This window comes from Lissotriton vulgaris, chromosome 5, assembly GCF_964263255.1.
Source record: "Lissotriton vulgaris chromosome 5, aLisVul1.2, whole genome shotgun sequence".
Taxonomy (NCBI): Eukaryota; Metazoa; Chordata; class Amphibia; order Caudata; family Salamandridae; genus Lissotriton; species Lissotriton vulgaris.
The window spans coordinates 1,734,545,258-1,734,617,346 of NC_141693.1; the positions used below are offsets into that span (position 1 = coordinate 1,734,545,258).

General features: G+C 46.0%; 1 protein-coding gene across 1 annotated transcript; it reads right to left on the bottom strand.

Annotated features, from left to right (window-relative positions):
- Nucleotides 1–941: 941 nt before the first annotated feature.
- Nucleotides 942–60,181, bottom strand: DLX4 (distal-less homeobox 4). Its single transcript, XM_086923969.1, has 3 exons — nt 59,806–60,181; nt 13,775–13,968; nt 942–2,284 (listed from the first exon to the last, which is right to left on the bottom strand). Exons 1-3 carry the CDS (start codon nt 60,092–60,094, stop codon nt 2,033–2,035), a joined length of 735 nt encoding a protein of 244 aa, XP_086780095.1. The 5' UTR covers nt 60,095–60,181; the 3' UTR covers nt 942–2,032.
- Between the last annotated feature and the right edge of the window lie 11,908 nt (nt 60,182–72,089).

The following is a 72,089-nucleotide window of genomic DNA, read 5'->3' on the forward strand; positions in this document are numbered from 1 at the left end:
GTGATGATGCAAACTATGTTTGAAGAGGTTGCTGCGTAAATTGTCCATTCACAGGGAATCAAAAAATGACCTGACTAATTATCGTAACTAGGCAGGTAGTAATTTGTGACCCCCTATTATGGATTGTGAATGCAAGGCTGGAATCCTGCTATGCACAGCAAACCTCGAACCCTTCATATGCATTCTCAAAGGGCGAACTTTATAAAAGGCCGCCGGGTCTATTAAAAGGGACAAATGTGCTGCATTAAAAAAAAAAAAAGAGCAAGCAGTGGTCCTTTTTTTCACTGTTAGCTCTTTCCGAGACCGCTGACATGATTCATGAACGGCAGTCTAACACATGAGAAAGCTTACCACTCCAACGTGGGGGTCGGTAACTGGTCAGTGGTTTTTGACTCACAGTTGTTGCAGTCTCAAACCCCTTACACATTCCATGGCAACTTTCAAACAGAGGATGGGGCCTAACGGCTACAGCAGTCAACCTCAAAGCTGGGGAACCAGGTTCAAGTCCCAGCATGGACGCTCAGCATCCTGTGATTCTGGGCAAATCACTTAATCTCCTCGTGCCCAAAAAAATGAATGTGTCTTGTCTGTAACGCAACTGGTGCTCATGTAAAGTGCTCTAATACCTTCGGGTCGAGTTCGCGCTACATAAAACTCCAGAAATAAATAATACGAGTGGGTCGCCCCTTTAATGTCCCCACCTATTTACAATTCAGAATGGAACACAAAAGCATTTTTCCGACGTGTAAACGGGCATTCATACTTTCTACAAATATTGTGTATGGTCGCGAACCTGTGCCTTCATGATTATAACGATTTTGAGGCGAGACTGTTGAAAAGAGCGTGGTAGTCTGCCAAATCCATACTAATCTTAGTTTTATTTTTAAAAAATCCTAGATAGCAGGTTTTTCATGATACTTAAGTTAGAACAAAACACAAAGGACTGTTGACGTGCACTTTTAATAGGTCATGAAGTTGTTGGAAGCGTCTTCTTCACATCAAAACTTCAAAAATAAGGTCGCTAAATAAATGGGTTTATGGCCAATTCTGTATTAACAGGGTATAAACAGCATTGTGAATATGTCTGCACTGCTCTAAATAATCAATGTAGCTTAAATTTGTTTTTAGACATGACTTCTAATTCTCAGTCAACTTTCTTTACAAACTTTTATGAACCCAAGTCTGCGCGAGACTTTAAAAAATACAATGAATTGCCTAAGAAATACATTTTTACAAATATAAAACATGGAAACAAAGTTGTGCGCTTCTTTACAGCACACAGCAATTTTTTTATAAAGACATACAATACAATATCAAAACGGTTTTATAAATAACTTCTCTTTTAAAATGTGGGAGGAAACCTGGTTAAGTAAATCACAAAGTGATGGAAATCGAGCTAAAACAGCTACTACCCGGTCCTGAAAAATCTTTTTCTTTTCATGGTGTAAGTCTGAAGGCAAACAAGTCAATTTGTTCCCCTTTGAAAGTCTGAGTTGGGGGCAGAGGTGAGTATCTCTGCCCTGCAGCTTTTGAACTTTCTGTAAACAGGAGGGCGGATGAGGGCTGCTCTGAGGGCCTGCAACAGGCTCTCTGATGGTACAACCTCCCAGAAGGACTTTCTGCAGGTACATGACAACAAGCTCCCCTTATCCAACAGGAATCAACGTTTCTATGACTCCGGTACCTGGAAGAGGGGGCAAAATATTGACAAAAAATACCTTGCTTCCCTCCACCCTCAGTGTTAGGCTCTTGTGAAATCTCTTGCAGCAAAGGATAGAAACTCAGCCTTAAAAGTTTCACGGAGAGTCCTTCCTGGTTCTTTATTGAAGCATGTTTCTTCCAAGTGGAGGCAGTCCCAGCCCTTGGTCTTTTCATCTTATATGCTGTGCAAATATACTTTCCTGTCCCAGCGCTCTCTGGTCCAGGAACTCATGGCAGCTCTTGGGCAAGAAACGTGTGTGCTTGAATGTACTGGCGAGTCCCTCACCAAGCTCTCTGGTGTACCTGGCAGAATCTTTAACTCTCATTACAATCACATCATTTGGGGCCTTGGCATGCTGTCTTGGTGGTGAGGTTGGTACCAGGGCCCGTAATTGTTCATGTAGCTGCCATGTCCGATGGGACCCCCCTTTGTGCCCATGGGGCTGTCCCAGTGAGGGGGGATGTTGGGCGAGCAGGGTGACATGGAGGCCGACGAGTGGAGGTGGTCCCCTTCCTGGATACTCGGCCCCTGCTTCATGATCTTCTTGTACTTCGACCTTTTGTTCTGGAACCAAATCTTGACCTGTCCGGAAAAATCAAGATAGTGTCATGAGCACATAAAGTAACTAGGTAATATCAGAGCACATCCTCTGGTTAAAGTGACTCTAAGGTCTAGCTCCAAAGTGCCTTTGGGCCTTAGAGGTCATAAGCACATCGCAGTCCAGAAACATTTTATACATAAATATCTTCTGACATTGATTTCATGTCCTAAAAAAACAGTGACAAAAGGAGATAGTAGGGGAAAAAACATATAACAGTGAGACAAAAAGATAGGGCATGTAGGATGGTGGAAGAAAGAGATACGAGGTAATCAAGAGTAATCAGCCTTGGTATTCAACAAACTAGGGGGCATATTTACAAAGAGTTCTCGCAACACAGCGCAAGAAGTAACGTTTTTGCAAATCATTGCATGAACATTAGAGAGAACTGTGCCATATTTACTCAGAAGTGGCGCAGGTCATGCGCGGCGAACTTGTGGCTACCATGCACCAATGCCATTCAACCTTGCGCCATAGTGCAACGGTGTCTGTGTTGTACTCAGCATAAATTTTGTGCAGGAACCCGTCCCTTCCTGCACAAAACCTATACTTTAAGGCACTTTCCACTTTGATTGTGTGCAGCAGAATGCAGCACACACCCACAGAGAAAAAAGTGAGGAAAATTGGAAAACTTTAACTCGTTATGCTTGCCTCAAGGAGGTGCAGGATTTTGGGTTAAATCCTCGTCTATAGTTCTTTGTAGATAGGGATCTACCTGCCCATGCACCACCTATAGAACGCTCCCTTGGCACAAAGTAACACAAGGCCACACATTGCGCTGCGGTCCTTTGGGTTACAAACCAATACAAATTGTGATTTGGTTAGTTTGTGAAACCCAGCAGAAGACTTTGCGTCAAGTTGCATTAAAAAAGTAACGCCAACGCAGTGCAAGCTTTTCAAAATCTGGGGCTAGGTACGCAGCAGCACCGAAGTTAGCAGGGTTGGGCAGGTCTATGGGGTAATCAGGCAGTGCCTGATTGGCTGATCTGACAGGTTAGTGTGTGGGCTGGATTTTTGGCTGTTTGTGGGCCTGTTTTGTGGTTTGCTAGGCCAGTTTCACTGTTGTTATAAAAACAAGAATTGCCTGCAGCTTATACCCATGTATTCTTCAATACCGTCTAAAACGCTTATACAGCTTGTCTTTACAGGTTCAAAACTGCTTCAATTTGCAATCATGGACAATGTTTTTTGCTATCTAATTCACGAATGGGGTCACTTTTATTTGTGTGCCTGGGCATATTTTCTGTCCTAGTCTGACTAGACGTTGGGACTCAGCACGTTAACACACTGAGGATTAATTTTGGGACATTCTAATATATGCAGTGCTACCATGCCACGCCATCAGAATTCAAAGAAAGGGCACCATTTGCACCATCTAGATCTATAATTGAAAGAATTGTTAAATTATAGAAGGTTTTAGGACAGAAATGCTCTTATCCCCTCATGGTGGCACCTAACAGGCTATAATCAGGAATATGCCACTCATGACTCTGTCATCACCGTTATGATGAGGATGCTTCAAGTGGCATGGTTGAAGGCACATTGCCGTACCGGCAGCACAGAGCCTGCCCCAGCACACAATGGTACTCAAGGGAAAGCAGGATGAGTGGCTAAACTGAGACTCAGGAAGAGGAAGTCACGTTTATAGAGAAGTGGGAGATAGAAGTGTACAATTTGGGAGGTTTAGGCCAGGACAACTAGCCAATAGCATCGCTAGGCAGCAAAAGAGCAGTTTTAAATAGCCCAGAAATGGTTACTAGTTACAACAGTGAGCTTGCCTCACTTTCCACCCAGCCCCCTAGGCAGCTGAGAGAAGAAGTTGGTAAAGGGGCATTCTAATGCTCTAGTATATTTTGTTTGAACATACAATAGTATGTGGCGGGGACAGAAAAGTGCTGCTTGGAAATCCACTAATGTAGGTAGCTGCTAGTCTACCAGTTCAGCCATCCACAAGGTGAACCCCTACCAGGGGCGTAACAAACTCTACCCATATCAAAGACATAAAGGCTGCTGATCTTGCAGCTGACTGAAGACAGCAGAATAGCTACTCACCCTATACTAACTTTCCCATATACAAACAGTGTGTAGCTTCTTCGGAGCCACCGGAATTATATGATTCTGCTGCGATTCCAGCATAATTATTGATTTGCTGCATTTGCCACACAATCTGCTACGTTAGCTGCAGATTTTAAACAAAACAAAGTTTCTTAAAATTCAGCGACACGTGTTGCTGCTCAGAGGAAGGCCCTTCGCAAAGGTGGACCTCACACCTTTCTGCAGCTTGTTACTGTATTTGGGTGTTAAACTGGTACTATCTTGGCCTAGAAATGGTTCATGTGTAAAAATGACAAAGAATGTCAAGTCAAGTCAAGTCAGAGAATTTATATAGCGCACTACATACCCAGAGGGTCTCAAGGCGCTTAGATAGGGGAGGAGGATTACTTGTCAAATATCCACGTTTTAAGTTGCTTTCTGAATGCTAGGTGGTTCTGGGTAAGGCGAAGGTAAGCGGGGAGTGAGTTCCATGTTTTAGCAGCCAGGTATGAGAAGGATCTGCCTCCCATGGTGGTCTTGTTGATGCGAGGTACAGTGGCGAGGGCTTGGCTGGAAGAACGTAGTTGGCGGGAGGGGGTGTAGAAGGACAGTCGTGAGTTGAGGCAATCTGGTCCGATGTCGTAGAGTGATTTGTGTGCGTGGGTTAGCAGTCGGAAAGTGATCCTCTTATTGACGGGTAGCCAGTGGAGGTCTTTAAGGTGACCGGAGATGTGTTCATTGCGTGGGATGTCTAATATGATCCTGGCTGAGGCGTTTTGGAATCGTTGGAGTTTCTTCTGGAGTTTAGCGGTGGTGCCTGCGTAGAGGGTGTTTCCGTAGTCCAGTCGGCTCGTGACCAGAGCATGGGTGACTGTTTTCCTTGTTTCGGTGGGGATCCAGCGAAATGTTTTTCTGAGCATGCGAAGAATGTTAAAGCAGGAAGAGGATACGGCGCTGACTTGTCTGTTCATTGAGAGTGAAGAATCCAGGATGACGCCTAGGTTCCGTGCGTGGTCTGTCGGGATGGGTGCTTTTCCGAGGGCTTCCGGCCACCAGGAGTCGTCCCATGCAGAGGGGGATGTCCCTAAGATGAGGACTTCTGTTTTGTCTGAGTTCAGTTTCAGACGGCTTTGTTTCATCCATTCGGCAACTTCTTTCATTCCTTCGTGTAGGTTAGTTTTGGCGGTGCTGGGGTCATTGGTGAGAGAAAGGATTAGTTGAGTGTCATCCGCGTAAGAGATGATGTTGAGGTTGTGTTGGCGGACGATGGCCGCGAGGGGGCTCATGTATACGTTGAAGAGGGTGGGGCTGAGTGAGGATCCTTGTGGTACGCCACAGATGACTTCAGTGGCCTCGGACTTGAATGGTGGGAGGCGGAATCTCTGGGTTCTTCCGGTGAGGAACGAGGTGATCCATTCAAGTGCTTTTCCTTGGATTCCGATGTTATTGAGGCGTTGTAGAAGGGTGCTGTGGTAGACTGTGTCGAATGCTGCAGAGAGGTCGAGGGCGACTGTGTCTCCATTGTCCAGTAGAGTTCGAATGTCGTCTGTTGCTGCGATGAGGGCGGTCTCAGTGTTGTGTTTTGCTCGGAAGCCAGATTGTGAGGAGTCGAGGGATTTGTTGGCTTCGAGGAAGGCGGCGAGCTGGTTGTTGACAGCTTTCTCGATGACTTTGGCCGGGAATGGAAGGAGCGAGATGGGGCGGTAATTTTTGAGTTCGGTGGGGTCCGCTGTGGGTTTTTTCAGAAGGGCGGTGAGTTCAGCGTGTTTCCAGTCTTCCGGGAAGGTGGCGGAGTTGAAGGAGCAGTTGATGACGTCTCGGAGGTGCGGTGCTATGACGGAGTCTGCTTTGTTGAAGATGTGGTGAGGACATGGGTCTGTGGGGGATCCTGAGTGGATGGAATTCATCAGGCGGATTGTGTCCTCGGTGGAGATTGGGTTCCAGTTGTTAAGGGTGTTCACGGGGGGAGAATGTTCAGCAAATGGTAGGGTGGGTTGGTTTCCGGGTTGGTTGTCGAAGCTGTTGTGGATGTCTGCAATCTTGTTGTGGAAGAATGAGGCTAGGGAGTCGCAGAGGGCTTGAGAGGGGGTGATGTCGTTGGAGTTGGCCGAGGGATTGGAAAATTCCTTGACGATGTTGAAAAGTTCCTTGCTGTTGTGGGCGTTGTTGTCAAGTCGATCCTTGAATGCTGTTTTCTTGGCCTTTCGGATAAGTTGGTGGTGAGTGCGGGTGGCGTTTTTGAAGGCGTCCTTGGTGCTAGTGGTTGGGTCTTTTTTCCAGGCCTTTTCAAGGGAGCGGCAGAGAGTCTTGGACTTCTTAAGATCTTCGTTGAACCATGAGGCCTTTTTGCTGCCAGGTTTGCTTTGACGTTTTTTCAGTGGTGCTAAGGTGTCGGCGGTGTTGGATAACCATAGGGTGAGGTTGGCGGCGGCTTCGTTTGCGTTAGAAGAGTGGGCTGGGGTGTTTAGAAGGAGCGATGCGGAGATCTGGTCCGTGGTGATTTTGTTCCAGTTTCTTTGCAGAGTTGGTTGGAGGTGGTTGGTGGGTTTTGGTTTGTTGTAGGTGAAGTGAACGCAGCTGTGGTCAGTCCAGAGGAGATCCGTAGTGTGGCTGAAGGAGACATGATTGCTGGAGGTGAAGATGGGGTCGAGTGTGTGACCTGCGATGTGGATGGGGGAAGTGACTAGTTGTTTAAGTCCGAGGTTGGCGAGGTTGTCTAAGAGGGTGGCGGTGTTGCGGTCGTTGATCTTTGAGGTGAAAGTTGAGGTCTCCCAGAAGGATGTAGTCTTTGGAGGGGAGCGCGTGTGGGGTGATGAAGTCTGTGATGTCTTCACTGAATTTTGCGCGGGGTCCTGGTGGTCTGTAGAGTGTGTCCCATGGCACTACAGAATTTGCCTTTTGTTGCAGCATAATTTAGTCAACTCTGATGCCTAATTTAGTCCCCCTTTGTCGTATAATTCCAGTGACTCCGTTTATATCCACCTGCTCTCGACAAAACTACTCTCCGTTTTGCTTTGTGCCAGTCAAACAGAATATGGTACAGCATGAAACATTGAAATATAGCAATTAATTTAAGTTGGGAGGCACGGACATCAATGAAAGGGGGTAAGGGTGGAGGATGTCACACCCTAAGTATGCATTTGTAATATTCGTAGCAGAACATTAACTGTGATGACATATTTAAAGTCTGCGAGTACGCACATCTGGCCTGCATTTGGGTATTAATTTACTAAAATCCACTGTTTCTGTCGCTGTTACTATCACAGTCTCTCTAAGAGTGGCTCTTTGGTGGCAAGGTCACCTTGAGTATTCTGCAAGATTGAGAAAGAAACTACTAGCCGGACAAGAATGAAGATCTATGGACCAAGCTGAGTGACACATCGGGATCAATCCACACCAGGACCTGGCCAGTGACCTAAACTGTCTACAGTGGATCTGGCAGAGAGTTTAATGTGCGATTTGTGCAATGTATTTGGCATTTATGACAGATTGTGCAACATATTTCGCCACCAGTTTCGGTTGTACAATGTATCTGTCAGTTTAAGAAACACTATATAATGTTTAGGGCAGCCAGTTTAACAAGGTAGACAGCAGTCAGTTTAATGTATCTGGGAGCCAGTTACATGAAGGACTTTGTACACATATGTCCTCATTACTAGTTTTTCAGAGGTGTTTGGGATAAAATTCGGTACGCCAAGGATTGGAATTTATCCTGTACAATAATTGTCAGCTAATGCAAGTAGATTTAGCCCTTCCAACAGGATGCAAAATGCAGAATTTGGTGCTTCTTTTGCACCAAATCTTCATGTCCTGATATTTACTGGCCATTTTTCCTATGATAAGCATAAGCATTAGCAGGTCACACATGTCGATAAATCGTTGTCATGCCTGCTAAATACCAGGTGTGAAATTATTCCCAAATCATAATTCTGACCCCTGCACAAACAGGGTTCTTTTAGAATTCAGAAGTAACTGTCACTCTTGAAATCTGAACCATAATGTTTCTAGTCACCTCAGGGTTGGTTGTTGGAAAATAAAGACCATTTTTCAGTGCAAGAAGCTATTTTAAAAGAAATGAGGTTACTCAATCATCCAATAAATGTAGACCTGTAGTTTTTCCTTTTGCTCTGTAAAAATGTAATGTACACTAGAAATCCCTTGGCGGTAAACTGAGCACCATTATATAATAATTATATTATAAACGGCCCTAAGAAGCTATTAAAATCATCGAGTGCTTTGTGAGTGACGGCTGCCTTCTGTTTATGTGTTAGATGTTATGTCATTTAACCTTCATTGGTACTCAAGCAATGCAGATTCATTTAAACAAGTTATCTTAATTAGCGTGAATTGATAACATAAATCTTTTGCGTGCCTGTACCTGCTTTTGGGATGCTCAGTGTCATTTCACCAATGCTGCAAGGGTACTGTTTTTTTCTTCAATGAGGGTCATAGCTTAGAATACCAGCGAGGCTAACTGTGTCTTCCATGCTTCCAGGGTGAGTAAACTAAGTACCACTGAACAGAGTAATACGAACACTTGTGGCTTGTTTTTGGGGGGGCTGTTTTTGGACCTGTTTTATGGTCTGCTGGACAGTGTTTTTTTACTGTTGACTTCCCTGATATTGAAACTAAAATTGTATTCAGCAATAACAAATCCATGCACTCTTCCATACCTTGCAAAACACTTATTTGGCGCATCTTTACAAGTTCAAAACTGCCTCCTCAATTTGCAAACATTATCCACTTTCTTAAGCTAATTAACTATTTGGGGCCACTTTTATTTTTGGTTCCTGGGCCTATTTTCTGTCATGGTCCGACCATGCATATTTATATAGTTCGACCAGGCACAGAATGTTGCTACAAGTCATGTCATGTAGTAAGTACTGCGTGGTGCTAGACTTTTAGACTAACCTTTCAAGCCAGTCAGAAACAGTTTTCTTTTTTGGACCATTTCACTAGCTGGTTTGGGGGATTTTGCAGTCCTAAATGTTTAAAAGACACCCCTTTCTAGCACACCTGAACCCTCTCCATGAGATCTGGAACAGCTGCCGGGGTGGTTCCTACAAACAGCACCCCTTTACCGTGAACATTTTAAGGTTAAGAAATTTGAGCTGAACGGTTCAGGCGAAAATGTTATATAAATGAAATATCGAGCTCTTCCAACTCAAAGGGCTTTCACGAATCTTATTATGACAAGCTATATAACATTTTTTTTAAAAACATTATATTAAAAGGCAGCTTTTCGCAGAAAATGTAATGTTCTTTTAACTTTTCTGGCAGCAAATACGGCTTCCAAGGGGGTAACGTTAGGAATACTCACGTTTTCAATGCGTTACTTCTGTTTTTTTATGTCCTCTTCCAAACAGACTTTCCCAACCTACATTTCATGTAAATAATTCCTACAATCTTCAGAGATCAGCTTTGACTATCTGTCGTGCGGTTTTCCGGAAGAGAACAGGGTTGCATTCCAGCTCTTCCTGAGCCGGAGAGTCCCCCATACCCGGGCGGGCTGGGGCAGGCCTCTGCCTGCCCGGAGACACCTCTGCCTTTTGGCGCTGTTCTCCTCCCAGCCCTGTCTCGCTGCAGCTTTACCTGTCATTCCGGAGCATTACTCGACCCGCGATGAGGTCTGTGCCGGAAAATATCAAACACTTCCGGAACTCTAGATCCCACCCGCAACATTTCGTGTCCTACGTCGCTGTCTGAATCCCTGGGTCCTGTCTTCGCAAGGCAACATTCTCCGATTAACAAATGTATGCAGAGCTTGCCACAAACTGAAATGCCTCTCCGCACTAAATGCTAATTTCCCCATAGCTAGTGGCGTTGCTATGCAAGATTGCCTTTACAGGAGAATAGTTCACGCATTTTCAGTCATTGGTTACCGACCAATAACTCGTGGAGTTAGTTTCCTGTGCCAATGCAACCACGTCAATTTAATCTGCGAATGTTAGTACGTGTCACTACATTGGCAGTATATAGGTCAGTACTCTGTAACTTTCTCACACTAGTAACCTGCAAGCACTTTTTTGGTAAGGCCGTAGCTGATCTTCATGAGTAAATAACACTCACAGCAAAATATGTTTTCAAAAGTTCTGATTTTTGCGCTACAGTATTCTTCAAAGCAAACTATGAGTACTTCACCTGGTTTTCGTGTTTTTTGTGAAAATTATGCATACATTCCAAGGGGGAACAAGAGGACTTCGCACAGCACTAACCCTGCTCATTTCTTTTCATCCATAGCACACGGAAAGAGCAGTAGTGTTTCGGCCTGCAGGTTACATTCAAGGGTCTTCAGCAGGCTCTCAACACGTACAGCCCTGGTCATGGCTTATTCTTGAATCTTCCTGTTATGTTGTATCAATTTGGCACTGTAGTGCCAAAAATAGGTAACTGTGTGATTTCAGGGAATTCTACATAGTTGTTGCTCACTAGAACTTGTGGGTTTCTCATTGAGGAATGTTTGTTTCCAACCATGTATTAGCATGCAAAGATCTTTGATTTGTGGCTCAAATCTCAGGCATAATCCCACGGTAGTAATAAGAAGATTTTTTTTCCATAGAAGCGAAAGAGAACAATGTAGAAAGAGAAGGAAACTTAGAGAACAAAATTAAACAAAAAGAAAGCAAAAGGAGAAAGAGAAATAGAGTAACATTTTGAAAAAAGCAAAGGAACTGGAGGGAGAGAAATTGGAAGGTAAACGGGGGGAAAGGAAGTGGAAGGAAAGGAGAGAAAGATAAGGGGTGGAAGAGAAAGAACAGAAAAGAGAGAACATTACATTGAAAGAGTGAGAAAGAAAAATAGGGAAAGAATTAAAATACACATTGAACGGCTAACGATCTATTATGATCCAAAAAGTCAATTGGGGGATTGAGGAGGCAGGAAGCTAAAGATCGAGATTGCAGGCCTGAGATGCTATTATAGGACTACAACAGGTTGTCCATTGAATACTGCGTTGTCTCTTGAGAGCGTGATGATACTTGTGCAATAACAATACCCTAACAAAATGCAAATAAATGCATAATGGGAAAGATTCTATGACTTCCTACAGTGCAACGTAAAGGTCTTGGTTCCAATAATGAACAACGCGATCAAAAGATTAATACTTAATAAAAGCCCCTAGAATCCGATAAAGCTATGATACCACTGTAGGCTTCTCCTTTGTTGTTATTTTTAGGATGAACACAAGCAACTGTGTTTTTAAACACAGTTTTTCAAAAGCAACTAGTAATACATTGGATGTTACATAAATCAAGCAAATACAGATATATATAATATTTTTTGTGAACGGTCTTGGAGTGTGGATGTACATTTTTGCTCCTAATGAGCGTAATCCAGATTTTTGTTTTTGTTTAATTTGGACATCTTCATTCTTTTCAGTTCGAAATGAGGTTTGTTTTTAAAGGGAAAAAAATACATCAAAGGGGACGTTTGTGTTCCGTGAATTAGCATTTTAGCTAGCAGTACTCAGGTTCACAAGCAGTTCCCTTCTTTCGCAAGCACGGGAACACTTAGAACACTACGGTTTCCGCTGGCCTAATGCAAGAGTCCCCCAGGTTTCCAAACCGCGTTTTACTTGTTTTGTTTGATAAACAGAACAAGCAAGGGCACTGTATCTTCACTTTGTATGAAGTGTGGGCACACCCAGGTCTGGGCACCGACGTCTAATGCTCAATAGCTGTAAATTAAACAGTTGCAGAAAAGGCACACAAAGTACATGAGCAAAGCACTATAAATCACTACAGCAAGAGCACATCACACCAAGGGCAGCAGTTACAAATTGTCTCATGTCAGGTGTGCCATGTTTGTGTAGTTGTTGCTTTTGAGGAGGCACCAGTTTGCCTCCCGGGTCTCAGGCTCCATAAACTACAAGTACGACAGTGCCACCTGATGGGCGCTAGGAAGCCAGGACTGGCAGAACAAGTCACACCTAACTCAGTGCTAATCCAGGCGGGCGACTTGGAGGCACAGTGCGACTATATGAAGGTGACCTGTCTACAGTTATCTGGACAGATCGGTGCAAAGCACTAGGAAGCTGGTCGGAAGCTCTGGTGGACAACAAGGATTAAGGGCATTTGCAGTTTAGGCAGGTGGAGGTGAATGAAGAGATGCCTAAATAATGAGTTGCTCATGTGGGACAATAGTAGAAAAAAAAGATTTACTATATGAGATAAATGTTAAAATTATCCACGTTACATTTAGGTTAAAACAGTATTTTCAAATTCAGCAACACTATGTAGTAATGAAGAAGCTAGCATTTTGCTGTCCTGAGGATTAATTGCATTCTAAAATACACCATACAGACTGCGATCAATGTCACAATTTGGAGCACAAGGATGAAGATGGTATATTTAGCACACTGAGGTCTCAAAATGGTTTATGCCAGCAATGCACAAGGCTTGGCTACCGCCAGCTTTCTACCAAACGTTGATCTAACTAAACCCAATTTTGAAATTAGTATCGTAACCTAGACTTGATCTTGAAAGGCAGCATCTCCGATGAGATTCTGATCTCCAACTCGAGAGTAGGCAGCGTCTGGTCAAGGATTGGGGTCTCTAACAAGCTGAGAGGAAGAAATAGCTCTTCCTGTATAGACTGAAATCCTTCCCAGAGTCCCTACTTAGACTGGTGCCAGGCTTACAAGACACCACGTGAAACTAGGGTTGTCTTGTCCGTATTTACATATGGTCAAAGAGTCCTGCTTGCCAAATCTAACTGAGGCTAGTCTGCCTTGCTCGCCTCTTCCCCTTGCATGTGTTGGAGTTAAGATGGAAGCCCCGCTCATCGCACCCTCTCTTACATGGGCCATATTGAAGCTCTTGGCCTCTTGTCAACTCTTGTATCGTAATCCAAGACAGAGTTTGACCCAGATCTGTCATTCACTATTACCGGGATCTGATTTTAACTCAGAGCTCTCCTGGACTCTTCCCTTCTTACCAGAGGGTGAATGAGGCCCTTGGACATTCATCTTCTCACCCACACTTAACTATGCCTGAGATGACCCTGGAACCGAGCTCACTTCACCCTCTCCTATCAGGGTATGAGTTAGACTTGGAGCTTTGCTCAATTCACCCTCCCTTACTTAATCTTAGCGAGGCGATGGGACTCTGCTCTCATACCCTTAAAAGTACCTGGGTTGGCCCCATCCTCTCTTATCTGGGTCTAAGTTAGACTCAAAGCCCACTCAACTCAATTTAAAGTGAGTGCCCTGGACTCTGCTTATTTCCCCACCTTAACCTAAACCCAGAGACATGTTCAGCACATCCTCTCTTATCTGAGTCTAAGACTTAGAACACTGCTGAACTCATTTTCTCTTACCTAAGCCTACGTGAGGCTGTTGCACATCTCTCTTATCCTTATATGCTTCTAAACAGACATACAGTCCTGCCTAGGCCACCTTCTCCTTCCTGTATCTGAGTTAACCTCAGGTCACCTTCTCTTACCTGGGTCTGAGTGAGGCCAAGGTGCGCTGCCAACTCCGCCCTCTCTGGCAGAGCTAGGTACTGCGTCTGCTGGAAGCGCTGGTTCAGGGCCTGTAGCTGCACGCTGGAGTAGATGGTGCGGGGTTTGCGGATCTTCTTGCCTTTACCATTTATGCGGATCTCTCCATTTTCTATAACAGTGTTTTTCTCCAGCTCTGAAAGGAAGTAGACAACAGACCATGGTTAGGAAAGCAGAAGTCTGGATCATGCATTGGCGAAATATGATTCAAGCTCTTGCCAAGATGAACCAAGCCAAAACCAGGAAACCTTTGCTACACAAAGTATCCCATTATCAAGCCTTGTTCTACAGTTATAAAAACATACCAGGCCATGTTTCCAATTTTTAAAACATTGTGCGCTATAGGACTGTTTTAATAGTAGGAAACAAAGTGTGTCCCTCAAGACCTCCTGGGAAAGTAAGAAAAGGCAATCATGTTGCTTATAGATCCACGCTTCTAATACCATGCTCGATTTTCCATTTATGCCACTGCATTATTGCACATCTAATGCCATTTAGTCATTCGCCAAACAAGATAAAAAAAAGTCAAGAACATATTTGTTAAGTAACTAAGGCCCCACAACAAGCAACTTGGTGTCCTTGTAACATGGTGCTTTCTGATCGACCTGAAACTAAACAAAAGGGCATATAAAGATGGGCCAGCTCATTAAACTAAAAATTGCAAAAAGATATGATGATGTAATGAGATTCATGAAGCGCACAGCTACTCCTAGGAGTGTCCTGGCGCCAATGCAAATGACTTATTAATACTTTAATTATAATTGTTAACATTGGCGGTGTGTTCTGGGCTCAACATTTTCAGAAAGAAGGTAGAAATATAATAATACAAGATAGCACCTAAAACTGTGCAGATGTGGTGTGTGGGCAGTGTGCAAGGGGGTGTTAATTTCAGTTGTGAGCGATGGCTGATGAACTCGATGTCTTGACATATTAAAGACTGGAGGTCTGCATAGACCACAAACATAAAGTTCATAAGGACCCTTGCCGCCGCCATCTAATAATCGTTCACTTCTCGTTGTCATACTACGGTTGACACCAGATACACCAGCAGACTTTCCAGCATGGGCTGTCCTTCACTGCCAGCTGATTTGTGCATTCTCACAGCTCGCCCACTTTAAATAGTACCATGTGTAACTTTTGCTGATTACATCTTTATAAGAATTGTGTCAGTCTTTATATTGCTTGCTACAGTTTTGTTCATGTATGACAGCCAAAACACACCCACAATTCTTGCTATTAATTTTGTGAAAGCTATTCTTAGCTTCCGTTTCCCTGTCTATGTGCAGCTTTCCTGTTCGATCTCTTGTTAGTGACTGTGCCCAACTACAATCTTCTTTTTTTTTAAAACATATTTTATTTATTTTCTTAGAACAACAAGGGCCATTATCGATTGCAAACGTCTTAGCAATGCATAAGATGTGATGGATTACTACTGTCAATACATTCTAGTAAGTATAACATGTAAATATGCATTACATTACAGTATCAACAGGAGCAACGAGTATGCCTGCATAGTCAATGCGGTATAGGTGTGACAATAAACAAAGCGGCCCCCCTCCGACCCACAACTAATAACTAACCAACAGTGACCCATCCCCCTCCCCCTGTGTACAGACTCATTTCTTCTCCTTGCATGGTATTTCTAGACAGTGTAGGCATTCTAGACAGTGCTTTAATTCCTTTCACAAATTCATTAGGCTTACCCTATATAATATCATGATGTATCACCCGGGTCACTTTCTCTCTGCATACCTAATGTGTTTTTAGTGAGGTGCATTACCCTTCCTAGTGTATCGGTATATCCGTAGCTATAAATTCCTCGAGCATCGCATTACATTCCAGCGAGATAGGCTTCTTTCACAATCCCCTATTTTCTTCCCGTTATATCTTAGTGCTTTCAGCTCTGCCCCATCTAACCACTTCATTATACCAGTACTGAACTGATGGTGCCTTTGCAGCCTTCCATTGCATTGTGATTGACCGTTTGGCTAGGATCAGTGCCAGACTGGCGAACATATTCTGTGGTCCTCCCTTCTTGCGCCTAGGGTTCGTTCACAATATACAGTATTATAGAGAATCTCCCCGTCCCCCTGGGGCTACGTCTAGAAACTTCCTTGACAACTTTGTGCTACGCTACCCTCTTCTCTCCCACCCTCTCTTCCTCCCCTATCACTCCAAATCACACTAAAGAAAACATTGGGTCCCCTAATTCCAACTTCTACCCTTGTTCTTTGGTAGTGAATCTTTGTTCCTGTTCCCACATAAGCAGATCTTGCAATAGACATAAAGAACAGACTAAGTTCATTAAAAGGTAAGCTCTACGGTGAGGAGTGGGGGGAAAGTTAAAGTATCAGTGGGGAAAGAGCGATCACAGGGCACAAGATAATGTTGTACATGAAAATTATTAAACATGTATAAATTGTTAGTCCAGTAATAGTGAATAGCTGGGTGCTATACTTAGATACATGCATAGATACGTAAAGCAGAGTTAAGAATAAAAAGCTGTACATGCATGGGGCAGATAAGCATATGTATTTATATTTGTATTGTACCCGGCTGTCTAGGAATCCTCAGAATTAGGTACAGGAAGCATTCTTGAGGAAGGCCTTGTGCAAACCGGTAGTTTTTTAACTCAATCCTGAATAGCAGATGAGAGGGAAGGGACCTGCGAGCCAGGGGTCATTGTTTGAGGTGCCTGGAACCACACCCTGAGACAGTTTGTTCACATGCCTGTTCTTGGTAACATTTCTGGATCTTGAGGGCTGCTAGGCCTTAGCCATAGTTGATCCTACAGCGGGGCCAGGCAAAAGATACTTTTGGCCATGTTGCCTGCCTACTCATCTCAGTAGTCTTGAAGATGATGCATTAAACCTGAGAAAGGATACACACTTGAAGGCGAAGCAACTGTAATTTGCAGGGGCGAGGTGAATCTTTTAGCATAGCCTAGAGCTAGTAAAATCTATGAGGTAGGCTGCCATAGAGATTCTTTTTGGGGGGCTCTGGCCGTGTTGAGGAAGAAAATATGTTGAGCAATTCTCGTATCAATGTGGTAAAGCACATAGAGCAGTACTGCTGCGTGTAGATTAGAAGCGCACACATTTTACTTAGTCTTGACGAGAAGTTCAAACGCTATTTATCGCACACAGATATGTTTTGTACATATTGTGAATGGATCAGTTATGAGTCCATGTAGGAATCACTGGTATTAAGATCATTAGGTAAAGGGTGATAAGCTGGCAAAGTTCATGGATGAGCCTCATTCCTGAGCCTAGCCCGTATAATATCATGAGTGATGAGGAAGACACCCATTTGATGGGGTTGCGTTTTAATTCTTTGGCCAGTATCCAGACGTGAATGAGGACCATGCATTATTCCATCCACTAGATAGTGTTAGTTGATAATGCAGAGATTGAGTTTCACACCGAATTTCTATGTCAGCTACTTCTTGGCTTACAAGTACGACCCTTAGACTCTGATTAGACAAATGGTAAGAGAATTTAACCTTGAGGAGTGGCATAAATGAGTAAGAGCCATCCAGAGGTCTACATCTGTATTCATTGTTTTCAGCTGGACAGGAAAGCTGCAATCACTTCATGACTGGGTGGTGCAATCCCAAGCAAGAGCGGAATAAGAATATGTCCCAATGGTTAAAAATATCAACAGTTACTAACTTGGTCAGACTGGCCTATAGGGCAATCAGTCAGTGCTCAATGGACTGGTCTGATAGATCAGTGTGTGGGCATATTTTAAGGTCAGGTGGGCTGGTTTTTACTGTTGATTTCCCAAACATTACAACAATCATTGCCTGCTGCAAGTACAAATGCATGCAGTCTCACATACCTTGCAAAAAGCCAATAAATACGTCATGTCTTTAGTTCAAAACTGTTATGATTTGCAAATGTGAGCCACTTTTTTAGCTATCTCGTTCCCTAACGGGGTTATGGTTTTTTATTATGCCTGGGCCTATTTTTTGTCCCAGTTTGTAAAGCGGATATGAATAAAATAAATAATCCTTTGCAAACCAGTTGAAGTAGGAAATAAGGTTTATTCCAGCTTGAAATTATAACACCACGGGAGTGCGTCCTTTCTCTCTGAAGCTTGAACAGCAAACTGAAATGTTTAACCGTACATGCAAGAGAGTATAAGGCTGCCCTCACGAGAATGCACATTCAATAGATAACAAAGTAAAAGCAACCATTAATCAGCATGCGCACCTAATAGAAAGAGAACCATAAGATAACAAGTGCGCTTTGTGCATGCGCTGTGCACGCACGCTCACTGCACGTGTACCGTGTGTACCGCGTGCACTTGAATATAACATATAAGTACAACACATTACACAGTTAGGCACCGGTTACTAACATGGACAGCTCATCCACAATGTTAATGTTAATGTTAAAATATTTATATAGCGCAACGTACACCGGTTGGTTTCTTGGCGCTTATGGGATAGAGCTCTATGGAATTGGAGACTCAGGGGGAGTAGGCTTGCTGGAATAGCCACGTTTTGAGCAGCTTTCTGAAGTGGAGATGCGAATCAGTAGAACGGATTGAAAGGGGGAGGGAATTCCAGATTTGAGGGGAAAGCGTGGAGAAACGGGTTGCGCCGTATTTTAGGCGCTTAAATCTAGGGGTGATAAGTAAGTGTTGTCCAGCGGAACGAAGGGTGCGAGAGGGCGTGTATTTTTTAATCCGATTTGAGATGAACCTGGGGCCTTTGTCTGATAGGGCTTTATGTGTAATGCAGCAGAGCTTGAAAGTGCTTCGCTGTTCCACGGGAAGCCAGTGCAATTTTTTTAGCAAGGGTTTTGTGTGGTGGAGAGCCGGGAGTTGGAAGATCAGTCTGGCCACCTGATTCTGTTTCAATTGCAACCTGTGCATCTGGTAAGCTGGAATACCAGCGTACAATGCGTTGGCATAATCCAGCCGTGAGACAATGAGTGCAAGAACGACCAGAGTAAGGGCTTCTATAGACAAAAATCTTTTTATTTTTTTTTATTTTCCGTAACATGAGAAAGCAGGCCGATACCACGGAACTAATAGGAGAGGTTATTGAAAGATCACTGCTGATTTTTACGCCTAGGCTTTTTGCGGAGGAAAATGGGGTGGGCGGGGGGCCCAGAGCGGGAGGCCAAAAGCCGGTATTCCAGGGGTTAGAGGGCGTGAGTGTCAAGACCAACTCTGTCTTGTCAGGATTAAGCTTCAATTGGTTGGTGTTCATCCAAGAGCTGATGTAAACCATAATCGACTGTAGATTAATTTCAGAAAGTCTCGTAGGTTGGATGTTAAAGATGAGTTGCAGGCCATCTGCATAGTTATAAACCAGGGCTCCCATTTCCCTCAGGGCTGATATTAAAGGTTGCATGTATAGGTTGAATAAAAGGGGGGATAATGAGGAGCCCTGTGGGACTCCGCAAGAGAGCCGACCTTCTTTTGAGCAGAAATTGCCCAATCTGACAGATTGAAGTCTGTTCGTCAGGAAGGAGCGTATCCACCTCAGGGCCTGTCCTCCAACCCCAGCGCTATGGACACGGTCGATCAAGATGTTATGATCGACCGTGTCGAACGCGGCCGAAAGATCAAGGAGGATCAGGGCCTGGGGGGAGTTGTTGTCCGCCCCCATGCATAGCTCGTCCATGACCGTTACCAGGACTGCCTCGGTCGAGTGGGCAGGCCTAAAGCCAGCTTGATGAGGGTCGAGAAACTGAGACTCCTCAATAAAGGAGCTCAAGCATTCCGCCACATGTGTCTCCAGTATTTTACTGAGGTAGGGTAGGAGAGATATAGGACAATAGTTACTCAGCACTTGAGGGTCCGCCCCAGGTTTCTTGAGGATGGGGAGGATCTCTGCACTTTTGAACGAGTCAGGGAATGTTCCAACGCCGAGAGAGGTGTTGAGAAGAGATATGGGTGGATCAGGGCATGCGCTGAAAGCTTCGCGAAGTATGTGGGGGGGACCACTGTCCAGAGGGGAGCCAGATTTGACCCTGTTTGTCAGGTTGGAAAAGGAGTCTGGGTTGATAAAGGGGAAATTATCCAGTAAAGGGGGACAGATTTCAACGGGCAAGGCAGAGGGACTGGGGGTACTGGATAAGGGGATGCTAGATTTTATTGTATCATTTTTTTCAAAAAAGTAGTCATTTAGCCTGTCGCACAGATCTTGAGAGTGCACAGGTTGTGCTGACACTCTCTCCATCCCTGTCAGTTTGTCGACTACCGAAAAGATCTCTCTGGTTTTATTAGCTGAGTTCAAGATTTTACTTGTAATGAACTCGGTTTTACATTTTAACACTGCAGCTTTATAGTCCTCCAAAATGGTGGAGGAGCGTCGCCCCACTGGCTCAGCGCCAGCATTTGAAGAATAGAACAATATTTTAACATTATTTTATTTTTCAGTTGCTGGCTCTGAGGGACGGGTCTGGGGCCAAGGGAGGAGTAGTTAGTGCCCTTATAAGTGCACATGTGTGTTTGGCCGGCCGTCTTAAGCCGGACAAACACACATGGCACTTAGGTTTCTCCAACTCTGCTGCATTTTACAGCCAGGTTGTAGAAACAGCATAGACTCCCAGTCTTAAGAGGAGCGTCAATCGAGCCTGCTCAGGCCAATCCCTTCGCTGCTCTCATAGAATTAGAGCAGCGCAGGGATTGCACAGGGCATTTGAATTGCTATCCCGGGGGCTGCTGGTACCAGGAAAACCGTGGCAGCAGCAGCTCCAGTCAGGTAAGTCTCTTTTTTATTATTATTATTAAATCTCCCCCTCAATCTATCCACCCACCCCAGCACTGTTTGTTTGTGTAGTTTACTAACTTCTCAAGCAGGGCTACCGAGAATGTCTCGCTGGTCTGAGATGAAGAAAGCCAAGAGCAGCGCTCAGAAAGTCAACCAAGAAAGCACGTTGGTTGATCATGGTGTCACACTTTAAACTAATCACTGGAGGTGCCAATACTGAGGCAGATCAGTATGCACACACACTGCTCCAGTTCCAAAGAGAAAATGAGCGTTGTTAGAATGGGACATTTTCATAAACAGAGGACAACAGTCTTATCCAGAAAGAATTAAATTTCCAGACCATGAACGACACACCTGTAGTACAACTCGTTTCAAAAACATGAATTTCCTGCAGATTCATGGGGAAGAGGCACATAAGTAGAAAAGTCCAGCCCTGTAAGAATGCAACCCTCTTGTAGAGTTGAAACGGAGAGGAAGGGACGTTTCAAGCCATGGGAGGCTAGATGGGTATTTTCACAGAAAAAAATGCTGCATTCCTGCTACTAATCAGCTTGCCAGCGACCAAGCAGTCTCCTCATAAACATGCTGAATAGTACTCCCTTGTGAATGAGGCAGAGAGACATTTTTTCCTCGCACAGTCTCACAGATAGCAGCATACTGATGCTCTGCTGATTAGAGGCCACAGAGGGGAAAAGTCAGACATGCAAAAGAAATAAGGGAAATGCAAAATGAAAAGGTTGTATGGCTGCGTTGTATAGCTCCACAGCTCCTACAGGTGGTGTTTAGGACCCCTAGGTCTGAGCGGTTATTATACTTGAGCATCAACTGTTCTACGCTGTGTTTCTCTCTTTGGATGTTCTTGACAATGGGTCATAGTTTTGCAATGTACGGTTTTATTTCCAGGGGCCATGTTGATCAGTCAGAGATGTGTTCTACGGCAATGATGAAATACAAAGATGTGATGTAAAGTAAGAGAGAGTCGGGGATGATTTATTAGGAGTTGGGTTTTTAAGAAATTGTGCTTATTTTCCTTGGTGTGGGTTGCCCACTATGAAATGTAACACTAGACAGCATTTGACTTTCCGAGTGGAGGGGTAAAGGAAAGTGGCATCTCGATGTGACACAAAAGATCAGCTCTGGGGAACCGAAGAGATCTTTAAAGACTTTCCTCAAGAGCTGGGTCAGCTGAGAGGTTGAAGTCCTGTAGTAAAATTATGGAGCTGGTGGTGGAGGAGGCTGTAAAACCAGAGTATTCCTCTGTGAAGGATTCATGGTAGCCTGGCTATGTGGGCATTAGGTTGAACGTGATGAATTGTGAACGTGTATTGAAGCTTGGGTGCAGGGGGCTCCAAGGCTGATTATTGTTACATTGACCAAAATGGTTTTGTGAATGATTTATGGCTACGATTAAGGCAAAATATGATGTCGCAATGCGGAAGTAATAAACTACGTGTGGAAGTCGATGTGAGTCTAACAATGTTTCTGTCGTGAACAGCATCCAAGCCATTGTGGGTCATTAGTTCTGGTCCATCTGCTGGGTGACCAAATGTAGGGTGGACATGGACAATTATGAGTGAGTAATGTTATGCGTGCTTGGTGAGTAATGTTGGTGGGGGCCTATCGTGGGATAAATGGATCAGATTCTGGGGCTAACAAAAACATGCAGGTTGTGTGTCGTCTAGTGTGTGGGGGTTCAAGATTTAAATGGATAGAGTACAGGACAACTTTGAAAAGCAGTTGTTGCACATGCAGCTAATACCCAGAGACAGTAGCCTTATTTTTGCTGCTCTTATCTTAGACACCAGGCCAATATGGTCTGATAAGTACCAACAGGAAGTCCAGCTGGGTCACAAGACCCTATTCGGACCAATGAAGTTAAGAGTGTCCTAAGGACCTGTGGTGGCAGATAGGAGGCTAAGGCGGTTGTAACCTCAGAAGGTGTAGAGACGAGCTCCAAGAGCCCCAAAGAGCAGTACACAAATCCCCTTAGCTCAGTTTTGCTTTCTCCATTTGACTTGCGCACAACAATTATACTGAAGGAACATCAGCCCATTTATAGATTGAGGAAGTATAACTGAATAACTGATAAACAATAGAAAGTCCAAGAAAAGTTAACTGTAGCTGTCAGAGGAGACAGATACCCTTACCCTTTGAAGAGACAGATACCCCTATCGAGATGGATAAATATATTGAAGCAAGGCACTCAACATAGTTCTATTTGCATTCATAAGTATGACATCTTCAATGGGAAAATCAAATTATTGATTAGACTAATTATTTGACTAATTATTTCAGAATTTGAAATTTGAGCCCTGAAAAAGCAATTATGCGGGTAACATGTGTTGGCTGTTATCAATTGCTCTGCATGAAGAATCATGATTGTCATGTTTTATTTTGATGGACAATCATTTAAAATTGAACATTAATCTGTGACAATAAAAAGAATATCTATGAAATATTCACAGTTCAAGGACTTTATATTGTTTCTCAGATAATCATCTATATCTTCATGTAGAAAAAAATAACAGGTTGAAAGGTAACCAGTGATCAGAGAGTTTAGGCCCCGATGTAGGTAAAATTGATTTACCGATTTTAAATTACCGAATTTTACCGATTCGGTAATTTAAAATCGGTAAATCAATGGGTCCGATATGTAGGTATTCCAGATGTGCTGGAATACCGAATCGGATGAATTCGGTATTTACCGATTCGGTAAATACCGAATCGGTAATGCCCATTCATTCCTATGGGCTTTGAAGCCCATAGGAATGAATGGACATTACCGATTCGGTATTTACCGAATCGGTAAATACCGAATTTCTCAAGGGTGCAGGGGGTGTCACTTTGACACCCTCTGGCACCCCCAAAACAGGCACGGGTGCCATGTGGCAGGCATACCTGCCCTAAGGGCAGGTCTGCCTGTCACATGGCATAGGTGTGCATGCACACATGTGCATGCACACCGGAATCGTTATTTTACCATCAAATAGGATTTGATGGTAAAATACCGATTCGTTAAGGCTCCTGGGACTCTGAAGAGTCCCACCTACATATGGGTGGCTCCGAATCGGTAAAATTACCGAATCGGTATTTTACCGAATCGGTAACTTTACCGAATCGGTAAAGTTACCGATTCTGTATTTTACAGAATCGGTAACTTTACCGATTCGGTAAAGTTACCGATTCGGTAAAATAGTGCACCTACATGTCAAATCATGTATACCGATCGGTAACGGCCGAAAATACCGATTTTCGGCCGTTACCGACCGACCTACATCGGGCCCTTAGTGTTGGATGAGATTTCTGTTACCTATTGAAAATAATTGCAGTTATATCTTTGTTTTCTTGGTTCCATATTTATGAAATCCATGTGTTTAGGATGTTATTGTCCATGTATTTAAACTACTTAATAAGATAGAGGGATAAACACTGAAATGAATTCATATGTGAAATGCGATATACAGAATCATCATAAATCCTGTAAAATAGTTAATCTCCCTCTTGCTAAAAACATTGTCCCAACCACCTACCCCAAGCCCACAAATCACGTATTGATTTCCCTGTCATTAGGCGATATGATCTATATACTAAAATATCTGATTGCAAAATGCCCAATTGCAGAGGGTATCAGAATTTCATGTGTAATGAATATTACTTAGCAAGTTACTATTTTCTACCCCTGTGAGTGGCTATAAACACAGGGATGTGGCTTGCAAAGGGTGAGCAGACCTTCATTCCTGCATTCAAATTCACTAATAGTAAGCTATTTTTTATCATTGCAACCCTTAAGAAAACAGTTGTTGTTATAAAAAAAAAAAAGTTTTTGGGGAAGTTATCTGGGAGCATGCAGTGGTTTCCTCGACCAGTGGCGGTTCTCCCTTGTCCCCCTCGGACCCCCCTCCCAACCCACCTCCCGCCAGACTGCCCAACATGGGTCACAAAGGGGAAGCTATTCCAGAGGAACAACTTCCTATTTGCAAATGGGATACTATCATACCTCTGCTTGATAACCCAATTTCACTAAAGAACCATTCATACAGGTCATTGAAAATTGCGATTAGGAGAGGACATCAAGTTCATGCACACTCCTAATGGTAATTAAAAATGAGATAACAACAGAAGAGAAAGGGCTTGAGGCAACACTCCTGTGTCCCCAGTCAAATATATAATAACAACAGAGGAGTGAATAGCACAGTGCTCAAATTATAATACTAAGCTACAGAAAAGCAGTGTGTCCAAAAACAAAAAGCAAAACCCTTTAACAGGAATAGGAAACACCTCCCCCAGTTGGGTTGTAACTACAACTGGGCACCTGTATCCCACATTGTAAAACAGGACAGGGATCTCCCTTTTGTAGAAGGACCCTCACTCACCACTAGCTGGTGACATACTTCATCATGGGGTCCCCGCTGGGGTGGTCTAATACCCCCCCAGCGTGCTACAACGCCTGTTTACAGCGGAGCAGGATGTGGTGAATGCAACAGTGCCCAAAACAATATGTAGTGATAATATGTGAAGGTTAAAAAAATACTAGGTTGTAGCCTTTATACCTGTTTTAATAATGGCCAACCCGTATTTGTTAAAAACAAGTGAGCGGACTAATAGGTTCTGTATTAAGCAACCTGTGTCCTTAATGATTGTAGAAAAATTGCCACAATTTTTCTACAATCATTAAGGACACAGGTTGCTTAATACAGAACCTATTAGTGTGCATGCTATGTTAATGAGCTGGTTTATTATGAGCTGAAAGCCATAGTATCAGAAAGGTTGCCCAGTGCTGGACATGGAGACTTTATCCCAATCACCAGTCTCTTAATTCAGTGAATAACTAACATGTCTATCCAGGCACCCCCTCCTGAAAAAGAGGGGCTAGGAAGGGTATAGAAATAAGGTGAGAAAGCAATGTACGGTCAGTACAGCCACAGTACTTTTCACAGAAGCCCAGAAGTGTACCAATACATGGTTAAGGTTCAAAATGGAGGTGAAGGAACACGTCCTTAATGAGAGTTTTACCATGGCTGGTAACATTCATTCAGCTCGTAAATAGGACTTGAAATCATGCAGCTTTCTAAATAGCTGCCAACCTATTGATCTTGTAACCATCAGGTATTTCAGAGGCCATGTCTCCAGTAAGCTTTCCATCACACGTGGCGAAAACTCTCTCTAATTTTTGGGAGGAGTCCTCCTGCTTTGACCCTCATCAGGCTGGATTCCGGCCTGTACACTCTACGGAGGCAGTGGTCACTGCTGTTTTGGACACACTTCGAGACTGTGCAGATAGACGTTCTCCCCAAGCCCTGGTGTTTTTGGACCTGTCGGCCGCGTTCGACACGGTCGACCACAACATTCTGGTCGACCGTGTCGGACAGGCCGGCATACAGGGCGTGGCGGCCTGCTGGTTGAGGTCCTTCTTGGAAGATCGCTCCCAAGCGGTGCGTCTGGGGGACTTGACCGGTGTTAAACAGTCCATCCTATGTGGAGTGCCACAGGGTTCCTCCCTGTCACCCCATCTTTTTAACATATACATACTCCCCCTTATACAAACCTTGAGGGACAAACAGGTGAGAGTTTTTAATTATGCAGATGACCTTCAGCTACTCTTCACCATTGACAACTCCGAAAAATCTATGAGTCATTTCCAGTCAACCATGAGGTTTATTAAATCCTGGATGGATCAAAATCAGCTGAAACTAAATCCAGGTAAAACCGAACTGGTACTGACTGGGGACAGTGCTAAGTACTGGGGTCCTCACTATTGGCCTTCAGATCTGGGTCAAGCTCCGCAACCATCACCATCGGCTAAAACGCTTGGAGTCATTGTGGACAGTGACCTTTCACTAAAAGCACAAGTGGGACAAATGGTCTCCAAATGCTTTTACCAGCTAAAAAAAATCAGGAAGGTCAGGCGACTACTAACGCCAGAAGCTATTACCCAGGTTGTGATCGCCACTGTTCTGTCCCATCTGGATTACGCGAATGCCATCTACCTGGGTCTCCCAAACTATTTACTCAAGCGTCTCCAGATGGTGCAGAACTATGCTGCTAGGTTGATCCTGAAGCAACCAAGGTGGCAGGCGGCGACTCCTCTTCTCATCAAGCTGCACTGGCTTCCGGTTATACAACGTTGTTCCTTCAAAGCAGGTTGTATGCTCTTTAAGTCACTACACGGCAAAAGCCCTAAATTCATTAATCAATTAATCACCAGATACGTTCCATCCCGCAACCTTCGTTCACTCCACCTAGGCCTTCTCCAGACCCCTCCCTTCAAACTTAAAAGTTCTGGTGGACGTAGATTTGCAATATTGGCCCCCTGCTTATGGAACACCTTTCCCCTGGAAATCCGGTCCTGCCAAGATCTCTTACCTTTCCGGAAAGCACTGAAGACCTGGCTTTTTAGACAAGCTTTTTAATCCACTTTTCCTACCTTCGATTGTGTTACTGTCAATTTTAGTGCCAAGAAACTAATCAGTGTTAGTGCGCTCAATAAATGATTTAATAACATAACATAACATAACATCCAGGTTTTCAATAGCACCTTTTACGCAGAAATACTAATGGGCAATACTTCCAATAGCCACATCTCCCACACACCTTGTAACTAAGAGGTCTTCCAATAGCTCCCTTTCCTATAGACCTTACAGCCAAGAGGTCTTCCAATAGGTGGTGATCCTACAGACCTTACAGCCAAGAGGCCTTCCAATAGCTGCCTCTCCTGTAGACTGTGCAGGCAAGGCTTTAAATAGCCACCTCTCATATAGACCTTGTAACAAGGATGGATTTCAATAACAGCAGACATTATAACCAAAATGCATTCCGGTAACCACTTCCTTAGACTTTATTAACCAGGTCTTTCAATAGCCAATTCTTCTCCAAATGTAGTGACGGATAGGTCTTCCAATAGGCACTCCTTATACATGCTTTGTAAACGAGAGGGGTTCCAACAGCTGCCAAACCTACTGACCCTATAACTAGGAGGTGTACAAACAGCCACCTCTCCCGCAGTCCTTCGAACCAGATTTTCCCAATAGCCACTTCTTATTATAATAAGAAAGTCTTCAAATAACTGCCCATCCTACAGATCTTGTAACCAGACAGTTGCCCAGTGCGACTGCTATAGGTATTGTTAATAGGAGGTCTTCCAGTGACTGCCATTACTATTAAGTACGGAGGTCTTCCAATGACTGCCATTACTATTAAGCAAGGAGGTCTTCCAATAGTCATCTTCCTTGCAAACCTTGCTACCAGGTCTCCCAATAGACACCTCTCTTATAGACTTTATAACAGGATTGCTTTGAATAGTTGTCCATCCTACATTCCATGCAATAGGTCTTCGAATAGCCACTTCTCTTACAGACCTTGCCTTGTAGCCAGGGGTTTGTTCACTATGACCTCTCTTACGCACCTTTTAACCAGGAGGCATTCCAATAGTTGCCTCTCCTGTAGACCTTGTAACTAGGAGGTCTCCAAATAGCCACCTCTGGTATAACCCACATAACATTGGCGGCTTTGAGTAACTACCCCTTTTACAGACCTTGCAAACAGGTTTTTTAATAAACACCTCTTGTAACTACGAGGTCTCGAATAGCCGCCTTCCATATAGACCCCGTAACCGTGAGATATTCCAACAGCGGACTCTCCTATCGACCTTGTAACGAGGATGTCTTCCAAAGCGTCCTCTCCTATCGACTAGGTTCAAGTATGTCTTTGAATAGTTTCCCCATATACCTTGTAAAAAGGTGACATCATCCGTTAGGCCAACAAGACTTGTAGACAGAAAAACAGTTTGAAAACCTGTGAGACTAAATGCTGATGCTCCAGTTCCTGTTTTCCTTTCAATATATCAGGGAAGGATACCTGCTTCTGTAATATTTTTGGAGTTTGAAGAGGATGGAGCCCCTCATAAGTTAAATGCTCTCCTGCTGTAACTGTGACATGAGTTTTGGTTTGTGGTGAAGTTCATTGGTGTGTACATTTCAGCCAGAACCATAACTCAGTTTTTAACTGTGTTTTCTCAGTGAAGTTAGTTCCTTGCTTTTTAATAATACACTTTTTTTCGAAAGGTTGCTGGCCTGCCGCCAGGTCCTGCACCCGACCCACTGCATTCAGCCAGTTCGTGCTGCCACGCAGCTTTTAGAAATAAGAAGGTGTGGTTTGCCGCAAGGCCTGACCTGTGGCTAGGCCTGCACCCAACCAACTACAGGCAGCAATTCTCCATTGCACATGCCTAAAGGTTGTAAGCAGCAGACATTGTGTGCAGGGATTTTCCAAACCCTCCACTGGCAGCCTGCCCCAAATTCGCACAGCCTTTGGCTCTATGCAATGGTCGGTCCTGTCTTATATTTTTTAAAACTTTATTTGTGTGCAGAAATATACTTTTTTAAAGAAATTCACGATTTTCTAATCAAAGGTGTGTCTTTTTTCAGAGGCATAAACGGTGGCTTTCGAATCACAGTTTTTTTTTAATTCACAATTTTCCTGTGGCAGCTCAAAAAATTTTGAGTTATGTTATTGATATTTTCCACACAACTGAGGGCACGCCTGCAACTCCCCGGCGGTCAGGCAGCGCTCATGGTGACCCAAGTCCTTTGGAAAGTTTTTTTTTCCACAATGCAACATTTGTGATTTTTTTTTAAATTGTGAATTTCAAGATTGTGGGGGGAAAAAATCTCCTTCAGCTGAGGAAAAACTTCAACCTTGATTGCCAGCATTAGCAAACATGTTTTGTTTTTTACCACTTTATTTTTTCTTTTTTTCAACAGTCATTACAAGTGTAAATATAGCATAATGATACAGCCTGTACACAAGAAGGGCAATCTAGTAGCAATGAATAATCTGAAGCATACAGATTTGTTTTCCTGTTCTTCAGGAGGCAGATAAGGGGTCCTCTTTCCTTGTCTTTAAAGACAACTTATAACAACTGGGGATTCAATACCCTCCCTCACCTCAACATCTTGGTGTTCTGAGTGCCCACAATCTGAGCTTGGTCGGAGTCCATCATAGCCGTAGAATCCTGATTCAGAAGTTTATCTGGAAGGGCCCGCTAGGTGTTTAGTGCGTCGTCAAGTTTGTCATCTCTCCTGCTAAGTTGTATCTGCGCTTCCTTAGCTAGGGCCCACTCCGCTATATTTCCATGCCAAAGTGCTATTATCGGGGCTCTATGTGACACCCATGCGATTGCAATTCTGAGCCATGCCAGCATCATGGCCAGTGGGCCAAATTTATAGGTCATTTTAAGGCCTTATGGGCGTTTAAAAAGGCCCAGTACACAACATTGAGGTTGCCAAAAGCTGTACATTCCGTAGTAGGACCAGGCTGAATGGAAAAAGTCTGATCCCCCCGCTTTAAATGTGTCCAGTCGAGATTTAGACACCCTATGGAGAACTTTAGGCGTTAAATAAGTTCTGTGAAAACAATTGTAATGTATCATCCAAAAGCGGGCATTACTTGAGACTGTTCGCATCAGTTCACATACCTGTTGGCAGACTTTATCTTCTATTGGGGTGTCGCGGTATAGTTTCCAGGCCACACAAGCGCTCTGTGAGATTCCTACGGTAACTGACTGCATAGCTCTGTAAAGGTGCATGATCATGTGACTACTCAGTCCATAGGCTAGGAGTATCAGTGGGTAGATTGCGGGGCCACTGGATAGCATGGCCAGGTGTGTTTAGCTGTTTCTGCTAGAGACGCATATTATAAGACTTGCCCCTGGCCTAATCGGGAATCTTCATGGGCATTGTCAAATGAAATAAAGGTCTTGTCAGTATACAGGTCACCCCATTGTTCACAACCCCCTCTTTCCAGGCCTGAAAGGTCATATTGATCGCCAACTGTCTGACTGTCTTGAATATCCAAATTGTTAGTTCCCTATGGAATGGTGCTCGCTTGAGTTATGTAGCTATAAACCGTTGCCACACTCTAGCTGTCTGTTGTACAATATATGAAGCATCTCTTGGTGTACCTGCTCCCTCCATTAGCAGTTTTGGTAGATGGCCAGAGTTCACTTTTCCTGCCAAAAGCCTAGTCTCCCAGCCAGGGTTCTCATCTAGCAGTCGTGGTGCTAGTTGCAGTTGGGTGGCATAGTAAAATAGGTCCAAGCGTGGGACCTCTAACCCATTCACTGTATATGGCCTGGTAGATGTAGCAAATACCACTCTGCTATGCCCACCGGCCCACAATAGTTAAATAAGGAGTGAGTCCAGCTGGCGGAATACTCGTGCTGGAAGTAGACACAACAAAGTCTGAAGTATATACAGACATCTGGGTAAGAGCACCATATTTGAGATGGCTAACTGCAAATTCAGATTTTAAATGGCACGGATATGTAAACATGTTAACCTTTAAAGCATGCTCTGCAACTTTTTAATGCTAATTTCACAAAACCTACAGAACAGATTTACACCGCTTTCTGACTAAAGTTAACCTTTCATGCCACATTTGTTGGAAATCCATTCAGCTGATTTAGCTACAGATGTAAGCAACATTTCTGTGGGAGCTAAAAAGGAAAAATATTTTTTCACCCCCCACTTTACTCATACACGGATTTGCATGAAAATTGTCATACCAGACCGTAGCTTACTATACTAAGTGACTGCCAAATTCTCTTCACATCCATCAGTTGGGTCATACGTTATAGGCAAATCAAAAAATGCCTTTTCAATGGAAAGCATGGCAGAACCATAACTACACATTGGTGACTTCCACTGTCTAATATATATATCATGTATGATACATGTAATGACCGCACTGACGTTCTTCCATGGAGAATGACTGTAAAGCTATGAGAATTTATTGGCGGCAGCAAAGTAGAACTGTATGCAGAAGCTTTATCCACACCACAGCCCATCTCTGGAAAAACCTGCCGAACAGCAGAGAGGCCAATCCAACTTCCTGAATTTCAGAAAACACCTTAAAACCTGGCTGTTCTCCGGTCCATAAGTTGAGAGCCAAAAATAAAAAAACTGTCTCTCTCCTTTGGTAGGATATTGATCATTTAGTAGGGTAACACTAGTGCCAAGGTGCCTTTGGCATTCACGCGCTTTAGAAAACATATCAATATACTGCCACTTGTGATCTGCCCTTTTGAAATCAGCTTTTAGATGGGCAATTGGTTGTGTGTTGAGTGCCTCAGTTTGTTTGATGTATAGTGAGGTGATGAGCGCAACCTTTAGCCTTAGAAACTTCATGTTTATGAGTTACCTAATGGTTCCCTTTCCTACCTCACATTCTTGCACCTTAAGAAGTCTAAGGGTACCCTGTGTTGCAGGGCTGCAACTTGTGATAACCACCATGTTAGACCTGTCTGGCTTTTTGGCGAAGTCCCTCCTAATTTTTATTTATTTTGTCCCCTTTTTGCCCCTCAAACCCTTATTAATTTTTGTGTCTACTGACTTTTTTTAGGTGTTGGCCAGGGGGATAGGTGTTCCCTCTCCCCCTCATAGTTTTTTACCTCAGGTCCAGAGGCCTGTTCTGACAGGAAAGTTGGCACCACCTAAAATGGTGGCCACCAACTGCCCCAACTGTCACCAACAGAACTTGGCCATAGCCTAACATAGGGCATTCCAGAACCTTCTGGTCCATTCTGGACCACTGAAGGGCAGCCTATATAAGGCGGAATGCGGGGCAGCCATTTTGTCTGCCTGTGGAAGTCAGCTGGAGGACAGGTGGTAGCTAAGGGTGGGAAAAGGTTGGACTTTGGATTGACCTCCTGGACTTGGAAGCTGTCTATTTGGTCCAGCCCCCAACTCCCCTTTTAGTTATTTGTCTTGGCCCCGCTGTGGGAAGTTCCTGGAGACCCTGGGCGCCTAGCTTGCCCCTTTTCTGGGAGGGGAAGAATTAAGGAGAAGGAGACTGCAGCCTGCGGAGTGCGGTCCTCTGCCCAGCAAAGGATTCTAAAGAGATTGGTCCAGCAAAGAATCCCAAAGAGACTGTTAGCACGAGTCCCAATTTGAGTGGGGCTAATCCTGGTGCCTCCTCCCCTGTTGCTCAAGCTGTTCCTCAGTAACTGACCGACTCCTGGGAACCCCCCCCTCTGTGGCCCTCTTGGTACCTGTGGTAGCGGAGCAAGGAGTCGCTTTGCGAAGGAGCCAGCGTGTGGAGGCTGAGGAGCGGAACCGGCGAGCTGTCAGGCCGTTCTGTCCATTACCGGCGCGAGGCAAGTGGCGCCGTAACTGACGAGAGCTTGAAGGTGCGGAGCGGAGGAATCCCCGGACTGTTTCCGGGTAGGCGGAGCGAGGAAGAGGCGTCCCCTGCCCTGCGCGATCGCTGAGGAGAGACGCTCTCTCACCGCGCATGTCAACTGGAGCCGCTGGGCGTGGTAAGGAGAGACCGGCGGTGGAGGCGGGAGGAACCCGGCGCTTGCCTGCGCAGGTCCGCTCGTGTGAGGAAACCCTCAGGAACGCGAGCGAGGGGCTGGGCGCCAGCAGCGGAGTCGTCCCGCATTCCAGGATTGCTCGAATGTGAGAATCCCCACGCCACCGCCGAGTCTGCAGTGTGCTGGGCGTGGAGTGTGTGGTTGAAGTTTCCCCACGCCAGCGCCGAGTCTGCAGTGTGCTGGGCGTGGAGTGTGTGGTTGAAGTTTCCCCACGCCAGCGCCGAGTCTGCAGTGTGCTGGGCGTGGAGTGTTGAGATCGGCATTTTGAACCCTCAAAAGAGCCCCTGGACAGCAGCGACGCGTGGAGACTGGGAAGGCATCGTCTCCACGGTACAGTAAGGAGAAGTGGGGGTAGACTCTCTAGACAGTGCCTGCAGTGGAGTATAGGAGGAGGGGGCCTGCTGAAGAGGGAAAGGTTACATGTCCTCCTAGTGAGTTAAGGTTCAACTGTGGCAGAGGGGATTATATCTACAAATCTGGAATACTAGAGCCTTATCTAAAGTAAAGTGCTGGTTTTATCTCTTTGAAGAGTCATAGGAAGCTATAATTTAACAGGTTAAACAAGCACAGTGCTTGATGAGGTAAACTGTTAATCCTGCTGAATATGGATTTGTTATAATTGAAAGTGTCATTATTGAATTATCTGGCAAGTGTAATGCACCATAGAAATTCTATTGATAAATTGTTTAGTAGCTTCAAAAGTAATTATTGATTCTAAGGTACAGGTTCTCCAAATGCAAAAGTGTGATGAGAATTCAGAAATACAGTGACTGCTAGTAATTTAAAAAGTGATAATCTGCTAGTAACGTACAAAGTGTAATTGCCGACCCTGAAAGTGATCTAAACTGCTTTGAACTATTTATATGTGAGCTACTAATAATTGACAACAAAGAGAACATTATTTTTATATAAAGCAGTACGTATTTTCATATAATTTTGGTGTAGTGTTTTCTTTTTGAGTGCTATTGCGTGAAATTACTTTTGGGTGGTCTGCAACCTTTACACTGTGCCTCTGAATGTTAGTCTTGCCCTAGGCCAGGCTACCTAATTCCAACATATTGGTGCCTAGCGGTGGGATTGCGGACTTGGTTGCAGCTACTTACTAGTAATTTGACGTAATACACCCAACCTACACCAGGAGTTTTCTCCTTGCGGCCCTCCCAATTAGTCTTTTTGTTTTTTCTAAATTTATTCCTGGTGGTGGGTGGAGTTGGTTTTTGGTTGCCCTCGCCACTCTAGAATTTCTGGTGTGTATCCAGGTTTGCCAGACTCACAATGGAGTTTGCGGTGGAAAACCTGGAAGTCTATTCCGTGCCCCAATTGAGAATGTTCTGCCAACAAATGGGGGTCTTTTTCAAACATGGTGCTAGGAAGGGGGAGCTCCAGACTAGCCTCAGGGCCTGGGTGGAGGCACACCAAGAGACAAAGGAGGAGGATGAAGAGGTCGACCAGGACACGGTGGGGGAGGTGGAGGAGTTATTCCGCCATGAGGGGGAAAACTTGCTCACCGGACCAGTGTCCTATTCCAGAAAGGGCAGTAGCATTTCTGGGAAAAGCCTAACAGAAGCTGAGCTCACCGATAGGAGGGAGAAAAGACAGCTAAAGTGGGAGTTGGCTAAGTTGGAGCAGGAGAAAGAGGAGAGGAGGATGGTCCACGAGTTTAGACTGAAGGAACTGGAGCTCCAAAGTCTGCAACGGGGGTCCTCTCCTGTTAGGAATGGTGGCAGCGAACCGAAAGAGTCAGCCAGGGAGACCAAACCCTATATCCCAAAGGACCTGATAGCGAGCTTCAGTCAGGGGGACGATGTAGCTAAGTGGCTGGCCGCTTATGAGGTTTCTCTGAAGGTTCATGGAGTGCAGGAGAAGCACTGGGGGGGTAGTTTGTACAAGTACATGCCTCCTGCTGGTCGGGACACCTTGCTGGCCCTGGATCCAGAGGAACAGACAAACTACCCCACCATGAAGCTGGCGTTATTGAGGAAGTTCGGGCTCACCCCAGAAAGGTACCGACAGAAGTTCAGGGGGAGCCACAAGATGGGTACTCAGAACTGGGTGGACTTCCTTGATTACGCCAGAAAGGCCTTAGAGGGTTGGGTCAAGGGCAGTGAGGTAAAGGATTATGAGGGGCTGTACGATCTGTTTTTGAGAGAACACCTCCTCGAGAAATGTTTTCCCGAGCTGCGCCAACACCTGGTAGACAGCAAGCTGACCAATCCCCGGAAGCTTGCAGAGGAGGCGGACATCTGGACAAGTACCCGGGTGTCCTCCAAGGGGACTGGAGGGGAATCTCAAAAAGCCGGACAGGGCGCCCCCCAGAAGAAGGAGGGGGGGGAGAAAAAGAAAGAGTTCTCTAAAGGTCCCCAAAATAACTTCCAAGGGAAGGGAGCAGGTTTCACCCCTAGGGCAAACCCGCCCCGGAACCCTCATCCTGGCCAGAGCCAGCAGCCCAGGGTTCTCCACTGTTTTGAATGCGGTGGCGTTGGACATTATAAGGGAGATGTCAGATGCCCAAAGAGACCACCCCCTCCCACCGGAGGAAAGTCACCGGGAGTAGCTAGTGTAGCGCTCGGGGAGGAGATGCCCTTAGATAAGGGGGGTGAGTGGGCGGGTGTCACCTTAGTGTCCCTGGGAGAGCGGGAGATGGTGCCAAAGATCCAGGTGCCCCCAAATACTACAAAGTATGGGCAATGGGTTACCATCAATGGCCAGAGAGGGGAGGCTCTGAGGGATACAGGAGCCAGCATGACTATGGTGAGAAGTCAGCTGGTGTCCCCAGAGCAGGTTGTTCCTAATGTACTCCACCCCGCCGCGATGGCTGACGGCAGAATGGGCCACTATCCAGTGGCTGAGGTTCCCTTTGAGTGGGAGGGGGTTGCAGGTTCACTTCGAGTTGCCGTAAGCCCTGCCGTGCCAGTCGATTGTCTGTTGGGGAATGACATGGAACACAACACTTGGAGAGAGGTGGAATACCGGACGCATTCTGCGATGCTGGGTACACCTGACTGGGCCTGTGTCAGCACACGGGCTGCGACTGCCCGGAGAGGGAGTTCGCCTGGGTTGGAGCCTGGAACAATGGCCCAACCCGCTGCTAAGAAGGGACAGACCCGGAGACAGAGAAAGCCTGCTCCGGCTTCCACACCCCATGAGACAGATCGGCCACCTGCGGTGGTGGACCAGGAGTCCGTGGAGGGGGAAGTAGACTCTCTGGAGGATTTGCCCATCCCTGCGGAGTGGCATGTGGAGGGAGGTCCTACCAGAGAGGAATTCTGTAAGGGGCAGAGGGAGTGCCCCACCCTTGAGGGACTGAGGCGACAGGCTGAAGCCCAAGCAGCAGGTGATGTTACGGGACATTACCATATTTACTGGGAGGATGGACTCCTCTACAGTGAACCCAAGGTACCCTCGCCTGGTTCATCGAGGGCCTTGGTAGTCCCGCAACAGTACCGAGCCTTTCTTTTGAAACTGGCTCATGCCATACCCCTGGCAGGACACTTAGGCCAGGACAAGACCTTTGCACAGCTTGTCCTCCACTTTTACTGGCCTCAGATGAAAGCGGCGTCCAACACATACTGTAGGACATGTGTAACCTGCCAGGCCAGTGGGAAAACAGGGGTGAAGCTAAAAGCTCCCCTGGAACCACTTCCAGTCGTTAGCACCCCCTTTGAGAGGGTGGGCATCGACATTGTAGGGCCTTTGGATCCACCGACAGCAGCTGGTCACAGGTTTATCCTGGTACTGGTGGATCATGCCACACGGTACCCAGAGGCAATACCTCTGAGGACAGTCACTGCACCTGTAGTGGCAAGAGCCCTAATGGGAATCTTTACCCGAGTGGGATTTCCCAAGGAAGTTGTGTCCGACAGGGGGACCAACTTCCTGTCAGCTTACATGCGGGCAATGTGGAAGGAGTGTGGAGTGACCTACCGGTTCACCACTCCTTATCACCCCCAGTCGAATGGACTGGTTGAGAGGTTCAATAAGACCTTGAAGGGCATGATCAGAAGTCTGCCCGAGAGCCTGCGGAGGAAATGGGATGTCCTCCTACCCTGTTTACTCTTTTCCTACAGGGAAGTGCCCCAGAAGGGAGTGGGCTTCAGCCCCTTTGAGCTTCTGTATGGGCACCCTGTACGCGGTCCTCTCAGCCTGGTGAAGGATGGTTGGGAGAAATCTCCCAGGAAACCCCCCCAGGATGTGGTGAGCTACATGCTGGCCTTCAGGAGCCAAATGGCGAAGTTGTGGAAGCAAGCTTCTGACAACTTGGAGGCCAGCCAGGCAGTCATGAAGGAGTGGTACGACCACAATGCTCACCAGGTGGAACTGGAGCCTGGACAGAAAGTGTGGGTGATGGAGCCTGGAGAGCTTAGCGCCCTCCAGGATCGCTGGACAGGCCCCTTTGAGGTGTTGGAGAAGAAGGGTAAGGCCACATACCTGGTGGACCTTAAGACCCCTCGACAGCCCCTACGGGTGCTGCATGCCAACCGACTCAAGCCCCACCATGAGAGGCCCGAGGTCATGCTGATGATGGTGACTGACGGGGGAGAGGAAGCGGAAAGCGAACCTCTCCCAGATCTCTTTTCGTCCCAAGAGAAGGATGGGTCAGTGGAGGGAGTGAATCTCTCTCCTACTCTCACTCCTGAGCAACGGGAGGACTGCCGCCAGATACTGGAGCAGTACTCTTCGTTGTTCTCCCTTGTCCCGGGAAGGACCCACCTGTGTACCCATGATGTGGACACAGGAGACAGCCCACCAGTGAAGTCCAAGACCTACCGGCTGTCTGACAAGGTGAAGGCTAGCATACATGGAGAAGTTGCCAAGATGCTAGAGCTGGGAGTAATTGAACCTTCCAACAGCCCTTGGTCCAGTCCGGTGGTGCTCGTGCCAAAAGCCGCACCCCCGGGCACCACACCTGAACTGAGGTTCTGTGTGGATTACCGAGGACTGAATTCAGTGACAAGGACTGATGCTCATCCGATCCCTAGGGCGGATGAATTGATTGACCGGCTAGGAGCTGCCCAATATCTGAGTACCTTTGACCTCACTTCAGGGTACTGGCAGATCTCCTTGACAGATGGAGCAAGGGAAAGGTCAGCCTTCTCCACGCCTGAGGGACACTACCAGTTCTGTGTGATGCCCTTTGGGCTCAAGAACGCCCCTGCCACATTTCAGCGGCTGGTGAACCAGGTCCTCTCTGGATTGGAGAGTTTCTCTGCTGCCTACTTGGATGACATTGCTGTCTTCAGTAGCAGCTGGGAGGACCATCTGCAGCATTTGCAGGCCGTTCTCCAGGCCCTGAGACAAGCTGGATTGACCATCAAAGCCAGCAAATGCCAGATTGGGCAGGGGTCGGTTGTGTACCTTGGACACTTGGTGGGTAGGGGGACTGTGCAGCCCCTGCAGGCGAAGATTGAGGCAATTATGGCCTGGGAACCCCCCAAGACACAGACTGAGGTCCGAGCTTTCCTGGGCCTCACAGGATACTACCGTCGCTTTGTGAAGGGGTATGGCACTATTGTAGCGCCCCTCACAGAGCTCACCTCCAAGAAACAACCTCGACGGGTAGTTTGGACAAAGGCTTGTCAGCAAGCCTTTGAAAAGTTGAAACAGGCAATGTGTGCGGCACCGGTCCTGAGGGCCCCAGACTTCTCCAAGGAGTTCATTGTCCAAACGGATGCATCAGAACATGGCATTGGGGCAGTGTTATCGCAACTCAATGAAGAGGGCCTGGATCAACCTGTAGTCTTCTTATCCAGGAGGCTGCTTCCCCGGGAACAGAAGTGGAGTGCCATTGAGAGGGAAGCTTTTGCGGTGGTGTGGGCTCTGAAGAAGCTGCGGCCATACCTCTTTGGCTCGCACTTCCTGGTTCAGACTGACCACCGACCCCTTCGTTGGCTGATGCAGATGAAGGGGGAAAATCCCAAGTTGTTGAGGTGGTCCATCTCCCTACAGGGAATGGACTTCCGGGTGGAACATCGGCCTGGAGTGGACCCCGCCAATGCAGACGGTCTCTCCAGGTATTTCCGCCTTAGTGATGAGGACTCCCAAGGGGTTGGGTAGTTCTCCCCACTTTCAGCTGGGGGGGACGCGTGTTAGACCTGTCTGGCTTTTTGGCGAAGTCCCTCCTAATTTTTATTTATTTTGTCCCCTTTTTGCCCCTCAAACCCTTATTAATTTTTGTGTCTACTGACTTTTTTTAGGTGTTGGCCAGGGGGATAGGTGTTCCCTCTCCCCCTCATAGTTTTTTACCTCAGGTCCAGAGGCCTGTTCTGACAGGAAAGTTGGCACCACCTAAAATGGTGGCCACCAACTGCCCCAACTGTCACCAACAGAACTTGGCCATAGCCTAACATAGGGCATTCCAGAACCTTCTGGTCCATTCTGGACCACTGAAGGGCAGCCTATATAAGGCGGAATGCGGGGCAGCCATTTTGTCTACCTGTGGAAGTCAGCTGGAGGACAGGTGGTAGCTAAGGGTGGGAAAAGGTTGGACTTTGGATTGACCTCCTGGACTTGGAAGCTGTCTATTTGGTCCAGCCCCCAACTCCCCTTTTAGTTATTTGTCTTGGCCCCGCTGTGGGAAGTTCCTGGAGACCCTGGGCGCCTAGCTTGCCCCTTTTCTGGGAGGGGAAGAATTAAGGAGAAGGAGACTGCAGCCTGCGGAGTGCGGTCCTCTGCCCAGCAAAGGATTCTAAAGAGATTGGTCCAGCAAAGAATCCCAAAGAGACTGTTAGCACGAGTCCCAATTTGAGTGGGGCTAATCCTGGTGCCTCCTCCCCTGTTGCTCAAGCTGTTCCTCAGTAACTGACCGACTCCTGGGAACCCCCCCTCTGTGGCCCTCTTGGTACCTGTGGTAGCGGAGCAAGGAGTCGCTTTGCGAAGGAGCCAGCGTGTGGAGGCTGAGGAGCGGAACCGGCGAGCTGTCAGGCCGTTCTGTCCATTACCGGCGCGAGGCAAGTGGCGCCGTAACTGACGAGAGCTTGAAGGTGCGGAGCGGAGGAATCCCCGGACTGTTTCCGGGTAGGCGGAGCGAGGAAGAGGCGTCCCCTGCCCTGCGCGATCGCTGAGGAGAGACGCTCTCTTACCGCGCATGTCAACTGGAGCCGCTGGGCGTGGTAAGGAGAGACCGGCGGTGGAGGCGGGAGGAACCCGGCGCTTGCCTGCGCAGGTCCGCTCGTGTGAGGAAACCCTCAGGAACGCGAGCGAGGGGCTGGGCGCCAGCAGCGGAGTCGTCCCGCATTCCAGGATTGCTCGAATGTGAGAATCCCCACGCCAGCGCCGAGTCTGCAGTGTGCTGGGCGTGGAGTGTGTGGTTGAAGTTTCCCCACGCCAGCGCCGAGTCTGCAGTGTGCTGGGCGTGGAGTGTTGAGATCGGCATTTTGAACCCTCAAAAGAGCCCCAGGACAGCAGCGACGCGTGGAGACTGGGAAGGCATCGTCTCCACGCTACAGTAAGGAGAAGTGGGGGTAGACTCTCTAGACAGTGCCTGCAGTGGAGTATAGGAGGAGGGGGCCTGCTGAAGAGGGAAAGGTTACATGTCCTCCTAGTGAGTTAAGGTTCAACTGTGGCAGAGGGGATTATATCTACAAATCTGGAATACTAGAGCCTTATCTAAAGTAAAGTGCTGGTTTTATCTCTTTGAAGAGTCATAGGAAGCTATAATTTAACAGGTTAAACAAGCACAGTGCTTGATGAGGTAAACTGTTAATCCTGCTGAATATGGATTTGTTATAATTGAAAGTGTCATTATTGATTATCTGGCAAGTGTAATGCACCATAGAAATTCTATTGATAAATTGTTTAGTAGCTTCAAAAGTAATTATTGATTCTAAGGTACAGGTTCTCCAAATGCAAAAGTGTGATGAGAATTCAGAAATACAGTGACTGCTAGTAATTTAAAAAGTGATAATCTGCTAGTAACGTACAAAGTGTAATTGCCGACCCTGAAAGTGATCTAAACTGCTTTGAACTATTTATATGTGAGCTACTAATAATTGACAACAAAGAGAACATTATTTTTATATAAAGCAGTACGTATTTTCATATAATTTTGGTGTAGTGTTTTCTTTTTGAGTGCTATTGCGTGAAATTACTTTTGGGTGGTCTGCAACCTTTACACTGTGCCTCTGAATGTTAGTCTTGCCCTAGGCCAGGCTACCTAATTCCAACACACCATTATTACCTCGTGGGAATGGAATGGGTACTAAGATCCTCTTCGTGCAGCTTAGAGAGTCCTAACCCAGGGCACTGAAAACTAGAACAATTATAGGGTTCAATATGTTCTTTGTCTGCATTTGGATTAAGCAGAGTAAAGGGGTGCATAGTGCATTGCGAATAGACTGCACTTAGGATGAGAATGAGTGAAGGAAACTGTGGCAAAGGCTCCCCAAGCTCGTGGAAGCCGCATATATGGCAGCATCGCTGGGCCTAAGAGATGGGGGTCGGCGGCGTAATCTGCCGCTGCCTCCCAATAAGGTGGGTGGCGAGTGGCTCCCATTGGAGTTTGCGGCACCCAAAGCACTTGGAGTGCTTCCGCGGCCAGGCACAAAGGAACACAGCGAGTCCCGTCCATACAAGGGGCTGCGAGCAGGTCTCTGTTTCCCGCTCTCCTCCTCCCCTTAAGGACATCGCCTGCTCCCTGGGGGCCCCTCTCCTTAACCAGAGGGAATTTTCTTTTTCCCGCACACCATCCCCTTAACAAACAACCCCCGCCCCGTTTTTGGTTTTGTGGTTCAAGTGAGGTTTCTCAAGATTGTGAATGAGTAGGGATGGGGTAGTGGACAATTCTCTTTGCTCCAGAAATTCTATCTGATGATGTGTCCTGGGGGAATGCCTTGTTTGATGGTTTGTCGTTATTAACAAATGTTTCTCTTACAACTCGGTCGCTATGTCATATTTATTGTAATTTAGTGTAGCCTTTCTGGTTGAGGTTATGATTTGTGGGAGAGTTCAGGTTTATATATGGTATTCTTTTCTTTTTAGATAAATATAACAGCGTTGTTACTGGGCCCTCCAAGGGGTGCTTGCAGCGAGTTGAATGGAGGTTGCAGGGCCACGGGGTTGGGAGTGAACACTGACATCAGGTCCTTCTAGCCAACCCCCACACGGGTATAATGGATACCAAGCTAGCACAGGCCCTTGGCATGGGGGTCTGGCGAATAATGATGGGTGTAGGGGGTGACCTGCCACTCCATTGTTGGAGCAGAGTTCTTTCCGATTCCTTATGCATCAAAACCAAGTTTAACATAGAGGAAGCAACCAAAGATGTCTTCATTGTTTCTGATGATTGAACCTTCCCTCAAAGAAATAATTTTGTGCACATTGAGGCAGCGCAGATAGTTGAAAGGATCGCTCAGTGACAACGAGAAGCGTTATGCGGCTATTTGGAGGGATGTGATGGTTCAGTGTCATCACTGGAGGGTACACCATCGGCATGCACCATATTGGAAGAGGTGGGGAAATCTCAGCACAATACGTTTAACTGGGGAGAACCCGATTAGAACCCGCTTAGGCTAGATTAATCTTATGTGTAGGCTGTGGGGGAGCAGAACAGTGAGCATCACAGTAGAAAATGGGACTGTCTATGTTGACTGCGTCAGAGGAAGGGCAGCTCTACAATGTGCCCATTGAGATTAGTGGGAAAGTTTAGTAATAGAAAGAAAAAGAAACCATGTGCACATCCAAACGTGACAGTGCTTGAGCGTACAACTGAGTGAAGGCTAGGAAGTCCCCATGTGATAGAGATGAGGGAGTTGTTAAAGGAACGGGAGGGCAAAGAACTGTAGGAAAAAGATTGTTGGGGTTGTCTCAGCTGATGCTCCCAAAGTAGATCTGTGTAATGATCGAGGTGATGAGAAAAGAAGAGAGAATGTACATGTTTAGGAATAGAAAAGAGTTTAAGAGAACTGAGTGAAACTTTGGGAATTTTGGTGTTGCCGGACCCTGTGCTGTGGGTAAAAGTCAAGTGCACGTGTAACCCAATGGAGCAGAGGGTGATGAAAGACTGAGGGTGAATGATATGGTACAGCTAGAACAAAATGGGCCAGAATATGGGATTTGCAATGCTATACATAAGTAAAAAGATGTCTTAAAGGGAAATCGATGAGGGCTTCTATTCCTTTGTCCAGTCCCAACTGCCAAGCCAGGTCTTCCCTGGACCAGAAACAAGCATCCTGGGACCGGTTTCCGGGTAACATCCCTCATCAGCCAGGCTATCTGGAAACCAGTGGCAACGTGAGCAAGGGACCCATGTCTGGACAGACCCTGCCAACTTAGGGCGAACAACGCAAACACAGCAAGATGATGGACGGAGCGCTGAAACTTTTCATACACTCGCCCCAAGTCACAGATCTGGGTTGAATCTATCATCATTCCTCAGCTCACTTCGCCACCCCAGTTCAGACTCAGCCATAAACAAATCAGTCTTGATCATGTTCCTCATGGGAGCAGTCCAGTCCGAACTGCCAGACCAGGATCAGGACTGATTTGCATATATCTGGGTTTAAAGTGGAATGACATGGGGAGCAAAAAACAATGGATTTAGGCTCAGATCTACTAGGTTGGATGTATGACATTGTTCAGCATTCTGTCGATCAATTGTTCTTTTTGCATTTGTCACCCCGAGTGGGACGGGTTTGCCCAGACATGGGTCCTGTGCCCTCAATGCCACTGGAGTCAAGCTAGCCTAGCTGATGAGGGTTGAAATCCAGAAGGTGGTCCTAGGATGCTTGTTTCCAGTCCAGTGAGGACCTGGCTTGGCAGTTCAGGATGGACTGTTCCCATGGAGAACAGGGTCAAGACTAATTTGAATATGGCTGTGTCTGAAGTGAAATGGCATGGGGAGCAAAAAAAACTATGGATTTAGACCCAGATCTCTGTACTGTGGTGAATGAAGGACATTGTTCAGCATTCTGTCCATCAATATTTATTTTTACATAATAGCAACCCAGGCCACACAGACGGTGAACATAGTAGCTGACTTACCCCTTAGTTCACTATTTGCAATGTTGCCAAGGTTGGTGGAAGCATAAATGCTTCTAAATCCATGTTTGCAAACTATCACTTAAAAAATACTCCTCAGTGAACTGATACACTAAGGTGAAGCACTTCTGCAAGTTAAAGAAATGCAAGTTTTGGGATTTTGTAGAGACTTTCACATTTTTTTCATGTTTGTTGCAAGATGTCTTTAAAAAAGAATGTGTTTCTAATGTTAAGTGGTGCAGGACACCTTTAATTCTTTTATTTTACGTTAATTAACAAGTTTGTTTAGTTGGAAGAAATAAATGCTATTTATCGGGGTCGCATGTAAAGATCAAGAGGGTCTAGACATAACATATTTACATAGACAATGGTTACCCTGAGAATGTGGCAAGCATCCAACCCTCCAGGACCTGCGTTCGATACCTCAGTACATAGCTTACATGTTTTCTTCTGAAAACTGGGGTAAGCTTATCTTTGAGATACTGTATAAACTTTAGACTACACATACCCCTATAGGTCTCTAGAGAGCGCCAGTATCGCTGTAAATTGTGTGCAATATTCATGGAATAAAGATAAATTACAGCAAATCAAAAATGTCAAGTTTAGAGAAAGTATACAGTATGAGCTAAAGATGTATGCACCAAGAGCTGGCCGTAATTAGGGCCACTCTAGTATTCTACTAGTTAATAACCTTTACTGGGCATAGTGGCATAATGCAAAAAGAAGCCCTGTCCTCCGCACGCCAAAACCACACACACAAACCCCCCCCCCTTCACTGCGTAGAATGTGAAGAGGGGTTTCTGAGTCTCCCATATCGCACAGATATTCATTGACTTTGAATAAATAGAGGGCCCCTGAAGAGTTAGGGACCCCTGGAGGGCTTGGGGCTGGGTCGGACCGGTACAGAAAATAGACCAGTGCACAAAAACAGAAGTAGCCTGCATTAATGAACTATAAAGCCAGAAAGGTGGCCCATGTTTGGAAATTGGAGAACTTTTGAACTTGTAAAGACATGCTGTATAAGTGTTTGGCAAGGTATGGAAGATTGCATTGATTTCTACTTGCTGCAGGCAATATTTTTTTTTATATCAGGGAAATCAGCATTAAAAAAACAGCCCAGAAGACCATAAAACAGACCCAAAAATGGCCAAAAAAAAGGCCCACACAGTGACATGTCTGACCAGCCCGTCGGTCACTGCCTGATTAGGCTATAGTCCAGTCTGTCCCTGCTTGGAGCCCCCCTGCTCCGCAGTGTCTACAGGGACCTGCATTACACCCCTGCTTGGGCATCCTTGGCTAAATCAAAAGATAACCGTAATGTACGCAAGCAACGGTGAAGGTGCTGTAGGCTTTCAATGTGAAATAAGGATACTCTGTCCTATCAAAGAATTAAATTAGGATTATGCCAGGACTCCACAACTGGGGCCCATCCTAATTCCCAACTACCACGTCATTTCTAGACAACTTTATGGGCGTAGCGTGAAGGTAAATGTTAGCCCTGCAAACTATACAGCCAATTATCTAGAGGAGAGCTATGCCAGATGGTATTCCAAGCCTCAGTCTTTCATGCCTTTACACCCTTCAAGCCATGTCCTCCTCAACTGTTAAAAGAAAGATTTACGTGTGGATGAGACAATGCGCTTACCATGTATAACTAGCATTTGTATGGTGCATTTTTCTATTAATATGGTACCGGAGCACATGTGCTAGACATTTACCAGCTGTTGTTATAACCCAAGGAAAGAATGGAAAAATATGCACTAGGGCCAGAAATACGTTTTGGTTGAAAACAATTCAAAATTCAAACAAGCGTTCATTAGAGTGCGCCTTCACCTTAGTGGGTCTTTTAGCCCTACTGACAGATAAAGTATGTTTATTTGGGCTTCTTTGTTATTACGCAGCTCAGTGGTTCTCATTTTAATGAGCCCTGAAGGATAAAAGGCAAAATCGGCACACAGAGGGGTGGGGTCGGCAGAGGGTGAAACTCAGATCCTTGCACAGGATGCATAGTCCACTGGCCTACAGGTGTAGCTACCATGCTCCTTCACTTGCGAGGTTGGGTACCACAAAGTTGCAATTACTCCCTCAATCTTCCGATCTCATGACACACAAAGGGCATGTTTTTATGGGAAACATCAAATTTCAATAACTGATGCTATAAAGATACAAAGGACCGTGGACTTTCCATTTTTTGGGTGCACCATTCTGTGTTGTGACTCTTATCTGTTTCTGCTTAGCAGCAGTATCAAACAACGGCTGCTACTGTGAATGAAGTGTACCAACTCTTAACCTTAGGGAACTGTGTGGGAGGTGTGACTCCAGCTGTCCGCTACAGTTCTGTGGGTTGACACACACTAGGGTCATATATCAAGTATAGAGCGTAGAGCAAAGCAGGGGGTAAGATGAAATCAAGATACACGTTGTTAGAATGCCTCAGACAGACAGTGCAACGACCCATCACTGTAGGACTCGCAGAAGTGGCGGAAACATCAATTGAGGATAAGGCTGTCAATGAAAGGTGAGGTGTTCAGTGACGGCTCATCCGCTTAGGCGGGTGAGCGTCGCCCCACTGCTCGTTGAGCAATGCAAAAGAAAAAGACAATAATATTAACAAGAAGTTATTATTATTTTATTTATCTTTGCAGGACTCCAGCCAAGTCGGGCAGAGCTGGCTCGCCACCTTCAGAGGGAGCATGAGTGGTTTGAACTCCCTCCCTAAGTGTGCATGACGGCTTGGCCAGTCCTCTGGGGCCGGCCAAACAGTCATGCGCACTTGGCATGTTCTCCACTGGTCTGTGTTGAACAGCTCAGTGGAGAACATCCCAGCCTCCCAGGTACTGGCCGCTAAGACCAATCACGACGCTGCTCCTGCAGCGTAGTGAATGGCTGCAAGAGTCCAGGAGCCTGGGAACTTCCTGTGGCAGAGAGCGAGGACGGAAGAGAGACGTGCGGCGGCGAAGAAGGTACGTTTATTTTTTATTCATGCCTCCTCCTTCCACCACCCCGGTACAGAGGCAGCCACCACTGTAGGTGTTACAAAAATGTTAATATTATGCCAAGTTTTTTAGACGTTTGTGGTTTTATTCAACAATTCTGTGGAAGCGCTGGATTGTTACATCTGTTTTTGTAGGCTCCAACAGGATTTTTTAATTTGTGACCTGCACTAACATTGATTTTTATAGAGGATGTTTAACTCTGCTCTATCTTAGAGACACACACAAAATGACATATTGGCACTTTATTACTTTTTTCACACTTGAAAGGATGCAGCTAAAGTATATGCACAGATGAGTAATAAAATCAGCAATTAAAGGATTTCTGTGTCATATGTACAACAAAGACGTCTGGAACACACAATTTCGAGTGCATTATCAACCACCTGCATCTACTATCTAGATGTTAAAATCCACTATTATAGAGCTGGTGAGGTTTACACTTTTAGCTCTCATACTAAAATAGTAGGCGCATGATTTGCCAATTTTTGTAATAGTGATACGGTGCATATTGATATTATTGCAGTAAATGATTTTTATGACTCGTGTATGAGATATTTTTGTTGTGGAAATTGTAAGTGACTAAGGAGTTGGGTTCAGGGGCGTAGCTTGGTCATTAAGATTGAGGGGGTGTGAGCTTCAGATTTCCCGACAATCACGCTAGCATATAATGTTAAGATACATTCTACGATAAGTGGGGCAGATGAGAGGGACTTAAGGGGCAGTGGAAAGGAAAAGAAATGCGGATTGGTATGTGTACTATAAATTATCAACATTTATTAGGTTTCTCAAGACAGAGACGAGAGAGCATATGTGTGTGTGTGTGTTTGTGTGTGTCTGTGTATTTCTCAGTGTGTGCATGCAAAAATCCCAGGTGAAATTCCACAGACACCTCACTAAAACCTATTAAAAGCACCTGTACCCAACTATTCATCAGAAAATACATTTATTAGGGGGGGTGTAACACCCCAAACACCCCTCACCCCCAAAGCTATGCCCTTGGTTGAAAGGGAGTACAATTTATCACAAAATGACTTTAAACATTGCCGACCAATCTGCTCCTGGACTGTCCCTCATGCCATTACTTCTGCAGAGGTGGTGGTGATTTCAGATTAGAAAAGGGAAGCATTACATCAGGGACATGGGGATGAGAACATCCTCCCCAGTGTCATCTTGAGGCCCTGGAGAAGACATGTTTTGGGGGCCTTTGTTCGCAATAACTTTGAATTTTAGTACTCATTTTCTGCTTATAGAAGACCGAATTATACCAAACAAACTTTCAAAAATGGGGTCACAAAAATAAAGTATGCCTTTCCGGGACCCCAAAATCATTAAGATGACACTGGAAAAAGAGAGACAGAGGTAGGCAGTGGAGAGAGGCTGAAATATAGAAATAAACAAATGTGCGCCAAAGAGAGAGAGAGAGAGAGAGTTCACCTTCCCAGAGGGTCCCTTGGAAGAAAGGGTCCTGAGAAATTTTGCCCAGGCTTTAAAATGTATCTGACCCTCTTCCCCTGTCGCTACCTTATAGTCTGTTTGAAGAGACCCACTTCCATGATAGCTTATAACAGGCCTCCATCTAAAGCAACGGCTTAAATCAGTCCAATTCCACAACCAAACTCTTGATAACAAACATATCTTCTTGCCAAGCACTAACCCCGGCCATCAACCAACCTATCGCCCACTCTTTTATTTTTTATAACTCTTTATATTGAGAGCAGTAGTTCAAGTATACAGTAGCATGACAGAGACAGTAAAACTCCTACAGGTATCAAACATGAGTTTGGGATGGTACAGTTAGCAGGTACAATTATACATATTCAGGATTCACACTAATTAGCCAACATAGCTTCATAGAGGGTGGGGAAACACGGGGGAACACAGATATTTCCATGATATTCATTCCATGTCATCCTTATTTGAGCCATTTCTTTGGTTGGACATCCCCTGGATATCTATTGCCCACTCTTGCTACTATTGTCCACATCACCACTGCATCTCTCACAAAACAACAGGCCAATCGTCTCTCCAGCTGACATCACTTCCTGCCCCCCCCCCCCCCCACCCCCCGCAACCCAACTAACAAACACTAGGCCAGCAGCCTCTGTCGGTCCAGATCCCAGCAGGTCTGGCTTCCCCCCTTTACATCTACGGCCAAGCCTCTTTCGACGGGGGTCCCTCAGGACTCTACATTGAGCCCCCTGCTTTTTAATGTCTATCTGACCCCCTTGATAAAGATGGCCGAACAGCTGGGGGCCAAAATTATCGCCTACGCTGATGACACGCAGCTGCTTTTTACGTGGCCTAGTGATGTTCTTGACACAACTCTGATTCAGTCTTGTCTCTCCTCAGTTTTCAATTGGTTAGCCGCTGCACAATTGAAATGTAACGAGTATAAGACAGAAATTTTGTTGTATGGCCATTTTCCCCCTAGTTTTAGAGATTCACTCTGACCAGCTGGCTTTCCGATGCCCTGTTCAGTAAATGTTCCCGCTAAGAACTTAGAGGTCTGGTTTAGAGTAGACCTCCGGTTCGAGGCGCACATTAAGAAACTGAGAGGGTGCTGCTTTGGGACCCTTAAAGCGCTACGGAAGTTCTTTCCTTATCTTCCTTCCACAGCAAGAGAGTCAGTAGCGAGGGCATTGATTATCTCGCGTCTTGATTACGCCAATGCCTTGCTGAGCGGCTCCCCGGCCTATTTGGTGAGGCGTCTCCAAGTAATTCAAAATGCTACTGCCAGACTTCTATGCAACATCTGTAGCCGTGTGAGTGTAAAGAACCATTTGCAGAGATTGCACTGGCTGCCAGTGCCACAACGGATCGTTTTTAAAATTCTTACACTGGCGCATAAAGCTATAAACGCCCATGGTCCTGCCTATTTGATGAAACGATTTAGCCGTTACTCTCCCAACAGACCTTTGCGTTCTGCCGCCCAACACCTGCTGCAGGTCCCACGTTTTCAGCGCTCTCGGCTGGGAGGGCAGTCGGTTGCGGTGAAGGCCGCTTCTGCCTGGAATGACCTTCCACTATTTTTGCGAGCTACCCTGAACTTTGGTCCATTTAAAAAAGCCTTGAAAACCCATTTGTTCAGGTTGGCTTTTTAGTTCTCTGTATAGCCTATTCCTCTTTTCCTGTTTTCTTTTTTCTTTTCGCGCCAGGATACTCCAGCATTAATTGAGCGCGTAATAAAACAGCATAATAATAATAATAATAATAATAATAATAATACCAACAGCTGCTCTGCTGACATCACTTCCTTGGCATCACTAATGCCCAAGCCACCCCATGCCAACAATCTATTCTGCTGACGTCACTCCCTGCCATTGCCACCGCCACCTTGCTCTGCATGCTACCACACATTCGAGCCACAGCAACACCCCCCCCCCACCCACCCCACCCTGTGCCATCTGTACTGTGCACGTGTGTATCGTTGAACCCCAGTGAAGCCAGCACACAGACCCCAGCCCACCCTGGTTCATGTTTTTAAAGAGCTGCTGTCACTGGTAGGGGTGGGGATACCCGAGGCCGCCTGCTGATAGACAGCCCAGCAGCGCCGGCTGGACAAGGACAGCCTTGTCGCTTATAGCCAGGGTGTGCGTGAGGATCATTGGTTTCTGGAGACTCTGGAGCGGTCAGCGGCAGTGATGGGTGGGTTAGGGGGAGCACCTACACTCCCATCCCCATTGGAGGAAATTTAAAAGGCCGATCTAGCGCCACGCTGACGTCAGGATGTGCGAAGCGTCAAAATCCGGGGAAGACCCCTTTCTACCGCGTCGTTTCACTTCTCGTTCACTCCTTAGAATATATCATATATTTCGTGGATGCCTGTGTCTGACATACGGCCCTGCTTTCAGATGACGGTCCATGTAGCAGCTGAGAGGGGTGAGAATAAAATATAGGCGGTAGTGAGGTAGACAAGTTCCAAAAGCTAAACGGATACGCAGAACAGAGTCAAACAAGTGTCCCCGTACAAACATCTCTGGGAAAAAAGACTATAACCTCCGCGCGCTTGTTTTAAGGGCTGATAAAAGGAGGCGCTCTCACGAATAAGGCTTCGTGCAGCCGAATAAACCCCCTTTAGCGAAACAACCTAAACTCGTATTCTTTCAGGACGACTCACATGAGCTGTATAGCTCATATCAGTTTAATGAGAGGCAAAAAATACACGCAGCATCAAAAGCTGACATTAACTAGATTCGGTTCTGTGAGATTCCTCTGTGACATTTCCTGTATGGAAGGCCAAAAGGAGATTAGACAAATCCAGACATCGGTGGTAGATTTTTTTTCTAACTAAAGCTGGAATCTTGATACGTGGACAGCAGACCAGATGTCTGTTTTCAATGCAACGATTTTTGTTAATAATGCAAAAATATTTAGTTGGCTATTGAAGCGTCTAGAAGCCTTTGTAGTGTGGAATGAGCTGCACCCAGAGACACATACCAACCAGTGCAATGTGCTGCGGGCTCGAACGAACTTTAAGAAGCACCGCGACGGCCAAAGGCTTTGGGATTTCCTAATTTCACTTGTTTAAACCTCCATTAAAAACCAGTCATCGCATAACTGTCGTCAGCTGTTCGAATCCAGCGATCCAGGGAATCACACTGCACCGTGAAGTGGAAAAGTACAGATCACACAAACAAACCGTAACTTTAAGGCATCTGCTGTCCACGACCACGACGCGAGCCCGAAACACCCTGTCCCGGCGAGTGAAGCGCGAAGAGCGAGAGAAACACCACAGAAGCGCAGCTCGTCCACACCCAGTGTCAACTCGCCGGCCTCTCACGGCGGTGATTGCAGTGATATGTTTTGTTTTGTGATTAGCTGTTATCATCTCCACCCGGAGCCTCGCCTCGCATCCTAGGACAGCAGAGCACCACCGCGGAGCACACCACACGCCGCTGCGGCGGGCTATAAATCTGTCTGCAGAGCTTATCTGGACAGGATCTGGCCACCGACAAATCACTGCGCAGAGACACCGCGCGCAAAATAAACACCCGCTGTTACATGCAAGAGGGCTACTAAGTACCACCCGGAGGTCTGGCCACCGACAAATCCCTGCGCAGAGACACCGCGCGCAAAATAAACACCCGCTGTTACATGCAAGAGGGCTGCTAAGTACCACCCGGAGGTCTGGCCACCGACAAATCCCTGCGCAGAGACACCGCGCGCAAAATAAACACCCGCTGTGACATGCAAGAGGGCTGCCTATACCACCCGGAGGTCTGGCCACCGACAAATCACTGCGCAGAGACACCGCGCGCAAAATATACACCCGCTGTTACATGAAAGAGGGCTGCTTATAAAACCTGGAGGTCTGGTCGCCGAGAAATCACTTCGCACACACACCAAATATCAACCAGTGCATAAACATTCATTGCTAAACAAGCATGACTACCTAGATCCACCTGAAGTCCGGCCACAACAGATCACGGCACACATGCACCAAATATCAACTAGCACATAAATGAACATCCAGTGTTTCAATTAAACACGGCACCTTTTACATGCACCCACCACTAAATCTGGACACCCACAAAACACTGTACGGATGCACCAAGTATCACCACGTACATAAACCATATCGATTGCTAGATAAAACAGGGCACTATTTATACACCGAAATCTGACCACCGACAGATCACTGCACAGAGACATCAAACACCCCCACGCGCATAAATATCCAAAGCCACATAAACATACGACACCTTTTACATGTACCCACAACACATTGTGGACCCCGACAAATCACTGCACACATGATGCACTTAACATCTACGCGTTTATAAATACACAACAGGTGCTAAATAAAAACACGAGACCCTCAACAGGTAACCACAACAAAATCTGGGCACCGAGAAATGACTGCACAGATAGTCACACATCACCTGGTGGATAACAAAACATGCGCTGCTACATAAAAACTCGACACCTGTGTACGTGTACGCACCACGAAATCTGGGCACAGACAGAAGCGCTCTGATACCTTCGGGTAAGTTCGCACTATATAAAAAACTACAGATCAAACAGATCAGGGCACAGGTACCCCGCCCCGTGCATATACAAACACCCCCGTTAGAAGAAAAAAATGACACCTTTCACGTGTGTCCACTTCAAAAAGTGACCGCCTACAAATCACGGTTCTTCAGCCCGTACCTGGGCATCAGACGTTTACAAAACAGCCCCGCATACATTTATCAGGAGTGAAAACAAATATTGTATAAATCACTTGTATATAGTGGGTCTTTCACTCGCCCATATACATACCCACCACTTTTATAAAGCAGCGCTCATGATGCGTGCATTAATAGGCTGAGTGTGATGTGGGTATCAATAAAACATAGAGCACGTTCTGACGTAACCTCCTGCCTATCTATAGAAATATCATAATTTGCATTTATCCATACAGAATTCTAACGATGTTTACATTTCCTTAGATACATCAGGGCCCTCTACCATTTCGCAAATACCCATTAGTTCAATCAATCCAATCCGCATTTATAAAGTGCAAAAAAAAAAAACAACGGCGCTGCTAAGCTGTTGCATATATAGGACACCAACGTATACATTTATCAAGCTAAACATGTATATTCAATAAATCAGATGAATTCACAGGGGCCTCCTGTCTCCCGCAAGCACTTATGCTTTGCTGTCAAGCATCGCAACGCGTGCATGCATCCCTCCATCACTCTAGTCACCTGTGAATAACTTCACCTACATACTGGGCTTTCCCTCAGCAAAACAAAGATCAGTGCTCGCTAAAGGTGTATGTAGCCAAAGCTAGGTATCCATTTATAAATCATTCCTTAGAAAAGATAAAGCGCGTCTTTCGGGTGGTCCATTCCCTCCTTCGGTATATACAGCATAAAGGACGCCAATCTCCACCATACCCATGTATCAAATGGGAGTTCGATAAAACATAGTCTGTAGGCTTATATATACGGACATCGACTTTGACATATAGGGTACTTGGGGCCTTCTATACAGAAACGTCACCCCGTGGCATCTGCAAGGCTCTACATAATATAGCGCCCACACAAAACACCCAACCGCACATCTTTCCAGACACCTTTTCTTCGCCAGCACAAGATGCAAAGAACTCCCGGCTGTGTGTTATATTCATTCTGCACATAGTCGAGCGCTTATGGCAATGAAGGGGGGCCGCAGGATGAGCGCTTCTGCGGGCGCAGGACACGAAGATGTTGACTTTAAAATGTAGGCGCAGTTCAACTATATATATATATATATATATATATATATATATATATATATACACGTATTCCTCCGCTTACAGCCACCCACAGAGCTCTTGAAAACGCCTACACCTACGCGACAATGCGCGCGTTCTTCCGTAAATGCGTCCATACAGGCTGTGAAATATAATCCCTCCATACATTACATAGGGAGTCCGGGCGACCCGGCAGATTTTTAGATACTGAAATCAGACGACAGAGTCTGTACTATATGTTATAGCAACTAAACACTGTTTTGCTAACTGTAGAAACATGTACATCGCTAAAAAAAAAACTAAAAAAAACACCGACATGCTAAATGGAATAGCCTATCCATAGCGCCTTTAACTCGCTGGCTATAGACGCACCCGCCGGCCTTCACATCAGGGCCGGCTCTAGGCATGTGCAAGCTGTGCACCTGCACAGGGCCACCAAACCCCAGGGGCCACCACGCCAATATATATCCTTAATATATTAATCCTCTGAGGATGGATACATATTTGCGTGGTGGCCCCTGGCAGGGATTTGGCGGCCTCTGGCTCTGTTCCACTTCTAAACTCCCTGACCCCCTCCCCTCTTTACTGGCCTGCACGCTCCGCCCTGCCCGGACCCCCTCATCCGGGCCCCCTACCTATGCTCCCTGCCCAGGGCCACCATGAGCCTAGAGCCGGCCCTGTTCACATCCAGGTCACTTACGTGAACACGGGCCTGGCCCTACAATGAACCCCGTCTAACCCATTTTACGATTAATCGAGCCCCACTTTTGAACCAGTAACCCCAACTCACGGCCCCACAGCCAACATTTTTTGTAGACAAGGCCCACAAACTGTCCACAGCGTCTTTATCACTGTCACATAACTCTCTACACTAGAACGGGAGCCTCGCTGAGATATAAACCCCTGACTGCGCAGCTACATCCACAAGAAAGCCAGAAGGAGTGCTTAATTTAAGATGGTGTGGTCCACTGGCACTTCTTTTTGAGCGCCGGAACATATTTTTGAATTTCACACTTTGAACCAGATCAAGGGAGAGAAAGGCATAAAGAGAGGACAAGCTCTATGGGAAAGAGGAACAAAAGGAGACAGAAGGGATGAAAGATTTTAGGGGAGAGAACGACAGGGTGCAGGAGTGTCTTGTGGGGGACAGAGGAGGCACAAGGCGGGACAAGAGGCGGCAGCCTCGGTATTTACAAGCCCGGCACTCTGTAGCGCTGGCGGCCGGTTTCTGAGAACTTTGAAGCCCGGCGCTTATTATTGTACAAACTCTGCCGTGGCCGGAAGGGACAGTCTGGCGCAGCACATAAGGATGTCTGCACGCACCTCTAGCTGGAGCCCCTGGAGGGGAGTCACTCCCGAGCACAGGGGTTTACACTGCGCAGCGACGCATGGACACGCTGCTCACGCGCCCTCGCCCGTGGTAAAAAAAAACACAGCAGGGACTCAACGTAAAATATGGCTTTATAGAGATGGATCCCAAGTTGTGCCTTGAGGGTGGAGATGGGATTGTTTCGGAGTGCAGAATAAAACGCACGCAAGGAATAACAGTTCATACATGGATGCCCGGGCGAGTCAGGGGCTAAATGAATTATAAATGTATGCATATGCCCACGCACTGGGTCTGCTGGTATTAATACCTCACCGGGTGTAAATCGGCGCCGGCTTCCAAAAGGCGAGCCATATAACGGCCCCAAATGAACCCCACAGCTCTGAGTCTTGTACTCCCCAATCCGAACGCACGCACAAGCGGTGAAATAAAAAGAAGATACGGCTGAAATTAGACCCCTTTCGATGGCTGGGCAATGCGCCAACGCGTGTTCGCATGTCCTCTTACAGTCTGGTGCTAGAAGAGGGGCACACATGTAAACCTGGCACCACGAACAGATGTGCTTACCACATCACATGCCAGCGATGCGACCAGAGCAGTGCGCGCTGTAAAACACGACCCAACAGCGCGCAAATATTATTCATGGAAACATATATGCAAATGCCGGCACTAAACTACAAAGGCAGGCGGCGTGAATCGGGTTACACGGGAAATACCCTGGAAATGTACTGCACAATGTCACCTATGCGTCCTACATTTTAGAAGTGTATGTAACGCGCAACGCAAGGTAATATACGAGGCTTGCAACGTGCTATACAATGCAATTTACTCAAATTGTAGTTTGTTGTGGGAAGTGTGTACTATAATTACACAGTGTAAGTTATTAAGCAACAAAATGTTGTAAGTATAATGTACCACACAATATATAATGCACAGTACGAGAAATGTTCTACATTTACAACACAATACACAATGCAGCACAATTGTAATGCACTATAAATGGAAGGTACAACACGGTTAAATACATGTTTAATCCAATATACTGCACACTAATGTACCAAACGCGTCATGAACGGGCCCCTATAATCTACTTTGCACGAAATATTCTGTGGCACACTACATCAAGAAGTGAACAACTTGAGGTGATGTATTTTGCAACGGAAAGCACAATGTATTGTAATATTCTTGGAAATATACATACGGCATTATGTTTTAAACGGTATTTGCTAAATAATATACAATGTAGTGCACTAAACTTGCAGCACGAGACCATGTCTATGATTCGAATGTACAATACGTCATGGAATACACCAGGCTTGGGACGTAGTACACGATGTAATACATTACACGTGTGATTTACTGCGCAATGCTATATTTTATTTACAATGCAATGAGCTACACAGTGTGAGAAATATACTTGTGCTGTAGTAAACGCTGTGTTTTGCTATACTTTGGATGCACACCAATGTCCTGTGCTTGTGATGCACTATTGTTCGGATCGCACCTTACACCTTTGGAGCGCGGATAGAACACAGATCGCTGTGGCTCGCGCTGTGGCACCGGCTTTACGCGTCCTGTTTGCGCGAGAAACTCTCGGCGCGCGCGCGCTCTCACACACAAGTTAGGCGAGCCCATCACCTCCTCATACGGGTTCTCTAAGTCACAAGGGCCCCAGGGCCGGTGTGACTCCGGCTTACACCCGTGCAGTGCTCGCAGAACCACAGGGACATGCCACGGAACTGGTGTGGTGTGCCATGGGTCTAGAACCGGTGTGACTCCGGTTTGCACTAGTGCAGTGGTCGCAGAAACGTTGGGACACCCCACGGACGTGGAGTGCCATGGACCCCAGAACCAATATGATTTCGGCTTGCACTAGTGCAGGTGCCGGAGAACCACAGAGACACCCCACGGACCTGGTGTGGTGTGGCATGACGTCACATGGGTCCCAGAGCAACAGCAATGGCCCCTGGACCAGGATGCCCCCAGAAGAGTCCCAGGACAGACGCAACACTTCCCACGGCTATGGTTTAGCAGACCCCTTAGACAGTGTTCAAGGCGAGCGCTTTAATTCAGGCGCCCACCTGGCATACACGGAGCTGAGAAAGTAAATAAATAACGTGATACCAACAAAGCAATACAAGCTGGCACACACCATGGTGCACAGTGAAAAGAACCATAGCTCGCGGAGGTGTAACGCCCCTCAAAATACTGTGCCGGTCACGCTGAGCTGAACAACACACTTTAAGAGTTTGCAACTGCAAAAACATAACTGAGCACTATGCATGCACACACACACAGTTTGTAGTTAAGATGATTGTATACAATTTTTTGCATAGTGACATATATTGATTTAGGATTTGTGGCACTAGCAATTTATGTATAGTTTTGCGCAAATGTATATACATACACAAGGACTCTAACGTAGAACATGGCCCCAAAGTAGCAACACCACTTACAAAAAAATACTAGAAGCCAAAAAGTAATGCATCTTTTTCCAATTACATATATCGTTTGATTCGCAGGCAACACATGTCCGCTGCAAAAACGGATGTAGAAATAACACCTTGGAATTTAAAGTGACAGGTAGCAAATCCGTTTCTCCTTGACATAGGGACACAGCTCGAATACAACATAGCACCGCGAAACGCATGTCTAGTGATATTTGAAGCTATACAATCACGCCAATAAAAATACAACGTGCGTGTTTATTTGGAAACAGAAGTGTGACGTAATATCTCATAGAAGGAAGCTCGTAAATTATATTTCTGAGAGTCTGCACCTGAGCAATCGCAACTTTAATTCACTAAATACAGGACGCTTCAAGAATGACACGGAGGCTATGAAAAGAAAAAACCGGTTTGAAATTCCTGACGGGTAAATTCAAATAAAACATTAAACCGTTTTTGTTTTTTTACAGTTGGTCTTATCTAAGAGAAAATTAATACACATTTAATTTGGCCTGAAAGTGGCCTCTGTGCTGTCCCTGGTAAGTGACAGGCGCCGCGCAGACCTCTCACTCCGCCCCTGAATTAACACATTCGGACGCGTGTTTTTCCTGTGAATTAAAGTCATAAATAATAACACTGTTTGTGCAACTGGGAAACACAATACGCGTTTTAGAGGCGAACTTTCACAGCCCATGAATCCCGGGGCAGGCCCTGGTGAGGGAAACATCTGGACTTTGTAAAAAAAACATTTTCAATAAGGTGAGGAGAAGCAGAGGCCGTGGCTGGACGGGCGCTGGCGAGTGGGGGTCAGGCAGGCTGTGGGTACTTTCTGATGGGTGTGGGGTGCACAGAGGTCGTGACAGACCATGTGCCACCGCGTGAAACAGCATGTACCCTTACCTCTCAAAGGGGGCTAGCGCGGAGATCACGTAGGTTTTTGGACGAAGAAGAGACGGACATTGAGATTGGAGGAGTGGGGGGCACACAGTCTTGGGGTTCATGGGTAAAGAAGGGAGGGGGATTCCATTGGACGCACAATGTCATGAGGTGCAGTGAGTTTTTGTATTTTGCACTTGTATAGCGCATTGATGACCCTACTGTGGTCTGTGCAGCAGCATAGAGAGGAGGAAAAAATTACGAATGCCAGGGACACCAAGGTGACGGAAGGTAGCGTGGGAACATGAGGCGCAGAGAGGTCAAAGGTCGAGGATGAAGTACAGTAAAGGGCCTAGGGGAGTTTTTGGAAACTACAGAGAAAGCGCAAGACCAACTCAGGATGCCAGGGCGCACACTGGAAGTAAGGCTGCCCAGGGTACCGAGGACGAAGAATTCAATAAATTGTGTCGTCACACGTGGCTAATTGATTTACATAAAGTATGCGTGCGGGAAATGCACCCAGATCGGCGGGCAGTGTCTCAGCAGTGGATCCGGAGAGACCGCAGGTACAAGATGCCTCTAGTTAGACAGCGATAGTAAAGAGACACACTACGTGTAAGAGACGACCACGACGGTGCAAAATGGGCAACTAGATGAGTAGCTGCGTGCAAGTCAGGGGTGCAAGAGGAGAAGAGTGCAGGGAAGCACGCAGGTGAGAGATCTAAGAGAGAGCGCACTCAGGTGGATGCCGTGTACACGTGAAGATGCACGGATGTGTACACCCTTGTGGAAAAGGCGAACAGAGTGCCACATCTGCGATCTAGGATGCTTGCACTTGAGACCGGAGGCGAAAAGGACTCCAGGACGACTGCTGGACAAGGGTTGCACATACAGGAGGGGTGTTGGGAGAGGGATGCGCACAGGTGAGTTGCCTGCGTGCACACCTGACAGGCAGGGCGCAGTTGCAAGGATGAGGCCTGCATACTGCTAAGAGTGACTAAACTCAGGTGTGCGGTGGGCTCAGCACTCACCTGTATCCTCCTCCAGCCTGTTGCCCCCGTGCCCCAGGCTCCCTCCGTGCTGGCTCTGGTGGTAGGGCAGGTAAGGGCTGGCATGGTGCTGCGGGTGTCCGTGCGGGCTATAGGGGTACCCGAGGGTCCGGCCCCCGTAGGCGGAGCCCCCGTAGGGCCCCTCGGCGGAGGGGTGGTAGCTGTGCAGGGGGTAGTGGCCCTGCGGCGAGGGGGTGCCCGCTCCGTACTCCAGGAAGGCGGCCTTGGAGTGGTCCGAGCCCAGGAGGCCCTCGGCCATGGAGCCGCTCATGCTGCGCAGTGGCACGGGCGTCTGACGGGCTCCATGGGGCGCAGTGTTGACGGGCGGCTGCAGCCTCGTGCCTTACCAGGGAAACCCTCTGAAGCAGTCCCGGGCGCGCGCCTCTAAGAGCAGCACGAGCCCACAAGAGCCGAAGGGCACGCCCCGCGCCGCTGTCATTGGCCGACGCGCCTGTTGTCCCCAGCTGAGAGCCACGCCCCCGAGTTGTTATCAGGGAGAAGCGATGCCACTCATGTTGACAGGCGCGTTTCGAGTCTTATGCATGTGAAGCCGCTCACCAGCAGCAAGCCCCGCCCCCGAAGCGCTCTCAGCGAACAAGGTGAGCCTCGTCCACCCTGGACTGTCAGGCCACGCCCCTGGGAAGTCTCTTCATACTTCCGAGTGGAGGCCGATCTGACCCCGTGTTGCTTAATGTGACCGAGGGGCCGGCAGGAATTTTGAGCATTGAAAATATAGCTCAATGCACCGACAATTTCTAATGTAGTTTACTAAATGAAATGTTGAACTTCCAGAAAACACCCGTTTAAATTACCACCAAAAGTACGTTTAGCTATAAAACTCGTGAACGCAATTACTGCTACATAGTGCGTTCATTTTATTTTGTGAGCTACAATCACTGAAAGAGAAACACATTCTATTTGATAGAAAGCAAAATATCCGGTATTGTGGTCTATGCACATTTTATTCAATGTGAATATATATGCATACATAAACAGCATGCGATTGAAAGGGCAATTTTAATTTCTGGGTAATAATCCAATTTCTCACAAAGTTATTCTCAACAATTGCCGAAAACCCCAAACAATTGGAACTGAAGCCGACAGCACGCAAACCTTCAGGATATGTCCCAGCAATTTACTGTTGGCTTCATTCAACTTTGATCAAGCAAGTTTCTCGTGACAGTTTACTGACGACTCTGCCTGATTATTTACAGAGTTTAATAACCCGGCGCGATATTTAACCCCATCTACAATAACATTTGATACCAACATTACATGTATTTGTAAATGTTGTGCTTGTAAATGACTTTACTATGAATATTCAAAATACTTTGTATGGAATTTTCTGTGTACAATAATTAGCTTAAACAATTTCACTGATGAAGAACTGATGTCCTTTTTTACATTAAACCTTCAATCCCTCCAGAATATTTCTTGGGGATATACCTTTTTTATCAGACGTCAGCTTAAAGGCCTAACCGATTTTTGCACACCTAATGCAATGCTAATGGCCTTACAGTATTTATACCAACAAGTAAAAACACATAAAAGCACATCTTTAAATAACAACACATAGAGAACCAATACATAATATCACGTTCCAAGTTCTAGTGTTATTTTATAATGTGATAGGTAATCTGACCTGAAAAAACATTAATTACATTTTAATTGTAGTTCTTAGAACAAGGGGACTCATGAATTTCAGTAGATTTCAGCGTTTTTTTGTCATTCAGTCTTTCCAAATTTCAGCCTGCCAATTCCCACTGTGCACGTCCTTTGGCTGTGCGCAGCAGATGTTGTCCACAGGACCCGTCCTTAGGCCTGGCCCTGTACTCCAGCCCCCATGGGGGCTAAACCTCTACTATGCACAGACTTTGTGCTCAGCAGAGGTTGGCTACATGACCCGATTGTGCACTCAACCTCCACTGTGCAGAGCCTTTGGTCATGCGCAGTGGAGGTTGCCTACATCGCCCGATTGTGCACTCAACCTCCACTAAGCACAGCCTTTGGTCACGCACAGTGGACGTTGGCTTTGGATTTTGATCGTCTCTCCTTGTAGGAGGCCAGCTCCTACCGAGCAAGGCCAAAGGCGTTTATATACAGCAGCGGTCGGCCAAACGCAGCTGGAGTGCCACAAATTAATTTAAAAAAAAAATCAAGATTCACAAGTCTTGAGAACATAGAAAGGCCCACAATAGTCTTTATAGGAGACACTTCACGACCAATAGTATTTAGCTTGAGCCGTTTCCTCCTATCGGCAGCGATAGTTAGAAAGAGGAATGGCTACCAAATGTAAATAGATAGCTGGTATTTATGAAGAACAGCTACTGAAATGCACTTTGATTTGCACTTTATATTGTACTCAAACCAATTATTACAATTGCAATGTATGCTGAAATAGGTGTGCTATATGTAATGATAAATACAACTAGATTGATAATTATTAGTGGGGCGTGAAATGGAATTTGTTTTTAAACCTTTAGTGTGTTTAGAGTGTACTGTCCAAATTTAGGATAGCGACAAGGGGAACTGGTCTGATAGTAGTGATTAGTGTTGTGCTTCTTTTTAATCCTGGTGCCTTGTTTTTATAGAGCTATGTATTAACTCATTAAATTATTTAACTTTATTTATTAACTCTTCCTCGATTCACGGATGTTAATCTTACTATGAGGTACTGTTGCTGATAGTGATTCCTCCTTAATTATAATTTTCCTCGGGCGGTCAAATATTGTTAAATATTGTACTAGAGTATATAAGAAATGTAATGTATTATTCTAAACTGTTTCTTTTAAGGTTGTTAACCGAAATAAAGAATAAAAAAAATGAAATGGTATTCACCACTGTTTAGTTATATTTGGGTCAGAGTTTCCATAGGAAATACATTTTTAGCTTTTTTAATACCTTTGTCAACATTTGTCAAATCTGGACGAAACTTTAGAGGAAAAGTTTATCCACTTTGGCTTCTTTATGGAAAATTCACACTGATCTACCAGCAATAAGAAAGGGGAGATGTCCCCAATTGTGTTTTCCAATGGTAAATAAAATAGGAAAGTTTGCTCTCTGATACAGAAAAAACACAACTAAATGGATCCCGATTGGCTGCCACAACATGGAGAATATGTTGTGGCATCCTTTACAGAACTTGGGGACTTGGCACCCAAGTCTTGAAAAAAAATCAAAGGCCACATAAGGAGGCATCATAGGCACACAGTGACCCCCTGATCCATGTAGGGGGCAGGAGGCCTCAAAGTGATTCACCCTTTAAGTCCAAATTTAAGATAATCAAAATTGGGTCACAGATACTGCAAAACAGTGGCTGGTACAGCGGTACCCAGTTAGGTACGTCCCTCTGGTATCGAGGTACTAATGCAAAAAATGCTGACAAAATATCATGGGCCCTGGTACTGCAATACAAAAAAAAATCTTTAGAAAAGAAGAGAAGGGTCTTGTAATAAACCAGACCTAGTGGCCTACTGCCAGGTGCGCAACACCCATTGGACTCACCGGGCTTCAACCCCCCCGTCGTGTGTGGCAGCCCGGGATGAGACAGATCCCGGGCACACACAGAGCCCCACCCGAGCGTTTTACAGGTCTTTAAAAGACCATTTGAATGTTAATTAGGCCTCGCAGTTGTTTCACCCCTTCTAAGAGCCCCTGCAGCTTCACTCTACCTACTGATTAAAGGTTCAGCCCCCCGAAATTTTTTCTTAGCCCCCCCCGAAATTTGGCTCTAGTTGCGCCTCTGCCTACTGCCAGTGTGCAGGCCGTAGGCTGTGTGCAGTGGGGGCTAGTCACCTGCAGTGAGTTGGGTACAGGGCCTCCCTACAGCTGTGCATGGCTGAAACTGTGTTCAGCAATATGTTCACCACCTGCTAGGGGTTGGGCACCTGTGGGGAGCTGGGTACAGCGCCTGGCTAGAGGATGTGCACCCACAAGGGTTGGGTGCCACCAGGAATAAGGTGTAGGGTCTGGTCTTAGGCCAGACCCTGTGGCCAACCACATATCCACAGAACCAGCACCTGATACCGCAGTACTTAGCGAGGCCTCCAGTGAGGTGTCGCAGTACTGGTACAATAGTACTATTTTTTATATTTTTTTATTGGAAGGGTCTATTTGCAGACCATATCCTTCGGCCAACCGCCAAGCACTGTGAGGGATGGCTGCCTGCAGTAGGTTGGGCAAAGACCCAACCAACACTGCACAAAGCTGAAGGGCATGTGGTAGAGGTTAGGTGGTCACGGTTACTGGTTAGTGGCTTAACCAGAGACCAGTCCATACGGCCATCCTCCCACTGTATACAGCCGAAGGCTGTGTGCAGCAGGGTCTGGCTTAGGGCCTGGCCTCAACCTCCGCTGCACACAGCCACATGCCATATTTAGTGGGGGTCGGCCACCCACGGGGGCTGGGCATTGGCCTGGCTTAAGGCCAGGCCTTGGTGCCAAGTTCTGCTCCACAGCAATAGGAGGAGGAGGGGGTGGGTGCAGGTTGCCCAAGGTGTTGTGCACATGCTCAACATAAAAAAAAAACACTGAAAAATAAAGGTTAAAATTATTAAATGTAGGTGTTGAAATAAAATAAGAAATGCATTTAAAAGCTGAAAAAATACTCTAATTAGGCAGTTACACTTTAGTGACCTAACTATAATTTGTGCTCCAATCATGCATGCTTATGGCCTCACATATTACAACACTCATGAAATGTTAAATGAAGTAAAACAATTGATAATAATATGGATGACATCTCAAAGGCATAATTGATGACATCACACACACACAGACACGCACACACAAAAACACATATAGCCATAAACAACATTCTTGTAATCCCAGCATTAAAAGATGCACACTTCTGACTGCTGTGAAAGTTAGTATTTATTTTAGCAGATCAAAACCCAATGCGCTTCACCAGTGACTTGTCCTTGTTCGCAGAATACAAGCATTTTGTTTGTGAAAATTTGCATTGGGTGCCTCTTGCCCCCATCGCACATCAGCGAAGTGTTTGGGCCAAGAGGGTCAACTCAGTGCTTGTACTGCAAAGTATGTATATATACACGTCCCCACCCCTCTATCTGAGCCAACTGACGCTGAGAACGGCTATGCGTTGTGTGAAATGGGTATTTTGCTCAAGGTCTGGCTACAGATCCCTGTAGGTAGGTAACGCCTATGCCTTGAAGTCAGACCGTCGTTGTAGTGCCACCCCTTTCGTACGGAATTTATTTTCCCACTGCAGGTTAGGTTACAAATTATATTCAATTCATGAATCATTCCCAAAATGGCAGTCGAATACGGCCCCTAAAATAGCGGGTTGCCCAATGTCAATCACTTTTTGATTTGTGACTCACACAGTGGTTTCTACCTTTTTTACTGGTGTTTGACTCCAGGTTTCCAAGCCTCCACAATTACCCCTCAGACCTCCCCAGAGGTTGGTTCCCCCATGACTGATAACATTTTACATGACAGTGCAAAAATTGCGAATCAGAATCAATTTATGATTTCCAAGATGGTGGAATTTTTTTTTTTTAGAGCCTCTCTCGAGTCAATTACATTTGTAAAAAATAAATAATAGTGATTAACATGAGCCACTAATCATGATTCCAGATTTTAATCTACAAAGATATACATAAAATGTAATCCTTTAAGGCTTACTCTGCAACTTTTTAAAATGCTTATATTTCAAAAACTACATAACAGAATTACATCAAACCAACAAAAATTTCTTCTGAGTAAAGTTGTAAATGCGTTCCAAGTTTGGTGTAAATTTGTCAGCAGTTTGGGCGGGATAAGTGTGCAAAATTTCCCCTTGTGAACTACGTGAGAAAACACATATTTTTCACCCCCTTAACTTTTTTTTTACCTTCATGGATCTAATCTGCATGGAAGTTGGCATTCTGCACCTTTGCTGATTAACTTAATTGATTGTTGTCCATGGGGCTAAAAGTTATAGGCAAATCTAAAAATGCCTCATCAATGGAAAGTGTGGCTGAACCATAACTAAACAGTGACAACCACCACTATCTAATAAATATATAATTCACTGGAAAAAACACATAGTTAGAGACTGTGTTATGGTTCTGACTCAAACGTGTAAAATCACAGGAATTTGGCTGCTATGGTTATCAATGCACACAACAAATACGATAGCCCTCATGGCCAACCGTGTTTTTATCTTGATACATGTTTTTATCAGTCTGTGACATTGGCAAATTAGTGTTATGAGCATGTGGGTGCCATAAGTTATGGTGTGTGTTGTGTGCATTGATAACCATAATAGCGAATTTCAGTGGGGTTGATGCATTCAAGCCAGAACAATACCTCAGTCTATAGCTGTGTTTTTCAGTGAATTTTATTGAGTTTTTTCTAATGTACTTCAATTTCAAGTCCTACTTCACACAGCCTTTGGTTTACGTAGGAAAGGTTGGCTACAGGGCCTTTCCTTTAGTGATGCCCTGCACCTAACCCATGGTGTGTTGCCACTCCACTAACCACGGCCTTGGCTGTGCACAGCAGGGAATGACCACTAGGCATGGCCTATGGCGAAGCACTGGTACCTAACCCACCCCGGGCGGCCAAACCCCAGTGTACACGGCTAAGGAGTGGCAGAAGGACCTAGCCTCACTTATACCATGTCACTAAACTAAAAGTATCAAATGTGACCAGATCACTCTCCAGAAAGGGAACTCTGTTCCAAGAGCATTCAGTCTTTAAGAAGAGATGTACTATGGGACCTTATTTTTCTAGCAGTGCAGTCAGAATTTAAAATTTGCTAACATTCGTGCCAAGAATTTTCAATTCTATTAAGTACAGGAGGCGAGGATTATGCTTTTCTCAATTTCTTTACTAGACACAGCAGCCAATGAAAACACAGTAAAGAAATCAAAAAACTACACTACTCATAAACACTGGGTAACCATAGAGTATGTAGAAGGTATATAAAGAGTCATAGAGGTTCCAACTTCCTCTTTCTTTGTCCAGAACCAGAAATAAGAACAACAGAAGTCCCAAAATCCATTAGGAACGTCCCACGGAGAAGTCATCATTGAGAGGAAGGGACGAAGGAACCTCCCAAAGCCACAGGAACAGAAGTAGACCCACGAAGAGTAGAAACTCGCAGCACATCTCATTTAAGGTCGGAGCCTGGAGGAAATAAAACAGAGCCGTAAAGGCCATTCCCAAAAGGAAGGAGTACAAAATGCAAAATAGGGCGGGAAAAGAGTCATAAAGTAATGAACATTACCGTATAGCAAAATGCAGATATCAATACAATATATAGACTGTCAATAAGGGTGGGATAATCCTCGCCTCCTGTCCTTAATAGAATTGAAAATTCTTGGCACGAATGTTAGCAAATTTTAAATTCTATGTCAGGACGGAGGCTCCGATTATGCTTGTTCAAAGCTTATCCACCACAACAGAAGCAACATCAACAATAGGTTTAAAATAAAACGTTTTGAAAACAGATTCCAAAGACCAATCAGCGGCCTTCATGATATCCTGGAGGCCAACCCCCAAGGAAAAAGCCTTTGAAGCCATAGCTCTCCGAGCAGAATGGGCCCCAAAGACAGAAACGTCAATGCCCGCTTCTAACATGAGCCAGCGTACCCACCGTGCCAAGGTAGCAGGAGAGACAGGCTTAAAAGGCTTTTGCAAAGCTATAAGCAGTTGACCCTGCAAATCATGTCGAAAAGGTGCAGTACTCACCTCATAATCCTTAATGCACTGAACCACACACAGCTTGGGATTGTGTGGAAAAGAAGGATAAGACACAGAAGTTGTGTTACTCTTAGTACGGCGAGATATGGAAAATGAAACACCCTCCGGACAAAAAGTGCGACCGGCAAGGTCCAGAGCACGTACATCTGACACTCGCTTGCATTACAAGAGGCATAACAACATTGTCAATTTGGCGGACAATTGTTTTCGAGAAAGTAATGAATTAACAGGCCAGGAATTCAAGAAACGTAAAACCACAGAGACATCGCATAATGTAACATACTTAATGCAAGAAGGTTTTACCATCCGGATGCCTCTGAGTATTTTGGAAACCAAAGGATGTTCCCCAATAGGCTTACTATCCACTGGAATGTGTCCAGCCGAAATAGCAGAACAAAATTTATTTACCGTTCTGTATGCCAAACCAGAAGAAGCAAGAGAATCAAGAAAATTAAGAACTAAGGTGACATCTGCCGAAGAGGGATCCACTGACCTTTGAGTACACCAATCACACCACCGTTTCCAAGCTGACGCATAACGTTTGTGGGTGTTGGGGGCCCAAGCTTCACTGATAAATCGGGCAGCATCTGAAGAAAGGCCTGCGATTTGCCAGCGTCCCCCGAAATCCGCCACGCAACAAGACGGAGATGACCCGACAGAATGAGAGGGTGGGGCTGCAGAAGAGGGTCCAGCAACAGGTTTCACCTGTTGGGGAGAAGGAGCGGCGGAGAGCAACTCATCTCCAGAAGAACTGGAAACCACGCCTGAGCCCTCCAAAGAGGAGTGATGAGAATCAGATCCGAGAGGAAACGCCTCGTGCGGGCCAGAACCCTGGGAATCATCATGAAGGGAGGAAACGCATAGCACAGAAGAGGAGGCCAAGACTGGAGAAAGGCATCCGTGGCGAAGGCCTCCGTATCCAGACGCCAACTGTAAAACTGTGGAAGTTGACTGTTCAGGCGAGAGGCAAAGAGGTCCAAGTGGCATTGGCCCCAAAAGCGGGCCAAGGTCCGAAACACCGAGGGTGGAGACGCCAGTCGCTGAAATCCCAGAGGTGACGAGAGTTCCAATCCGCAATAAGATTGTCGCGACCCGGAAGGTATTCGGCAATAATCGTGATCTGGCGCTGCAAGCATAGATGCCAAAAATCCTTGGCGATCTCCGAAAGGAGTTTGGATTTCGTGCCCCCAAGCTTGTTGACATACCTCACCGCTGAGATGTTGTCCATGCGGAGGAGAATGCAACAGTTCGTCGCCTGAGGGGAAAGACAGCGGATCGCAAAAGAGCCCGCAAGAAGCTCTAGACAATTGATGTGTAGGGATAATTCCTCCTGGGACCAACGGCCCCCTGTCGTCAGAGAACCGCACCGGGCTCCCCATCCCCAAAGACTCGCATCGGACTCGATAACAATGTCTGGAGTCTTCCCGAACAGCGCACAACCGTTCCAAGACTCCATGTGGTCCAGCCACCACAACATCTCCCAACGAGCGTCCTCTGAAAGGGGAACGAGATCCGAGTAACGAAGGCCCTTCTGAAGATGCCTGATCTTGAGGCGCTGAAGAGCTCGATAATGTAAGGGACCCGGAAATATGGCTTGGATTGAAGAGGACAACAGACCCACTATCCGAGCCACGGTCCGTAAAGATACCAATTGTTTGGACAGGACCATGCGTAATTCTCGTTTGATCGCTCTGATTTTCTGACCTGGAAGAAGAAGTTGACAGGCTAGCGAATCGATGCGGAACCCGAGAAAGTCCATCTTCTGCGAGGGTTGAAAGTCTGACTTCAGTGGATTGACAAGAAACCCCAGAGACTGTAAGAGTTCTATGGACCATTGTAAATGAAGTTGCAGAAGAAAAGGGCAATGTGCCATCAAAAGAATGTCGTCTAGATAGACAATCAAACGGACTCCCCGGGCCGCGAAAGATTCCATCACTGGTCTCATGAGCTTTGTAAAGCACCATGGAGCGGAAGAAAGACCGAAGGGCAGTACAGTGTACTCGAACCATTTTCCCAACCACTGAAACTGAAGGAAGCGACGGTGGGGAGCATAGATCGGTACAGACAGATAGGCATCTTTCAGGTCCAAACGGACCATCCAGTCCCCTTCTTGAAGAAGGTCTCGAAGAAGATGGATACCCTCCATCTTGAAATGACGATATACAATGCCGTCGTTGAAATCTTTGAGGTTGAGGACCAAACGGGAACCTCCCCCTTTTTTCTTCAGTAGAAAAATGTTGCTGACGAAGCCGTCAGGATGACGGGAAGAAGGAATGATGGCTCCTTTCGCCAGAAGAGATTCGACTTCTTCGGAGATGAAGTCCTGATCTTGTTGGGAAAAAACAAAGGGGTAAAGGAAGGCGGTGTTGGAGAGGACGTTCGTAGAACTCTAGTTTGAAACCTTGCACCGTCTCCAATACCCAAGCATCGCTGGAGATTTGCTGCCAATTGTGGAGAAAACATTTCAGTCTGCCCCCCAAAACAACCTCGGATGCCAGAATCAAGCTCACCTGAGTTGGAGGAATCATGACGTCCTCCCTGGGCATCTCCATAGCCGCCTTTGCTGTAGTTGTTTCTGCCTTTCGTGAAGGGTAGAATCTAGTCTTTCCAGAGCCATAGTTGTCCTGGGCTCCTCCTCTCTGGGACTGACCACCTCGTTGAGAAGGTTGGTTACCTCCCCGGCCGGACGAACGTCCCCTTCGTCCGGCCCGTCCGAAAACCGGACAGAAGGCACGACGCAGGTTTGACTGCACCTTGTCAAGGCCCCTAAACGTTGCCACAAAATTAGTTAGTTCTTTTAGAAAGGGAGGACCAAAGAGATATCCTTGAGCTAAGGGACCAGATTTGGAAGAGGCAAGATCCGTTAATTTAGGGTCCAATTTCATCAGAATGGAGCGACGGCGCTCGCAGGAAAGGGTACAATTAGCATTACCTAAAATGCAGATTGCCCTCTGAGACCATCCTGCTAACTCATCGGGATCAATCAGTGAGTTAGAATTTTTTGCAGAGTACGCCAAGTCCAAAATCTAAGGACCCAAGAGATCAAGTAATTTGTCCTGGCAAGACCTCCACGATCTATCCAGACCTTTCTTCGGGACTTTGGCATATTTGCGCATGTAAGTTACCATAGAAGGATCAACTTCGGGAATCTCCGCTAACTTGTCCGCCAGGTCTGGTCGGGGACACTCAGAGCGCAACCTGGCGCGAACATCTTTTTCAAAGGGACGACGAAAATGTGACTGTACATATTCAGTAACTTCTGGTGAGGGAAGCCAAGCCGAAGAATTTGGATGAATAATGTCATCCGGATCAAAGGTTAAGACCTGCGGGATTGAAGGGGCATCGACGAAATGCTCTTTGCGAGCTTTCTTTCTGGGAGGCGGAGCCACAGGATCTGAAGAAGAGTCAGTAGAAGAAGAGTCCTCAGTCACAGTGGAAACTTGGTGCGTCTGAAAAGACGAGGCAGATCTTTTAGAAGTCTTGGAAGTGGTTAAATTCTTTGCCAATTTAACGAAATCCGCCTTATGGGGATTTTTAGGTGACTTCTTGGAACGACCTGAAGAAGGTAGCCAACCTTGCTGAGTTGCATATTCAGCCAAATGTCTTTTAAGAGGGGCTATAGCCTGGTACAATGCTTGGTCCATGTAATCAGCACCCTCAGAGCCTGCGGGCTCCTCCTCAGTGCAATAGAATGCCTCTTCATCCTCATAATAATCTGCGATTTCGACCTTCAAAAAAGTAATATGCCCAAGAGGAGAAGTGAAATATTGACACCCAAAGGGCACTTCAGGGGGAGTGTTAACCCCAAAGCAAGCCAAAGAACAGGCACTAACCTGTCAAATTAGAGTTAAATGTGGAGGGAGGGCTTGCTGACACACTCTAGGCAAAGCCTCTGCAATAATTTGACAACATAAGGTCTTCGAAATACACTAGGGCGTGAGGGGCCTAACGACCGGCAAATGGGCAAAGGCTGATAAGCCAATTCACTTATCTCAGAGGAGAAATGGAGCGCTCTACCGTCCTGTCAAAATTCCACACAGGAACGAAGAGCGCAGTACCACCGCCGACCACAAAGCGAAACAGCCGGTGTACTGCGCATGCGCCGAGAAAGCCTGCCGAAAATGGGAGACGTGCGAGGAGGACGCGCGTCTCTCAGCCCCACTCCCGCTCCACCAAATAATAATTACAGGCGCAGATAGCTAGCCTGCAACGGAGGGTGAACACACGCCCCCGAACAAAGCGGCGTGAAAAACAAACGACTGGTAAGCAGCAGCGCGAAACACGGAACCGGAGAGTTCCAAATTAGCATATAACAATAGCGCAAGCTGCAATAAACAAAGCTCAAGCAGATTAACAAAGCGCACTCATTTATAACAAAGCAAAATGCACAATAATGCAAAGGTAAGGAAAAAACACTTAACTGGCTGCGGAGCAGCAAAGAAAGAGGAAGTTGGAACCTCTATGACTCTTTATATACCTTCTACATACTCTATGGTTACCCAGTGTTTATGGGTAGTGTCGTTTTTTGATTTCTTTACTGTGTTTTCATTGCCTGCT

Excerpts from the sequence above, each read along its gene's own strand:
- DLX4 (XM_086923969.1), bottom strand. The coding sequence starts at position 60,094 with ATGAGCGGCTCCATGGCCGAGGGCCTCCTGGGCTCGGACCACTCCAAG. Across the intron at positions 13,969-59,805 it reads CAGGCTGGAGGAGGATACAG|AGCTGGAGAAAAACACTGTT; the intron begins GTGAGTGCTGAG and ends ACTTCCTTTCAG. Across the intron at positions 2,285-13,774 it reads TTGGCCTCACTCAGACCCAG|GTCAAGATTTGGTTCCAGAA; the intron begins GTAAGAGAAGGT and ends TTTTCCGGACAG.